Source organism: Staurois parvus, unplaced genomic scaffold, assembly GCF_062004578.1.
Source record: "Staurois parvus isolate SC_StPar_1 unplaced genomic scaffold, SC_StPar_1.0 ptg001192l, whole genome shotgun sequence".
In the NCBI taxonomy this organism is placed as follows: domain Eukaryota; kingdom Metazoa; phylum Chordata; class Amphibia; order Anura; family Ranidae; genus Staurois; species Staurois parvus.
In genome coordinates this window covers 4,395,486-4,467,574 of record NW_028318988.1, presented here as the reverse complement: position 1 = coordinate 4,467,574, position 72,089 = coordinate 4,395,486, and the positions used below count along the sequence as shown (strand labels likewise).

Here is a 72,089-nt window from a genome sequence, read left to right as displayed (position 1 = left end):
AGCTATAAATGGCGGCCATTTTAGAATTCTCCATTTGCCTCCAGTCATTCAAGAGAGGCAGACCTCTCTGTATTAGGGACAGAGTTAGGGACACAGAAACGTTACTTAGGGACACAGAAACGTTACTTAAGGACACAGAAACGTTACTTAGGGCCACAGAAACGTTACTTAGGGCAACAGAACCGTTACTTAGGGCCACAGAAACGTTACTTAGGGCCACAGAAACGTTACTTAGGGCCACAGAATCGTTACTTAGGGCCACAGAAACGTTACTTAGGGCCACAGAAACGTTACTTAGGGCCACAGAAACGTTACTTAGGGCCACAGAATCGTTACTTAGGGACACAGAACCGTTACTTAGGGACACAGAATTGTTACTCAGGGACAGACACTGAATTGTTACTCAGGGACAGACACAGAATTGTTACTCAGGGACAGACACAGAATTGTTACTGAGGGACACAGAATTGTTACTCAGGGACACAGAACTGTTACTCAGGGACACAGAACTGTTACTCAGGGACAGACACAGAATTGTTACTGAGGGACACAGAATTGTTACTCAGGGACACAAAATTGTTACTCAGGGACACAGAATTGTTACTCAGGGACAGACACAGAATTGTTACTCAGGGACAGACACAGAATTGTTACTCAGGGACAGACACAGAATTGTTACTGAGGGACAGACACAGAATTGTTACTGAGGGACACAGAATTGTTACTGAGGGACACAGAATTGTTACTCAGGGACAGACACAGAATTGTTACTCAGGGACAGACACAGAATTGTTACTGAGGGACACAGAATTGTTACTGAGGGACACAGAATTGTTACTCAGGGACACAGAACTGTTACTCAGGGACAGACACAGAATTGTTACTGAGGGACACAGAATTGTTACTGAGGGACACAGAATTGTTACTGAGGGACACAGAATTGTTACTCAGGGACAGACACAGAATTGTTACTGAGGGACACAGAACTGTTACTCAGGGACACAGAACTGTTACTCAGGGACAGACACAGAATTGTTACTGAGGGACACAGAATTGTTACTGAGGGACACAGAATTGTTACTCAGGGACACAGAATTGTTACTCAGGGACAGACACAGAATTGCTACTCAGGGACAGACACAGAACTGTTACTCAGGGACAGACACAGAATTGTTACTGAGGGACACAGAATTGTTACTGAGGGACACAGAATTGTTACTCAGGGACACAGAATTGTTACTCAGGGACACAGAATGACTGAGGGACACAGAATTGTTACTCAGGGACACAGAATTGTTACTCAGGGACACAGAATTGTTACTCAGGGACAGACACAGAATTGTTGCTGAGGGACACAGAATTGTTACTGAGGGACAAAGAATTGTTACTGAGGGACACAGAATTGTTACTCAGGGACACAGAATTGTTACTCAGGGACAGACACAGAATTGTTACTGAGGGACACAGAATTGTTACTCAGGGACACAAAATTGTTACTCAGGGACACAGAATTGTTACTCAGGGACAGACACAGAATTGTTACTCAGGGACAGACACAGAATTGTTACTCAGGGACAGACACAGAATTGTTACTGAGGGACAGACACAGAATTGTTACTGAGGGACACAGAATTGTTACTGAGGGACACAGAATTGTTACTCAGGGACAGACACAGAATTGTTACTCAGGGACAGACACAGAATTGTTACTGAGGGACACAGAATTGTTACTGAGGGACACAGAATTGTTACTCAGGGACACAGAACTGTTACTCAGGGACAGACACAGAATTGTTACTGAGGGACACAGAATTGTTACTGAGGGACACAGAATTGTTACTGAGGAACACAGAATTGTTACTCAGGGACAGACACAGAATTGTTACTGAGGGACACAGAACTGTTACTCAGGGACACAGAACTGTTACTCAGGGACAGACACAGAATTGTTACTGAGGGACACAGAATTGTTACTGAGGGACACAGAATTGTTACTCAGGGACACAGAATTGTTACTCAGGGACAGACACAGAATTGCTACTCAGGGACAGACACAGAACTGTTACTCAGGGACAGACACAGAATTGTTACTGAGGGACACAGAATTGTTACTGAGGGACACAGAATTGTTACTCAGGGACACAGAATTGTTACTCAGGGACACAGAATGACTGAGGGACACAGAATTGTTACTCAGGGACACAGAATTGTTACTCAGGGACACAGAATTGTTACTCAGGGACAGACACAGAATTGTTGCTGAGGGACACAGAATTGTTACTGAGGGACAAAGAATTGTTACTGAGGGACACAGAATTGTTACTCAGGGACACAGAATTGTTACTCAGGGACAGACACAGAATTGTTACTGAGGGACACAGAATTGTTACTCAGGGACACAGAATTGTTACTGAGGGACACAGTATTGTTACTCAAGGACACAGAATTGTTACTCAGGGACACAGAATTGTTACTCAGGGACAGACACAGAATTGTTACTGAGGGACACAGAAGTGTTACTGAGGGACACAGAATTGTTACTCAGGGACACAGAATTGTTACTCAGGGACAGACACAGAATTGTTACTCAGGGACACAGAATTGTTACTCAGGGACACATAATCGTTGAATTAAAGAGTATGTAAGACAACATGCAGAGGAGTGGCAGAGGAGGCAATGTTTTAGGAGCGAGCAGACGTGGCAGCAGAGGAAAGGGTCGAGGCAGCACTAGTCGCAGCCAGAGGCCAGTGCTCCCGGTGTCATCCAGCGGTCGTGTCTCCACCGACAACCCTGCCTTCATCGATTGATTGGCTCGGTCGTCTTCCTCTTCCCAGGTCACCTCTGACACCTACAGCCAACGGTCGGTGTGTACGTCAGACACAACCGTTAGTTGGCATGGCCCGGGAGCAAGCCCACTGAAATCACGTGTCCTCTACCTGCCCCTGTCCTTTGCTGTTCCCTCACCAAGCGAAGTATCGCATGCTGTGGGCTCAGCCCCACTGTACAGTGAGGAATAGCTAACAGAGGGCGGTCAGGAACGGGGGGAGACATCCGCCTCTTCAGCAGCCAGGCGAAGAAGTACTGGTGAGGAGAGTGGCTCGGTAGCCGGTCTAGAGACAGGTCTGTCTCCTGACCCAGACGCAGCCGAGGGGGCTAGTAGTGAGGCGGAGACCCTACTTGATGATGAAGAGGTTGATCGCACTTGGCAGCCTTGTCGTCATCAGGCAATTTCTTCCGCATCATCAGGAGAAGAGGGTGCCAGCTTGGCAGCGAGCAAAACAGTCGGAGGGTTGCCCAGGAGGCAGCAGGGTCGCAGCAGTGTCAGTGGAGGCAAACGGCCACGGAGTAGAGCACCAGCTCCACTGCAGCCTACCATCACGGCCAGTAGTGGTGCCGGTGTGCACGGAGGAAGTAGCAGTCAGCCAGTGAAGAGTAGCGGGGGCAAAGTTTCCTACTCGGCGGTGTGGCAATTTTTCGTCAAGCCGCCCGAGGAAGTAAACGTAGCCGTATGTCGACTATGTGGCCAGAAAGTCAAGCGTGGCCAGGGGGCCCATGTTGGGACTACAGCGTTGCGTGAGCATATGCAGCGTCGCCATTTGGTGGCCTGGGAAAACCGTGATAAAGATACGGCGGTTCTGCCTGCCCCAGCCCCCGCTCCATCACCCGCTCCGTTACTTGCTCCGTCACCCGACGTCAATCGCCCTCTATCAGCCAGTCAAGGCTCCAACACCTCTGCTGAGGGGAGTTGTTCCGCTCGTTCAGATGCTCCTTCTCCTGCTACTCCTCTTCACGGATTCCGTCAGCAGTCTTTTTTGGAATCCGTTTCCAAGAGACAACAGTTTGCGAGCACGCACCCGACGGTGCAAAAGCTGAACGTCCTCCTGTCCAAGTTGCTGGTGCTGCAGTCCCTCCCTTTCCAAGTGGTGGACTCAGCACCTTTCCGAGAAATGATGGCTTGTGCCGCGCCGCGGTGGAGAGTGCCAAGCCGGCATTTCTTCGCCAAAAAGGCAGTGCCAGCCCTGCATTCACATGTAGAAGAGATGGTGGGCCAGTCTTTGAGCATGTCGGTCTCTGCCAAAGTGCACGGCAGCGCCGACGTGTGGAGCTGTAACTACGGTCAGGGACAGTACATGTCATTTACGGCCCACTGGGTGACCGTGGTGCCGGCACAGCCGCACCAGCAACTTGGACAGGTCACAACGCTTTTGCCTCCACGTTTGCACGTCCTTGGTCCAGCAAAGATGTCCGCCTCTACCACCTCTTCTTCTGCCGTGTCCTCAGCCGCCACCCCCGTGCCAAGTCCCATTACCCGACCGGCATATCACATGTGCAGGGTGCAACGGTGTCACACTGTGCTGCACCTGGTATGCCTTGGCGAACGTAGTCACACAGGGGAGGAACTTCTGAGTGTAATGAACAGAGAAATCGACAGATGGCTGTCTCCGCGCAAACTGAAAATCGGAACCATGTTGACCGACAACGGAAAGAACATGGTGTCTGCTCTGCGTCAAGGAAGGTTGTGCCATGCGCCATGCATGGCTCACGTGTTCAATCTGGTTGTCAAGCGGTTCCTAAAATCCACCATCCCACTGCAAGACATCCTTAAAATGTCACGTAAACTTTGCATGCATTTCAGCCATTCCTACACCGCAAAGCACACCCTCCTTGAGCTGCAGCGGCAGAACGGAATTCCACAGCATAGCCTGATCTGCGACGTTGCAACAAGGTGGAATTCAACACTACACATGTTAGACCGCCTTTACGAACAGCGAAAGGCCATCACCGATTTCCTGATGTTACAAGCGGATAAAGGTACTCCCCTGTGTAACTTAGATGTCAGCCATTGGCAGCTCATGCGTGACACCTGCCGCTTGCTCAGGCCCTTTGAGGAGGCCACGCTATTAGTGAGTCGGCAGGATTATGGGATGAACGACGTCATTCCTCTGTTGCACGTCCTGGAACAAATGCTGTTAACAATGGCTGGTCAGGGTGCGGTAGACGTGGCGCACAGATCTCAACGCCACATGACCCCTGTGGGGGCAGGACAGGAAGAAGAGGAGGAGGTAGAGGAGGACATTTGTGCTCAGGAATTATTGAGTGAAATGGGTGGTTTTTCCACTCAGCGGACAGGAGTGGAGGAGCAGGAGCATCTGGTAGAGGAGGAGGAGGAGGAGACAGAGGACCCAGACGCACCGTGGCAGTATGCTGTGGAGATGGAGGCAGGGAGTCCCTCGCATTCCTTGGCACAAATGGCCCATAGCATGCTCGGTTGCTTGCGTAGCGACAGCCGAATTATAACCATCAGACAGAGGGATGACTTTTGGCTGTCCACCTTGTTGGACCCTCGCTATCGTTCCAAAATGGTGGCCTTTTTCACACCTGCTGAGAGGGAGGCCAAAATTACGTACTATAAAAACCACCTATGTAGTCAGTTGGTCTCTGCCTTTCTGCGCCAACGTCCATCCTCAGACACTGTGGGCCCTGTGCGCTCGCGTTCCATTGCCATGGCAGCAGGGGAGGGGAGGGGTGGGGTGGTAGGAGCAGTGGCAGCTCCACCAGCAGCGGCTGCCTCAGTCTGCAGTCGATGATAAGTAGCTTTCTTCACCAGCGCAGTGAGGAAACTACTAACCAGCCGCAGCAGCAGCAGCAGCAGCATCAGGTGGACCTGGAGCAGGAGCTCAAACAACAGGCTTGGGCCTACTTGGACAGCACCCTGCCAACCGAGGTAGACAATCCCCTTGACTACTGGGCAACGAAACTTGACCTTTGGCCCCAACTAGCTGAATTTGCCCTTGAAAGGCTGTCATGCCCGGCCAGTAGCGTGGCATCGGAGCGCGTGTTTAGTGCGGCAGGAGGTATTGTAACTCCGCGGAGGACACGACTGTCCACCCAAAGTGTGGAGAGACTCACGTTTGTGAAAATGAATCAGGCGTGGATTAGTCTGGATTTCAAACCACCAGTTCCTGACACAACTGACTAAATCTGCCATGAATCATGCCCCTGCCATGTGCCACTTTCAGGTCTCCTCACACTCCTGCTGGGTTCCATTTTGTCATAGGGTGCTGGCAGATTACGGGCCTCCCATTGCTGCTGCCAGGCCCCTAATCTGCCATGGGCCCCTGTACCGCCTCATGCTGCTGCCAGGTCCACAGTGTGTCATGCCATGTGCCACTTTCAGGTCTCCTCACACTGCTGCTGTGTTCCATTTTGTCATAGAGTGCTGGCAGATTACGGGCCTCCCATTGCTACTGCCAAGCTCCTAATCTGCCATGGGACCCTGTACCGCCTACTCACGCTGCTGCCAGGTCCACAGTGTGTCATGGGTCCCTGTACCGCCTCCCATTACTGCTGTCTCCATCGCCACACTCTGCCATGTGCCACTTTCAGGTGTCCTCACACTGCTGCTGTGTTCCATTTTGTCATAGGATGCTGGCAGATTATGGGCCTCACATTGCTGCGGCCAGGCCCCTAATCTGCCATGGGCCCCTGTACCGCCTCCTCATGCTGCTGTCAGGTCCACAGTGTGTCATGCCATGTGCCACTTTCAGGTCTCCTCACACTGCTGCTGTGTTCCATTTTGTGATAGGATGCTGGCAGATTACGGGCGTCCCATTGCTGCGGCCAGGCCCCTAATCTGCCATGGGCCCCTGTACCGCCTCCTCACGCTGCTGCCAGGTCCACAGTGTCTCATGGGTCCCTGTACCGCCTCCCATTGCTGCTGTCTCCATCGCCACACTCTGCCATGTGCCACTTTCAGGTCTCCTCACACTCCTGCTGGGTTCCATTTTGTCATAGGATGCTGGCAGATTACAGGCCTCCCATAGCTGCTGCCAGGCCCCTAATCTGCCATGGGCCCCTGTACCGCCTCCTCATGCTGCTGCCAGGTCCACAGTGTCTCATGGGTCCCTGTACCGCCTCCCATTGCTGCTGTCTCCATCGCCACACTCTGCCATGTGCCACTTTCAGGTCTCCTCACACTGCTGCTGGGTTCCATTTTGTCATAGGATGCTGGCAGATTACGGGCCTCACATTGCTGAGGCCAGGCCCCTAATCTGCCATGGGCCCCTGTACCGCCTCCTCACGCTGCTGCCAGGTCCACAGTGTCTCATGGGTCCCTGTACGGCCTCCCATTGCTGCTGTCTCCATCGCCACACTCTGCCATGTGCCACTTTCAGGTCTCCTCACACTGCTGCTGGGTTCCATTTTGTTATAGGATGCTGGCAGATTACGGGCCTCACATTGCTGCGGCCAGGCCCCTAATCTGCCATGGGCCCCTGTACCGCCTCCTCATGCTGCTGCCAGGTCCCCAGTGTCTCATGGGTCCCTGTACGGCCTCCCATTGCTGCTGTCTCCATCGCCACACTCTGCCATGTGCCACTTTCAGGTCTCCTCACACTCCTGCTGGGTTCCATTTTGTCATAGGTTGCTGGCAGATTACAGGCCTCCCATAGCTGCTGCCAGGCCCCTAATCTGCCATGGGCCCCCGTACCGCCTCCTCATGCTGCTGCCAGGTCCACAGTGTCTCATGGGTCCCTGTACGGCCTCCCATTGCTGCTGTCTCCATCGCCACACTCTGCCATGTGCCACTTTCAGGTCTCCTCACACTCCTGCTGGGTTCCATTTTGTCATAGGATGCTGGCAGATTACAGGCCTCCCATAGCTGCTGCCAGGCCCCTAATCTGCCACGGGCCCCTGTACCGCCTCCTCATGCTGCTGCCAGGTCCACAGTGTCTCATGGGTCCCTGTACGGCCTCCCATTGCTGCTGTCTCCATCGCCACACTCTGCCATGTGCCACTTTCAGGTCTCCTCACACTGCTTCTGGGTTCCATTTTGTCATAGGTTGCTGGCAGATTACGGGCGTCTCCCATAGCTGCTGCCAGGCCCCTAATCTGCCATTAGCCCCTGTACCGCCTCCTCATGCTGCTGCCAGGTCCACAGTGTCTCATGGGTCCCTGTACGGCCTCCCATTGCTGCTGTCTCCATCGCCACACTCTGCCATGTGCCACTTTCAGGTCTCCTCACACTCCTGCTGGGTTCCATTTTGTCATAGGTTGCTGGCAGATTACAGGCCTCCCATAGCTGCTGCCAGGCCCCTAATCTGCCATGGGCCCCTGTACCGCCTCCTCATGCTGCTGCCAGGTCCACAGTGTCTCATGGGTCCCTGTACGGCCTCCCATTGCTGCTGTCTCCATCGCCACACTCTGCCATGTGCCACTTTCAGGTCTCCTCACACTCCTGCTGGGTTCCATTTTGTCATAGGTTGCTGGCAGATTACAGGCCTCCCATAGCTGCTGCCAGGCCCCTAATCTTCCATGGGCCCCTGTACCGCCTCCTCATGCTGCTGCCAGGTCCACAGTGTCTGTCAGGGATCCCCGCGATCCGTCCCTCGATGGTCCCGGCGCAGGCGTACTGCTCCTCCCAGTACACGGGCACTAGGTCCGGGCCGGCCGCGGCGTTCGAGTTCGCGCATGCGCAGTAGAAGCCGCGGCCGCCTGCTGGGCACCAATGGCAGCGCAGGGCGGGATATTTAAAGGTCCCTGAGCTGTCATTTCGTTGCCTTCTGGTCTTACCTGCATTCCTGATCCTGTGAACCTGTATACTGTAAGTTATTGACCCGGATTGCTCTTGACCTTGCTGATTTCTCCTGCCCAGACCCTTGCTTGCCTGACCTCTCTCCCTGGATGCCCCTCTGTAGATCTGACCTCCTGTTGCTGACCTGGCGTGTGACCCGACGATTCTCTGCCTGCTCCCTTGTACCTTACCGTCCTCTACATTACCGACTCGGCCTGTCTGACTACGCACTTGCTCAGCCATCCATCCATCCATCCCATCAGGGTCACCCGACCTCCTCACATTTGGCTCTCCCTGGTTGGAACCCCTGGCGGACACCCCTACCACTGACAGGTGTGCTCAGTAGAGGCGACCTGGTCTCAGGGTACTACAAGTCCATCCCCACCATCAGGGGCCCTGGTGAACAAGTACCCTGGGGCTTAGATTCCGCGCTCTGGGCACGCCTGACCGGTGGAGTGCTAGTGGTGCCGCTCGGCGGTCCCTCACAGTACCAGAAGGCCATGACTGAGCCTCGAGGAGGACTCACCCCGTTGGACGAGGTGTGCAGGCACCTGTCTACCCTGACGCAAGCTGTAAACACATTACAGGACAGATGTCTGCAGATCGAGAATCGGTTTCAGGCCTGCACCATATCTGTTCCTGTTTCACAGGCCCCGGCTCCTGCACCTCCAGTCGCAGCAGCCCACGAGCCGGCTCCTGGGCCTCCCACATCACTCCCTATGGCGGAACCCCGAGTACCCTTACCCGAGCGCTTCCATGGGGATCGCACACGTTTTCGGTCATTTCGTGACTCTTGTCTTCTCTTTTTTGAACTACAGCCACGGACCTTTTTGACAGAGTCAGTGAAAGTGGGGTTTGTTGTCTCCCTGCTGCAGGGTGAACCCCAAGACTGGGCCCACCGACTAAGGGGAAACAATGACCCTCACCTGGTTTCGGTCGACAGCTTCTTTAACGCTATGGCCATCTTATATGATGACCCACAACGGGCGGCCTCGGCCGAGGCCACGTTATACACACTCCGACAAGGTCGGCGGACGGCTGAGGAATACGCCTCTGACTTTAGGCGCTGGATGGGTGACACTCGTTGGAACGAGTTCGCCCTTTTACACCAGTTTCGTATGGGCCTATCTGAGGCTCTGAAAGATGAGCTCGCCCGGGTAGAGGTGCCCGAGATATTAGAGGACTTGATTGCACTCACTATTAAAATTGACCGTAGGCTACGGGAGCGCAGATTGGAGAGGTCTGGTCAGGGTCGCGGAAATCCCTGGGGGTCATTTCAGGGATCCGGTCAACATACTAGGCCAAGTATCCAGAACCTGCCGGCTGAAGATGCCCCCGAACCCATGCAGCTAGGCCTGGCTCGGCCTAAACTATCGCCTGAGGAACGCCAGCGCAGACGCTCCCAGAATCTGTGCCTGTACTGCGGCGAAGCTGGTCACATGGTGCGTTCCTGCCTGCAGAAACTGAGTAAGTTCACTTCATCTTCTTTATCTGTTGGCGATATGACCCCGTCCCAGTACTTAGTTGTTCCCCTCTCCTTTCAGCTTTCCGAAAGGACCGTGGAGGTGTCGGCCATAGTTGATTCGGGGGCATGCAGCTGTTTTGTGGATATCAATTTTGCTCACCAGCAGGGTATTCCCCTCCGCCCAAAGGAGAAGGGGTTTCATATCTTTTTAGCTGATGGTTCCCGGATAAAGTCAGGAGTAGTCAACCAGGAGACCCCTTCCATTATGACTTCCATTGCCGGTCAGCACCGGGAACTCCTCCGCCTGGATGCTATTGCATCACCCCTTTTCCCAGTCATTCTGGGGCTCCCTTGGTTGCGGGCCCATAACCCCCAAATTGACTGGGAAACTGGGGTTGTCTCGTTCCCTTCCCCATATTGTCGGGAACTGTGTCGAACTTCGGGCCCGGGGGTCCCCCAGGTTCTTTTGTGCTCTGAGGGGGATGACAGCCTGAAACAAGTGGTTCCTGCAGCCTATCACAAGTTCCTTGACGTGTTCAGTGAACGGGGAGCAGATGCTCTACCCCCCCACCGCCCATATGACTGTCCAATTGATCTGTTGCCCGGTTCTGAAATCCCGTTCGGACGAATTTTTCCCCTTTCTGAGCTGGAATTAGGGGCCCTGAAGGACTATATTGAGGATAGCCTCCGTAAGGGATTCATCCGTCCCTCCACTTCCCCAGCAGGTGCAGGGATCTTCTTTGTAGAAAAGAAGGACAAGACTTTGAGGCCATGCATTGACTATCGGGAGCTGAATAGGGTCACCATTAAAAATCGTTACCCATTACCTCTGGTACCTGAATTGTTCCAGAGCTTAAAGGCTGCGGTAGTATTTACCAAGTTGGACTTAAGGGGAGCCTACAATTTGGTTCGCATAAGGGAGGGGGATGAGTGGAAGACGGCCTTCCGCACCCGATTCGGCCATTTTGAATACCTGGTCATGCCTTTCGGGTTATGCAATGCGCCAGCCACCTTCCAGCACTTTGTAAACGACATCTTTAGGGACTTCCTGGACATCTTTGTCATCGTCTACTTAGACGACATTTTGATTTTCTCATCCTCCCTGGGGGAGCACAGGGTACATGTAACAAAGGTGTTGGGGCGGTTGCGGCAGCACGGGTTGTACGCTAAAGCAGAGAAATGCTGCTTTGAACAGGCTAGCGTTACATTCCTGGGTCTGATTATCTCCACCACGGGGGTCGCAATGGACCCTCAGAAGGTCTCAGCGATCCTAGATTGGCCTGAACCCACGGACAGGAAAAGTGTCCAACGTTTTATTGGGTTCGCAAATTTCTACCGGAAGTTCATCAAGAACTTCTCGGGTCTGGTCTCCCCTATCACTCAATTAACTAAGCTTGGGACGCGATTCAGATGGACGCCCGAGGCACAGGAAGCCTTTGAGGCACTAAAAAGGTTATTTACCTCGGCACCCATTCTGGGTCATCCCGACGCCTTCCTGCCCTACATCTTAGAAGTAGATGCATCTGAAAACGCGGTTGGCTCCATCCTTTCCCAGCGGAAGGGCGCCAAGGAATTACTTCACCCAGTAGCATTCTTTTCACGGAAACTTACCCCGGCGGAGAGGAACTACGACATTGGGGATCGCGAGCTACTGGCTATCAAAACCGCTTTAGAGGAATGGAGGTACCTGCTGGAAGGTGCCTCCCATCCCATCCTGATATTCACGGACCACAAGAACCTGGAATATCTGAGGACGGCCAAACGTCTACGCCCACGACAAGCAAGATGGGCATTGTTTTTCTCGAGGTTCCAGTTCCACATCACATACAGGCCCGGCTCGAAAAACACGAAGCCTGACGCATTATCGCGCATGTATGAGGACACCAAGGAGATCCCAGTGCCCGACACTATTCTTCCGGCAGGGAATTTCTTGGCCCTTCAGACAAACCTTCGCTCCGAGATCCTGAGGGCGTCCACAGCAATGTCTACCTCCGATGGGGCCCCCCTCCAGAACAAGGAGGGACTCCTATGGAGGGAGGACCGGATTGTGGTGCCAGAGGATGCCCGAACCTTAGTCTTGGGACATTGCCATGACCACCCACTGGCAGGACATTTTGGACCGGTCAAGACCCTGGAACTTCTCCGGCGTTCCTTCTGGTGGCCGGACATGGCCAAGGATTGTAAGATCTACGTGGGCTCCTGTGCCATCTGCCAGCGGAACAAGCCTTCAAGGAACAAGGCATGGGGCCTGCTACGTCCATTGCCCATCCCTGAACGGCCCTGGCAGAGAATCTCCATGGACTTCATAGTCGAGCTCCCTCCTTCGCTGGATCACACAGCAATCCTCGTGGTTGTGGACCGCTTATCCAAGATGGCCCATTTCATCCCTTTACGGAAGACTCCATCTGCAGCCGAGACGGCACAAGTCTTTATTCGAGAGATCGTTAGACTGCATGGGGTTCCCGAAGACATCGTCTCGGACCGAGGGGTGCAGTTTACCTCGCGGTTTTGGAGGGCGCTGTGCAAAGCCCTGGATATCAAGCTGTCTCTTTCCTCGGCATTTCACCCTCAGACCAATGGCCAGACCGAGAGGACCAATCAGACCCTGGAGCAATACCTGCGATGCTACACATCATTCTCTCAGGACGACTGGGCGCCACTCCTCCCTTTGGCAGAATTCGCGTACAACAACGCTTGCCATTCAGCAACTGGGCAGTCCCCGTTCTTCGCCAACTATGGGTTTCATCCGGTCTTCCTCCCGGACTTGGTCCCGGAATGCCCGATTCCAGCGACGCAGGATGCACTGACCTTCTTCACCTCCAACAATAAGAAATTACAGGAAGCCATTCGTCAAGCCCAAGAAGACTATAAGAAGGCTTTCAATAGGAAGCGAAGAGGGAACCTGGTGTTGCAGCCCGGAGAGAAGGTTTGGCTGGCTACGTCAAACTTGAGGATGCTTTGCCCGTCGAAGAAGTTGGGACCTAAATTCATAGGCCCTTTTTGCATCAAACGGATGGTCAATGAGGTGGCCTATGAACTTGTTCTCCCTGACACACTCAAGATCCACCCTGTCTTCCACGTGTCCCTGTTGAAACCGGTAGTCCCTGATGCCTTCCCGGAACGGGAATCCAGGCCCCCGGAGGCCGTAACGGTTGAAGAGGAAGAGGAATTTGAGGTGGAGGCAATCTTGAAGTGCCGTCGAAGGGGGGGCCAGACCCAATTTCTCATCAAGTGGAAGGGCTACGGCCCTGAGGACAATTCGTGGGAACCAGCCCATAATGTCCATGCACCTAGGCTTGTCCGGAGGTTTCTTTGTGATCACCCGTGGTGGAGAGATCGGGTGGGCATCCGGAGGTTGCCCGTAGGGGGGGGGCAATGTCAGGGATCCCCGCGATCCGTCCCTCGATGGTCCCGGCGCAGGCGCACTGCTCCTCCCAGTACACGGGCACTAGGTCCGGGCCGGCCGCGGCGTTCGAGTTCGCGCATGCGCAGTAGAAGCCGCGGCCGCCCGCTGGGCACCAATGGCAGCGCAGGGCGGGATATTTAAAGGTCCCTGAGCTGTCATTTCGTTGCCTTCTGGTCTTACCTGCATTCCTGATCCTGTGAACCTGTATACTGTAAGTTATTGACCCGGATTGCTCTTGACCTTGCTGATTTCTCCTGCCCAGACCCTTGCTTGCCTGACCTCTCTCCCTGGATGCCCCTCTGTAGATCTGACCTCCTGTTGCTGACCTGGCGTGTGACCCGACGATTCTCTGCCTGCTCCCTTGTACCTTACCGTCCTCTACATTACCGACTCGGCCTGTCTGACTACGCACTTGCTCAGCCATCCATCCATCCATCCCATTAGGGTCACCCGACCTCCTCACATTTGGCTCTCCCTGGTTGGAACCCCTGGCGGACACCCCTACCACTGACAGGTGTGCTCAGTAGAGGCGACCTGGTCTCAGGGTACTACAAGTCCATCCCCACCATCAGGGGCCCTGGTGAACAAGTACCCTGGGGCTTAGATTCCGCGCTCTGGGCACGCCTGACCGGTGGAGTGCTAGTGGTGCCGCTCGGCGGTCCCTCACAGTGTCTCATGGGTCCCTGTACCGCCTCCCATTGCTGCTGTCTCCATCGCCACACTCTGCCATGTGCTACTTTCAGGTCTCCTCACACTCCTGCTGGGTTCCATTTTGTCATAGGATGCTGGCAGATTACAGGCCTCCCATAGCTGCTGCCAGGCCCCTAATCTGCCATGGGCCCCTGTACCGCCTCCTCATGCTGCTGCCAGGTCCACAGTGTCTCATGGGTCCCTGTACGGCCTCCCATTGCTGCTGTCTCCATCGCCACACTCTGCCATGTGCCACTGTCAGGTCTCCTCACACTCCTGCTGGGTTCCATTTTGTCATAGGTTGCTGGCAGATTACGGGCGTCTCCCATAGCTGCTGCCAGGCTCCTAATCTGCCATGGGCCCCTGTACCGCCTCCTCAAGCTGCTGCCAGGTCCACAGTGTCTCATGGGTCCCTGTACGGCCTCCCATTGCTGCTGTCTCCATCGCCACACTCTGCCATGTGCCACTTTCAGGTCTCCTCACACTCCTGCTGGGTTCCATTTTGTCATAGGATGCTGGCAGATTACAGGCCTCCCATAGCTGCTGCCAGGCCCCTAATTTGCCATGGGCCCCTGTACAGCCTCCTCATGCTGCTGCCAGGTCCACAGTGTCTCATGGGTCCCTGTACCGCCTCCCATTGCTGCTGTCTCCATCGCCACACTCTGCCATGTGCCACTTTCAGGTCTCCTCACACTCCTGCTGGGTTCCATTTTGTCATAGGATGCTGGCAGATTACGGGCGTCTCCCATAGCTGCTGCCAGGCCCCTAATCTGCCATGGGCCCCTGTACCGCCTCCTCATGCAGCTGCCAGGTCCACAGTGTCTCATGGGTCCCTGTTCGGCCTCCCATTGCTGCTGTCTCCATCGCCACACTCTGCCATGTGCCACTTTCAGGTCTCCTCACACTGCTTCTGGGTTCCATTTTGTCATAGGTTGCTGGCAGATTACGGGCGTCTCCCATAGCTGCTGCCAGGCCCCTAATCTGCCATGGGCCCCTGTACCGCCTCCTCATGCTGCTGCCAGGTCCACAGTGTCTCATGGGTCCCTGTACCGCCTCCCATTGCTGCTGTCTCCATCGCCACACTCTGCCATGTGCCACTTTCAGGTCTCCTCACACTCCTGCTGGGTTGCATTTTGTCATAGGTTGCTGGCAGATTATGGGCGTCTCCAAAAGCTGCTGCCAGGCCCCTAATCTGCCATGGGCCCCTGTACCGCCTCCTCATGCTGCTGCCAGGTCCACAGTGTCTCATGGGTCCCTGTACGGCCTCCCATTGCTGCTGTCTCCATCGCCACACTCTGCCATGTGCCACTTTCAGGTCTCCTCACACTGCTGGTGTGTTCCATTTTGTCATAGGGTGCTGGCAGATTACAGGCCTCCCATAGCTGCTGCCAGGCCCCTAATCTGCCATGGGCCCCTGTACCGCCTCCTCATGCTGCTGCCAGGTCCACAGTGTGTCATGCCATGTGCCACTTTCAGGTCTTCTCACACTGCTGCTGTGTTCCATTTTGTGATAGGATGCTGGCAGATTACGGGCCTCCCATTGCTGCGGCCAGGCCCCTAATCTGCCATGGGCCCCTTTACCGCCTCCTCACGCTGCTGCCAGGTCCACAGTGTCTCATGGGTCCCTGTACGGCCTCCCATTGCTGCTGTCTCCAACGCCACACTCTGCCATGTGCCACTTTCAGGTCTCCTCACACTGCTGCTGGGTTCCATTTTGTTATAGGATGCTGGCAGATTACGGGCCTCACATTGCTGCGGCCAGGCCCCTAATCTGCCATGGGCCCCTGTACCGCCTCCTCACGCTGCTGCCAGGTCCACAGTGTCTCATGGGTCCCTGTACGGCCTCCCATTGCTGCTGTCTCCATCGCCACACTCTGCCATGTGCCACTTTCAGGTCTCCTCACACTGCTGCTGGGTTCCATTTTGTCATAGGATGCTGGCAGATTACGGGCCTCACATTGCTGAGGCCAGGCCCCTAATCTGCCATGGGCCCCTGTACCGCCTCCTCACGCTGCTGCCAGGTCCACAGTGTGTCATGGGTCCCTGTACGGCCTCCCATTGCTGCTGTCTCCATCGCCACACTCTGCCATGTGCCACTTTCAGGTCTCCTCACACTGCTGGTGGGTTCCATTTTGTCATAGGGTGCTGTATGGCCTCCCATTGCTGCTGCCAGGCCCCTAATCTGCCATGGGCCCCCGTACCGCCTCCTCATGCTGCTGCCAGGCCCGTAATCTGTCATGGGCCCCTGTACTGCCTCCTCATGCTGCTGCCAGGTCCAGAGTGTGTCATGGGTCCCTGTACGGCCTCCCATTACAGCTGTCTCCATCGCCACACTCTGCCATGTGCCACTTTCAGGTCTCCTCACACTGCTGGTGGGTTCCATTTTGTCATAGGGTGCTGTATGGCCTCCCATTACTGCTTCCAGGCCCCTAATCTGCCATGGGCCCCCGTACCGCCTCCTCATGCTGCTGCCAGGCCCGTAATCTGTCATGGGCCCCTGTACCGCCTCCTCATGCTGCTGCCAGGTCCAGAGTGTGTCATGGGTCCCTGTACGGCCTCCCATTGCTGCTGTCTCCATCGCCACACTCTGCCATGTGCCACTTTCAGGTCTCCTCACACTGCTGGTGGGTTCCATTTTGTCATAGGGTGCTGTATGGCCTCCCATTGCTGCTGCCTCCACCGCCACACTGTGGCTCCACACTCTGGTTTTGGCCCCGTGACTGCCCAAATGAGTGAAGTGTGCGGTGATTCTAAGATCGACGGCACTCATCTTCATGTCATACTGACTGACAGTATTATTTCTTTTCCCCAGCAGACTCCAAGGGCATTTAAATTAAAGGTACAGTGTTCTGCACTAATATAAAGGCTCTCTGAAGCCTAGAAACACCCTTTTATAAGTTAAATTCACAGCGAAAATATTTGACTCGAATCAAATTTTTTTCACGAATTCGCCGAATCAGTCAAATCGAATTTTTGAATACTTCGCTCATCTCTAATCATCATGAATATAAAGGGATAAAAATTTATGGAGGCGTAGTGCCAAAACTTTAGTAAGGATCTTGAGATCACAATTAATTAAGGAGATAAGATGATAATTAGAGATTACAGTAGCATCTTTATTGGGTTTAGGAATGACACTGATGAATGCTTTATTTTCATTGGGAGGCACCACTCCCCCATCTCGTAAATAATTAAAATAGTGGGCCATATGTGGAATCTGGAGGTCAGGGAAAACTTTATAATAAACATGAGGAAGGTCGTCCAGTCCTGGGGACTTGGACCATGAGGAGCGAGGGTTTTCAAGGCATTCTGAATTTCCTTACAGGTAATAGGCTGTTCCATTAGGTTTCTATGGACCTCTTGAAGAGAAAGAAGAATAACAGAGCTCAGTAAATTGTCGGAAGATGAAGAGACGTCCCCCTGAGGTGAACAGTATAGAAAGAGTGAAACTTATGAAGAATCTTACTGGGATCTTGAGACAGAGTACCGTTATTTAGTCTGATTTTGGGGAGAGCCACTTGAGAGTGTTTAGGAGATAGCTTATGCACTAATAGAGTGCCCGGCCTGTCTCTCCAGGTGAAAAATTTATGGTTGGACCATTGTAACTGCTTATCGGCGGTGGTAGTAAGGCATAGGTTCAGTTCCAACCGGGCTTTATCAAGTTTAATAAGTCCGGATCGGGATTCTGTTTGGGTTGAGTAACAAAGTCAGTGTATACTTATGTTTTAGTTAAGATTAAGTCATTGCAAGCTTTTTTAAGTCTTGAGGAAAATTGAATAATAAACCCCCTGACTGAGTCCTTAGGGGCCGCCCAATTAATAGCCGGAGTCGTATCATCTGCCTTATTGATTTCAAAATACATTTTCAAATGTGTAGAAATATCCTGACAATAAGAAGTGTTGCCCAAGATAGATTCGTTAAGATGCCAATGAGGAGCAGTCCTCCCATGAGTCCAGAACGAGTGTTAAATGAACCGGATCATGGTCGGATCAAGGTGTGGAAAGAATTTTAACTGTATGTATGCAAGTATGGAGGAATATGAGATCAATACGGGAAAAGCAATTATGAACCCTAGAGAAATAAGAATAATCTCAAGAAGTCGGGTTAGCTTCCCTCCAGGCATCGATAAGATCGTAGGGATATAGAAGCTGGGCAAACTTACGGCTCTGTCTAGAAGGGGACTGAAGCATGGCGGCTCGGGAATGATCCAATATCTAATCTAATGCTAGGTTAGAATCACCAGCCAAAATAACATCACCCTCAAACTCTGAGGCCAAGGAGCTTATTAAGGAATGAAGAAATAACAGTCCATGGGCTGGTCATTGTCTCTGGATGTATCACGTACCTGGTGATGTAGGCCAATGGAGAGAGGGCTTCCCTTGCGGCTAAGTTCCAGACTCCCCTGGATATGGGACAGCAGGAGTTGGGCCCAAAGTAGCACAGGTTGCCTGCAGGAGTGCTGGTCAGAGGTACACCCAGAAGTACAGCTGATGCACTGGAATGGAGTCTGCAGACAGCTGGTGCCTGTGAGAGGAATGCAAGCCTTTAGGGAAACAGAGGACCATAGGATAATCGGCTCAAAGCCAAGGTCAAGTGCCAGGTGAAGATTGGAGCAGATGTAGTCAGTAGAATAGCCAGGGTCATACACAGGAGAGCGGGAGAGAATATCCGTTAGCCAAGCCAGGGTCAGGTCAGGAGTCAGGCAGAGAAGACAGGTCCAAGAGCAAGCCGGGTTGGTAACGGGAAATCACTATAGCAAAGGAACACAGACAATGGTACTGGGAAGCAAGAGATCAACCAGCAACTTGAGGGAGTGATGAGCCTCCTTTATGAAGGCCGTCTGGCAAAAAACTGAGCCAATGCATGCACAACTATCCATTTGTGTTCCAATGCGCATGGATCTTCCCCACTGTGCACTTCTGCGGCCATGCAGGGTACTGGCAGGAGTGCCAAATCTCCTAGAACAGTGGTCGGCAAGCCGCGGCTCGCGAGCCACATGCGGCTCTTTACAAACTTAAATGCGGCTCTTCTGTGTGCGGGGCGCCCGCTCCCCTCCCTCCTCTCGGGCGGCCGCCCCAAAAGTCAGGACTCTGCAGCTGTCAGGATGTAGGCGGGGCAGCCAGGATGTAGGCGGGGCAGCGTGACAAACTCCTCTCCTCTCACAGTTCGCCCTGAAGACCAGAACGGCGAGAAGAACGCGCAGAGCAAAGGTAAGTGAATTGACACAGGGGGGACTTTGGGACTTAATATGGGGGATGAATTAATATGGAGAATGAATTACTATAGGAGGGATGAATTACTATAGGGGGGATGAATTAATATGGGGAATGAATTACTATAGGGGGGATGAATTACTATAGGGGGGATGAATTACTATGGGGGATGAATTACTATGGGGGATGAATTACTATAGGGGGGATGAATTACTATATGGGGGATGAATTACTATGGGGGATGAATTACTATAGGGGGGATGAATTACTATAGGGGGGATGAATTACTATTGGGGATGAATTACTATAGGGGGGATGAATTACTATATGGAGGATGAATTACTATATGGGGGATGAATTACTATGGGGGATGAATTACTATATGGGGGATGAATTACTATGGGGGATGAATTACTATATGGGGGATGAATTACTATATGGGGGATGAATTACTATGGGGGATGAATTACTATATGGGGGATGAATTACTATATGGGGGATGAATTACTATGGGGGATGGATTACTATGGGGAATGAATTACTATATGGGGATGAATTACTATGGGGGATGAATTACTATGGGGGAAGAAATACTATATGGGGGATGTATTTTCAGTTTTAAAAATGTGGCTCTCAAAATAAATTTCAATCGTGGTTTTGGCGAGGTTTGGCTCAGTTGAAAAAAAAGGTTGCCCACCACTGTCCTAGAACTTCTGCTGTGGACAGAACCCTGACAGTGCCCCCCCTAAAGGGCAGCCTCCGGATGCCCACTTGGGCCATCTTTTCTGGATATTTGGAACAGAACTCTTGGGGAAGTCTGGGGGAATGTACATTGCCCTTTGGTTCCCAGGAACTTTCTTCAGGTGGGTACCCCTTCCATTTGATCAAGTATTGGATTTGTCTCCCCCACTTCCTGCAGTCCAGGATTGATTCTACCTCATATTCTTCCTCCTCCCCAACTGTTATTGGTGGTGGAGGTGGTTCTACTCTTCCTGGAAATGGAAAAGGAACAGCCGGCTTGAGCAGGGAGATGTGGAAGACTGGATGAATCCTGTATGATTCAGGAAGAGATAGCTCATACACTACTGGATTAATTTCACGTTTGATTTGGAAAGGGCCAATGTACCTTGGTCCCAAAAGGGAGACCATTGGCTGAGACGCATCGCTCCGCACGAGGAAGCCCAAGTGGAACAGTTCCGCCACAACTGGTTGGCAGCGGTGGGATCTTTCCTCATTGCGGAGAAAGTCCAAACCACCAACTGGGACCCCATCTTTTTCATGGAGACGTCCCTGCTTGGCCAGATGGATATATGGGACCTTCGAAAGCCAGCTCTTCAAAGCCTGCTTGTCGCTCGGGGAGGTATCGCTGGCTCCAAGACCAGAGAGGAACTGTTGGATGAGATTATGGCCCTGGACCAAGCGGATGTGCACACCGCTTCACCTGAAGCACACTCTGCTACGCTTGATGCGAAAACTTCTCCACCAGAAGTGAACTCCGCTTCACGGGAGGAGTTGGAGGAACAGAGCAGCTCAACGGCCCCTGAAACGCCAGGTCCGCCTTAACACCGTATGGAGACCCCTATACCACTCAGATTTACAACAAGAGGTGGAGTGGCATTTGGCTCTGTTGGGAAGTCCTCCCACCTCCAAACAGATTTCCAAGGTCCTGGACGATGCCACCCAACTGTGGCTTAGTCACTCCCGGTCATCAACTGAGGGCTCGGTCTGGGAGGGGATTACCTCCCGCCTTCTCCAGACTGCATCTGGACCAAAGAAAATTCCCTACAACGCTTATAAAACTTTCTCGGAGGCGGATGGGGACATTGACAGTTTTTTTTCAGGACTTTGAACAGTTGTGCACCATCCATGGTGTGGCAGCCCAAGACTGGGTCCCCATTTTGAGCAGCAAGCTAACCGGTCGAGATGCAGACGCATTCAGGACTGTACCCGACAGTTACTGCTTGGATTATGATTATGTTAAGGAACACTTGCTGGCCCGCTACACTCTCACTCCAGAGGTGAACCGCTTAAAGTTCCGAGCACTCAAGAAGAAACCCCAGGACTCCTTCACTGAATGGGGACATTAGTTACAACACACTGCCCGCAGCTGGGTCCAAGGGTGTCAGATCACCAAGCGGGAGGAACTGTTTCAACTGCTGTTACTGGAGCAGTTTTACAATGGACTTCCAGGGGATATTAGACATTGGGTCCGGGACAGACACCCCCTAACCTTAGCAGACGCTAGTCGCTGGGCTGATGAGTACCTGGAAAACAGGAGGCTAACCGAGCCTGCCATTCCCCTTGCACCTCGTCCACAACCAGTGGTGCCCACTCTGGTCACCCGAGAATGCCTCAGACCACCTACACCTTCTGACCCAAAGCAGTCTAGCCCGCGCTGTTATGGCTGTAATTAAACAGGGCACATCCGCATTTATTGCCCCCGGAATCCACCAAAGCCCCAGACCAGAAAACCCCCTCGGGGCACTTCCAACCGACCCACCACTTCCTATGGCAGAGCCTTTGCCTACTCCCTACAGGAGCACCCCAGTGACACTGCCTCTTCATGGATGAATTTTACAACTGAGGATGAGGACTTTGGGGTCTTTCACGAGACTAACCCTCTCCAGGATGCCACCCCAGACAATCGCCGACATTACCAACAGGTTGTCCATGTTAACGGCCGTTGGGCCCAAGGATTATGGGACGCTGGGTCCACACTCACCCTAGTCCAACCCCAACTAGTACTAGACTGGGCCAAGACTGGGCCAAGACTGGGCAGTCTGTGGCCATACGGGTAGCATGAGGCCATGTCTAATGGATTCCTACCGCAAGGGTTCAACTGGAGTGGGGGACCAGGGCCTGGGACGTTGAAATTGGAGTAATGCACAAATTGAGGTTCTCCTTGGAAAGGATCTGGGAGTCCTGGTCTCCACTTTTGGCACTGAGACCCCTGCTGAAGCTCATCCAGTCGCCACCAAGCTAGAGAGTTGCTGCCGCTCCACCTGCCGAGGTTTTGGTAAGATTCAAATACCCACCCCCTGCTGAGCTTGTCCCTGCCCTGACCTGGGATTCCCCCGCTGATTTCGCTAAAGAAACAGCCAGTGACCGGACTTTAGAACCCTATAGACGGAGGGCTGGGAGTGATCCTGGGTGATTGGGAGATGTAGGTATGAGTGGGACCAGGGCAAGTTGTACAGGGTCTAGGGAGAGCAAGGGTGGGCGCTGCCCAAATACCTCATCGGCAGATGGTAGTACCAAGGAAGTATCGGCGTGATCTCCTCCAGATTGCGCATGATATTCCCCTTGCTGGGCATTTGGGCAAGTGACGGACCCTGCATCGCTTAACCCAGAGTTCCTTCTGGTCAGGAGTGTCGGGGGACATTCGGGACTACTGTCGGTCTTGTGAGGTCTGCCAGAAGGTAGAGAATCAGGGAGACAGGCCCAGGGCCACTCTGAGGCCCCTACCTATAGTCGGGGTACCTTTCAGTCGCTGTGGACCTAGTGGGGCCCCTGAAATGGCCTAGTCCTACGGGCAAGAAGTATATCTTGACCATTTTCGACTACACCACCCGGTATCCAGAGGCCGTAACGCTGAGAGATGTGCAGGCAGAAACAGTTGCTCAAGCCCTGCTACAGATCTTTACCGACCAAGGCACTCAGTTCACAGCAGAGCTTACCCAACAACTTTGGAAGTTGTGGGGATCAGACCGCTGTACAGCTCTCCCTACCACTCCCAGACCAATGGGCTCTGTGAATGGTTTAATGGTACGCTGAAACAGCTCCTCCATTCATTCACCATGTCCCATAAGGACTGGGAATGGCATCTCCCCCACCTCCTGTTCGCCTACCGGGAGGTACCACAGGAGTCCACTGGGTTCTCTCCCTTTGAGCTGCTGTATGGCCGGAGGGTTCGGGGACCCCTGGATCTCCTACACAAACTCTTGGAGGGAGCAGTGGCCAAGGAGGGGACCTCGGTGGTGGCCTATGTGCTGGAGCTCAGGGAGAGGCTACAACGGTTGACGACCCTAGTACGGAACAACCTTGAGGCCGCCCAGAGCCGGCAGAAACGGTGGTACAACCGGTCTGCCCGAGACCAAACATTTCACTTAGGACAGAAAGTGTTGGCCTTGAAACTAGGCAGGCATGACAAATTACAGGCTGCCTGACAGGGCCCGTACCAAGTGGTGGAGCAACTCTGTGATACCACGTACATTGTAGCTCGCTGTTCGAATGGAAGGATCCGACAAACCTTCCATGTGAATATCGAACGACCGGAGGAGAGTGTAGCAGCTATTTGCACTCCGGCTACCAATGACTCAGAAACGCTTCTTCAACCAGGGCTGTTGGGGGACGGACAGTCCCAGCTGAGTGTAGCAGATGTAGATATCAGCACACGGCTGCCTCCCAAGGCCCAGGAGCAGGCCTGCCAACTGCTCCAAGAGCGCCAAGGGCTGTTCTCGTCTCTGTCCGGTAACACCACCACAACTGTTCACCAGGTAGACACACAGGGTCAGGCCCCCTTGAAGCAGGCGGCATACCAAGAGTCTGTCAGAGAAGGGATGAGAAGAGAGATTAAGGAAATGCTGGATTTAGGTGTGATAGAACCCTCTGACAGTCCCTGGGCCTCCCCGATGGTCCTGGTACCCAAGAAGGATGGAATCATCCGGTTCTGTGTGGACTACCGCAGGCTCAACGACCGGACCGTGACTGATGCATACCCCATGCCCCGGATAGACGAGCTGCTGGACTGGATGACCAGAGGTAATTTTCTTACCACCATCGATCTCTGCAAGGGGTACTGGCAGATTCCGCTGGATGTGGACGTGGTACCAAAGTCGGCATTCATCACCCCGTTCGGCTTGTACCAGTCCAGGGTCATGCCATTTGGGATGAAGAATGCCACAGCTACCTTTCACAGAATGGTAGATAAGCTGCTGGATGGGCTGCAGGACTTCTCCTGCGCCTATCTAGATGATATAGCTATCTACAGTGATAGTTGGGAGGATCACCTCCGACACCTCAGGAAAGTGCTTGATTGAATCGGGCAAGCAGGGCTGACCATCCGACCTTACAAATGCCATGTTGGGGTGTCCGAGGTCCAATATCTAGGACATCGGGCAGGATGTGGGAAGCAACGACCTGCACAGGTGGAAGCGGTAGCAAATTGGCCCACTCCCTGAACCAAGACCCAGGTTCTTACCTTCCTAGGCACTGTGGGGTACTACCGTAAATTCACCCCCAACTACAGCGCCATTGCTAAACCCCTAATGGATCTGACCCGGAAGAATCTGTCCCGACAGGTTATGTGGTCCCCAGAGTGTGAAACGGCTTTCCAAAAGCTCAAACATGATCTGATCCATGCTCCCGTTTTGGCTGCCCTGATCCTTCCAAATGGTTTTGTGTCCACATAGATGCCTCCACCTTTGGATTGGGCGCTGTTCTAAGCCAAATCGGGGACAACGGGAACGACCATCCAGTGGCCTACCTAAGTAGAAATTTGTTACCCCGGGAGGTGGCCTACGCCGCTGTGGAGAAAGAGAGTGTCTTGCCTTGGTATGGGCCCTCAAGAAATTGCAGCCCTACCTGTACGGGCGCTCTTTCATCGTACTCACAGATCACAACCCTCTGGTATGGCTAAACCGGGTCTGCGGGGACAATGGTCGTCTGCTGCGGTGGTGCTTGGCCCTCCAACCCTATAACTTTGCCAACAAGTACCGACCGGGGAAGCAATACTCCAATGCGGATGGGTTGTCCCAGAAAGCCCAGTTGGAGAAGTAACCCTCTGAACCGACCAGCCCCAATCAGACCCGTTTAAAGGGCTCGCCGGGTCTGGCGGGTGTAATGCAACGGGGGAGCCTTGTGACGAACTATCCCTCTGTGATAACATTTTGCCCTTTCTGTTTCAGTTTTTTCCCCTTTGTAAACCTGTATACGTATAGCAGCTGTTATGTAGACAGGCATTCTACACTGTTTGTTTAGGGTCATTTGAACTTTTAGACTTTCACTTCTATAGAGTTCATACTGTATCGTTGTGTTGTAGGGTTTTGTTATGGGTGCCAGACTGTCTGGTGGGGGTGAAGCTGTATATACTGAGTTGTGTTCAATAAAGATTGATTAATTCCCCCTATACAAAGTTTCGACTCGTGGTTTGGGATATCAGGGTAGGATTGTCTTTGAGCTCTAATACCTGCCTTGGCAGAGCTCTGGAAGACTTGCCGGAAAGGGGGACCATTGGCTGAGATGCATCGCTCCGCACGAGGAAGCCCAGGTGGAACGATTCGCCACAGAAGTCATGGTAGGTAGGGGGAACAGATTGTCTGGCATCTGGTGTAGGTTGAACTGAGAGGTACACGGGAAAATTGGTGGGTGTGGAGGCGCCACAGTGCTGAAGACAATAGCTTGATGGAAAGGTGACTTGTTTGTTAGGCCAGTTGATTTGTGGGTTGTGGACTTGCAACCAGGGTATTCCTAGGATGGCTGGAAACATGGGGGATCTGATGAGGTCTAAACGGATGAACTCCCGGTGGCCGGAGTCAGTTGTTCGTAGGATGGGAATGGTTTCCCGGGTAACAGATCCTGAGCTAGGAGTAGTGTCATCCGCTAGTAATACATCAAGTCTTTGTTTCTTTGGATGAAGAGCAACAAGTAAGTCCTTGGCAAGGTTGATCTCCAAGAAACCGCTACAGGCTCCTGAATCAACGATTGCCTGCAAATTGACTTCCCTTCCAGCCACCTGCAATGATATGGGAAGGATGACATGGGTGGTTAAAGTTCCGGATAACTGGAGATACGAAGGATGGGGCTGGCTGGACTTAATTGGTCGCACTGGGCAGTTGCGCAAAAAATAGCCCATGGCCCCACAGTAAAGACATAGGTTGCCTTGCCATCTGCGTAGCCTTTCTTCTGTAGTTAGAGCAGGTCGGAGAAAGCCAATTTGCATTGGTTCTACTTCAGAAGTGCAGATGGGCTGAGGCGAAGGGGCAGGAGCCACAGGTCCTGGAATCCTCGGCAGAACCCAAGTGGGTCGAAAGGTCTGAGTACGTTCAGAATGTCTTTCCCATAGTCGTCGATTCAACTGGGAAGAGAGCTGAATAAGGTTCTCCAAGGAGGAGGGAACTTCCACCCTAGATAACTCATCCTTGAGGGACTTGGACAGGCCTAGACAGAACTGGTATTTTAACGGTGCATCGTTCAAACCAATATCAGCTGACCATTTGCGGGATTCCACAATATAGTCCTCCACAGGCCTCCGACCCTGTTGTAGAGCATGGAGGGCGGACTCAGCAGTGGAGGTCCTCTAGGGATCATCATAAAGGGCAGTTATGGCTTCAAAAAATGTGATCACTAAGTTGAGTGCTGGGTTTTTTTGTTCCAGTAGGCTGTGTGCCCATGACTGAGGTTCGTCAGACAAAAAGATGATAATGAACCCAACCTTGACCGCCTCAAGTGAAAAAGTCCTCAGCTGCAGAGCAAAATACAGCTCACAAGCATTTTTAAAGGCTCTGAATTTACATTGGTCCCCGAGGAATCGTTCAGGAGTGGGGACCCTGGGCTTCAGAGGCGGTAACACCACAGCAGGTGTAGCAACAGGAGGTGAATTAGTAGGTGCGACTATAGGGTTAGAACTGACAGAAGTATTCTGGTCTGCAGAAGTCACAGAAGTAGTGAGGGAGTGAAGAAGTCCTTCCAGCTGAAAGTATCCTTCCTTAGATCTTTAACTGCTTGTATAAGTGCAATCATCTGTTGGCACAGGGCCTCTAATGCGGAAGCGCCTCTCTTGGCCTCAGACATAGTGGCTGGTTGATACTATCACGTACCTGGTGATGGAGGCCAACGGGGAGAGGGCTTCCATTGCGGCTAAGTTCCAGACTCCCCTGGATATGGGACAGCAGGTGTTGGGCCCAAAGTAGCGCAGGTCGCCTGTAGGAGTGCTGGTCAGAGGTACACCCAGGAGCACAGCTGATGCACTGGAATGGAGTCTGCAGACAGGTGGCGCCTGTGTGAGGTATGCAAGCCTTCATGGAAACAGAGGACCACAGGATAGTCGGTTCAAAGCCAAGGTCAAGTGCCAGTTGGAGATTGGAGCAGACGTAGTCAGTAGAATAGCCGGGGTCATACACAGAGGAACAGGACAGAATATCAGTTAGCCAAGCAGAGAAGACAGGTCCATGAGCAAACCGGGTCGGTAACACGAAATTGCTATAGCAAAGGTATACAGACAATGGTACTGGGGAGCCAGAGATCAACCAGCAACTTGAGGGAGTGATGAGCCTCCTTATGAAGGCTGTCTGGCGCCAAACTGAGCCAATGCGTGCGCAGCTATGCACCATTGCGCATACGTGTTTCGGCTCGTGTCCGTGCGCCAATGCGCATGGATCTTCACCAATGTGCATTTCTGCAGCCATGCAGGGCACTGGCAGGAGTGCCAGATCTCCTAGAACTTCAGCTGTGGACAGAACCCTGACAGGATGCAAGTTGATGTGAGAAAACACTGTTGCCTGGCTATGCAGAGAGAGGCTTAGGGATGTCCACAACATAGTGACCCTCACGAGGGTAGAGCTACATGCTAAAGAAGGAAAACTAAATATATTTGTTAAGGAATTATGATCATCAATGAATACATCCATTAAAAAAACAATGCTTTGAAGGTTTCTATAGAATATACTGTACATTAAAATGTATATTTATAAATAATATAAATAAATATAAATAGGTAAAAAAAAATATTAATAAATACATACATATATTGTATCTATGGATAGATTTTAGATTTTGTGTCTATGGATAGTTAGATAAACTCTCTGCAGGGCAAGGCATATGGGAGAGTTATTGTTTAATCTAATAATAATCAAATAATTATAACCACCAAAACAACAACAACAACAACTTCAATGGCAACATTAGTTAATCATTCCTTGGAGGATTTTAATTAACTTTAGACTCATTGTTTGTGTTATGACCAGGGGTTTATATAGAAGCTAATCACAGCGTAGTTTATTTACTAGTAAGCAAAAATGAAGGAAAAGCCATGCTACACATATGTAGCCAATTACTAAACAACATTTAAACCAATCGTGCAAAATTCAGTTTGTTTCATTCATTTTTGAAGATCAAAATATTAACATTTCAATTCTTGCCAAAAGTTTTCTTTTATTATTTGTTATGGGAGCTGACCTATGGAAGGTAAGTTTGATATATTGATTATTTTGTTAAAATGTTTGTGTTTATGAAAAATATTATTTTGAACTAAAAAAAAAATGGTTTAAAAAAAAAAATGACATCTAAAATAGATTTTGTGCTAGGTAAATATAAAATCACAGTTTTTTTTATTTTCCTTTCATTTCTTTTCTTTTCTTTTATTTTCATGCAATTGAAAAAAAATAATAAAAGTCATGCAATGCAAAAACATAAAACAAAAGATAAAACAAGAAACTAGGTGAACCCAAAATAATGTTGACAGTGTAGGGCAGAAAATGTAAAGCATGAGACAATTTTGATTAAAAAAGAACAATTCTCTTCTTGTTACATATATTGCAAACTTTTTAAGAAACTGTAATAAATGGCATATTTTGTTAAATGTATTATATTATACTATACTTAACCCCTTGGTGACTGAGGATAAAACAAGTTTGGAATTTTGACACATTTATCACATCTACTTAGTGTATCCAAGTGGATTACACCTTGGTTTTTTTACAGGACAAATGGTAAAATATAAAATCAGAAATAGTGTCGCGCTCCACTACCAATTGCAAAAAATGTGAATAAATAAATATTAAATAAATAATAGTTCAGCATCAAAAGAATATATATCAATCTCACTGCAATTATATTACTGCTGCAAACATGTCCTTATTAAGTCTGTGACTTTGACACTTCTAGTGCTGTGATAGGAGATAATAACCGTGCAGTCCACCAATCATAACAAATATTATGCACCTTCCCCGGTTGTGCTCTCACCTGGTGTATATGACCAGACCATCTAGTGAAGTCAGAAAAGCTTGTGTCCCTTTAATTGTACTTAGTGGTAAATGGATAGGATTATCCCTATTTACCTGGGATGGATGGATGGATGGATGGATGGATGGAGTGTTCTCTCTTCCCAGCAGAGGGTCTCCTTGCTTCCTTATGGATTTTTCTCCATAGGTGTAATGGCCATGAAATGTAATAAAAGAGTATAGTGCCTTATCCTCTTTAAAATGTAATGTATTAAATAAAGTAGTGCACTCACATGTATGACAAGTTAAAATCACTTTAAAATGTGGAAATTTGACTCCACAGTAAAGTTTTCCAATATTGCTGAATACTTGATGTATGTTGCTTTAAGCGTCGTGACATCACACATTCAAAATTTTAAAGAGGATAAAGCACTATATTCTTTTAATACATTTCATGGCCATTACACCCATGGAGAAAAATCTCTAAGGAAGCAAGGAGACCCCCTAGTGGGAAGAGAGAACACTCCATCCATCCATCCATTGTGGGAACTCGCTTCAACGTGGTAGAGCTTTGAAACGCAAACAGCTACTCGCTTTCTTTTTCAGGGCCTTTTTAGCCCACTTTTATTTAAATGAAAGTTCAAACATAATGCTTCCCACGCAGGGGTATCCACCAACAAAACAAAGATTCAGCCTCCTGGCTTACACACAGTTCAATGTCTGTCTCCTGCAGACTCTTCCCAAATTATATGGCACTTGCACACCGCTGGCCTCTAGCACACAGCTAGTCTCTAGCAGCCCCTTGCTGCTTTTGGCTTCCACCTCTCCTAGGTGAAGCCCACCTGACTCCTAGCTGCCGGGGTGGAGCCCTGCTGACTCCTAGCTGCCGGGGTGGAGCCCAGAACCCTGGTCCTGACTCTATGAAGAGGCCTGCACACACCTGTGCCATCAGTCTCCTGGCCATTCCCAAAACCTGGTCCCAGGATTGGAGATTTCATCCCTCCCAGATCTCTTTGAAATCTCCAGGCTCCAGATCCCAACATGGACCTTACAAACAAAGGAGGAAAGTGAAAAGCCACTTTCCTCCGTATCAAACACTTATCCTGGAGCCCCTCAACCTGCCTAGTTGAGAATCCTGGGTGACAGATCGTCACACTGTCACACCATCCATCCCAGGTAAATAGGGATAATCCTATCCATTTATCACTAAGTACAATTAAAGGGACACAAGCTTTTTAGGACCTCATTAAACGGTTTGGTCATATACACCAGGTGAGAGCACAACCGGGGAAGGTGCATAATATTTTTTATGATTGGTGGACTGCACGGTTATTATCTCGTATCACAGCTAGAGATGAGCGAATCGAACATGGCGAAGTGGAATTTGTTTCGAAGATTGGGAAATATTCGATTTGCGACGAATCCGAAGATTAGAAAACTTCGGACGCGCGAATCGAAATTTCCCAAAAATGGCGGCGACATGTGTGGCGACGGAGCGGGGATCTCTGGGAAGGCGCACAGACAAGGCGCGCTGACCCATAATGCATTCATTCATGACATGTGATCACATTAGCCAATCAGCAGCCAGCCAGCCAGCACTGTGTAATGGTGGAGCTATAAATCGCGGCCATTTTAGAATTCTCCATTAGCCTCCAGTCATTCAAGAGAGACAGACCTGTCTGTATTGAGGGACAGAGTTAGGGCCACAGAGACTTTAGGGCCACAGAATCGATACTCAGGGACACAGAACCGTTACTTAGGGACACAGAACCGTTACTTAGGGACACAGAACCGTTACTTAGGGACACAGAACCGTTACTTAGGGACACACAATCGTTACTCAGGGACACACAGTCGTTACTCAGGGACAGACACAGAATTGTTACTCAGGGACACAGAATTGTTACTCAGGGACACAGAATTGTTACTGAGGGACACAGAATCGTTACTGAGGGACACAGAATTGTTACTCAGGGACAGACACCAAATTGTTACTCAGGGACACAGAATTGTTACTCAGGGACACAGAATTGTTACTCAGGGACAGACACAGAATTGTTACTCAGGGACACAGAATTGTTACTCAGGGACACAGAATTGTTACTGAGGGACACAGAATCGTTACTGAGGGACACAGAATTGTTACTCAGGGACAGACACAGAATTGTTACTCAGGGACACAGAATTGTTACTGAGGGACACAGAATCGTTACTGAGGGACACAGAATTGTTACTCAGGGACAGACACAGAATTGTTACTCAGGGACACAGAATTGTTACTCAGGGACACAGAATTGTTACTCAGGGACACAGAATTGTTACTGAGGGACAAAGAATCGTTACTGAGGGACACAGAATTGTTACTCAGGGACACAGAATTGTTACTCAGGGACACAGAATTGTTACTCAGGGACAGACACAGAATTGTTACTCAGGGACACAGAATTGTTACTCAGGGACACAGAATTGTTACTCAGGGACAGACACAGAATTGTTACTCAGGGACACAGAATTGTTACTGAGGGACACAGAATTGTTACTCATTGTTACTCAGGGACACATAATTGTTACTCAGGGACACAGAATTGTTACTCAGGGACACAGAATTGTTACTGAGGGACACAGAATCGTTACTGAGGGACACAGAATTGTTACTCAGGGACAGACACAGAATTGTTACTCAGGGACACAGAATTGTTACTCAGGGACACAGAATTGTTAATCAGGGACAGACACAGAATTGTTACTCAGGGACACAGAATTGTTACTCAGGGACACAGAATCGTTACTGAGGGACACAGAATTGTTACTCAGCGACACAGAATTGTTACTCAGGGACAGACACAGAATTGTTACTCAGGGACACAGAATTGTTACTGAGGGACACAGAATCGTTACTGAGGGACACAGAATTGTTACTCAGGGACAGACACAGAATTGTTACTCAGGGACACAGAATTGTTAATCAGGGACACAGAATTGTTACTGAGGGACACAAAATTGTTACTCATTGTTACTCAGGGACACATAATTGTTACTCAGGGACACAGAATTGTTACTCAGGGACAGACACAGAATTGTTACTCAGGGACACAGAATTGTTACTCAGGGGCACAGAATTGTTACTCAGGGACAGACACAGAATTGTTACTCAGGGACACAGAATTGTTACTGGGGGACACAGAATCGTTACTGAGGGACACAGAATTGTTACTCAGGGACAGACACAGAATTGTTACTCAGGGACACAGAATTGTTACTCAGGGACAGACACAGAATTGTTACTCAGGGACACAGAATTGTTACTGAGGGACACAGAATCGTTACTGAGGGACACAGAATTGTTACTCAGGGACAGACACAGAATTGTTACTCAGGGACACAGAATTGTTACTCAGGGACACAGAATTGTTACTGAGGGACACAGAATTGTTACTCATTGTTACTCAGGGACACATAATTGTTACTCAGGGACACAGAATTGTTACTGAGGGACACAGAATTGTTACTGAGGGACACAGAATTGTTACTCATTGTTACTCAGGGACACATAATTGTTACTCAGGGACACAGAATTGTTACTCAGGTACACAGAATTGTTACTCAGGGACAGACACAGAATTGTTACTGAGGGACACAGAATTGTTACTCAGGGACAGACACAGAATTGTTACTGAGGGACACAGAATTGTTACTGAGGGACACAGAATCATTACTGAGGGACACAGAATTGTTACTCAGGGACACAGAATTGTTACTCAGGGACACAGAATTGTTACTCAGGGACACATAATTGTTACTCAGGGACAGACACAGAATTGTTACTCAGGGACACAGAATCGTTACTGAGGGACACAGAATCGTTACTGAGGGACACAGAATTGTTACTCAGGTACACAGAATTGTTACTCAGGGACACAGAATTGTTACTCAGGGACAGACACAGAATTGTTACTCAGGGACACAGAATTGTTACTGAGGGACACAGAATCGTTACTCAGGGACACAGAATTGTTACTCAGGGACAGACACAGAATTGTTACTCAGGGACACAGAATTGTTACTCATTGACACAGAATTGTTACTGAGGGACACATAATTGTTACTCATTGTTACTCAGGGACACAGAATTGTTACTCAGTGACACAGAATTGTTACTGAGGGACACATAATTGTTACTCATTGTTACTCAGGGACACAGAATTGTTACTCGGGGACACAGAATTGTTACTCAGGGACACAGAATTGTTACTCAGGGACAGACACAGAATTGTTACTCAGGGACACAGAATTGTTACTCAGGGACAGACACAGAATTGTTACTCAGGGACACATAATTATTACTGAGGGACACAGAATCATTACTGAGGGACACAAAATTGTTACTCAGGGACACAGAATTGTTACTCAGGGACACAGAATTGTTACTCAGGGACACAGAATTGTTACTGAGGGATACAGAATTGTTACTGAGGGACACAGAATTGTTACTCAGGGACAGACACAAAATTGTTACTCAGGGACACAGAATTGTTACTCAGGGACACAGAATTGTTACTGAGGGACACAGAATTGTTACTCATTGTTACTCAGGGACACAGAATTGTTACTCAGGGACACACAATTTTTACTGAGGGACACATAATTGTTACTCATTGTTACTCAGGGACACAGAATTGTTACTCAGAAACACAGAATTGTTACTCAGGGACACAGAATTGTTACTCAGGGACACAGAATTGTTACTCAGGGACAGACACAGAATTGTTACTCAGGGACACAGAATTGTTACTGAGGGACACATAATTGTTACTCAGGGACACAGAATTGTTACTCAGGGACACAGAATTGTTACTGAGGGACACAGAATCGTTACGTTATTTTTTGGGTGCTTATAGAATTAAAGAGTATGTCAGACAACACGCAGAGGAGTGGCAGAGGAGGCAATGTTTTAGGAGCGAGCAGACGTGGCAGCAGAGGAAGGGGTCGAGGCAGCACTAGTCGCAGCCAGAGGCCAGTGCTCCCGGTGTCATCCAGCGGTCGTGTCTCCACCGACAACCCTGCCGTCATCGATTGGTTGGAACACTCGTCTTCCTCTTCCCAGGTCACCTCTGACACCTACAGCCAACGGTCGGTGTGTACGTCAGACACAACCGTTAGTTGGCATGGCCCGGGAGCAAGCCCACTGAAATCACGTGTCCTCTACCTGCCCCTGTCCTTTGGTGTTCCCTCACCAAGCGAAGTATCACATGCTGTGGGCTCAGCCCCACTGTACAGTGAGGAAGAGCTAACAGAGGGCGGTCAGGAACGGGGGGAGACATCCGCCTCTTCAGCAGCCAGGCGAAGAAGTACTGGCGAGGAGAGTGGCTCGGTAGCCGGTCTAGAGACAGGTCTGTCTCCTGACCCACACGCAGCCGAGGGGGCTAGTAGTGAGGCGGAGACCCTAATTGATGATGATGAGGCTGATCGCACTTGGCAGCCTCGTCGTCATCAGGCTATTGCTTCCGCATCATCAGGAGAAGAGGGTGGCAGCTTGGCAGCGAGCAAAACAGTCGGTGGGTTGCCCAGGAGGCAGCAGGTTCGCAGCAGTGTCAGTGGAGGCAAACGGCCACGGAGTAGAGCACCAGCTCCACTGCAGCCTACCACCACGGCCAGTAGTGGTGCCGGTGTGCACGGAGGAAGTAGCAGTCAGCCAGTGAGGAGTAGCGGGGGCAAAGTTTCCTACTCGGCGGTGTGGCAATTTTTCGTCAAGCCGCCCGAGGAAGTAAACGTAGCCGTATGTCGACTATGTGGCCAGAAAGTCAAGCGTGGCCAGGGGGCCCATGTTGGGACTACAGCGTTGCGTCAGCATATGCAGCGTCGCCATTTGGTGGCCTGGGAAAACCGTGATAAAGATACGGCGGTTCTGCCTGCCCCAGCTCCCGCTCCATCACCCGCTCCGTTACTTGCTCCGTCACCCGACGTCAATCGCCCTCTATCAGCCAGTCAAGGCTCCAACACCTCTGCTGAGGGGAGTTGTCGCTCGTTGGCATCTTCCGCTCGTTCAGATGCTCCTTCTCCTGCTACTCCTCTTCACGGATTCCGTCAGCAGTCTTTCTTGGAATCCGTTTCCAAGAGACAACAGTTTGCGAGCACGCACCCGACGGTGCAGAAGCTGAACGTCCTCCTGTCCAAGTTGCTGGTGCTGCAGTCCCTCCCTTTCCAAGTGGTGGACTCAGCACCTTTCCGAGAAATGATGGCTTGTGCCGCGCCGCGGTGGAGAGTGCCAAGCCGGCATTTCTTCACTAAAAAGGCAGTGCCAGCCCTGCATTCACATGTAGAAGAGATGGTGGGCCAGTCTTTGAGCATGTCGGTCTCTGCCAAAGTGCACGGCAGCGCCGACGTGTGGAGCTGTAACTACGGTCAGGGACAGTACATGTTATTTACGGCCCACTGGGTGAACGTGGTGCCGGCACAGCCGCACCAGCAACTTGGACAGGTCACGCCGCTTTTGCCTCCACGTTTGCACGTCCTTGGTCCAGCAAAGATGTCCGCCTCTACCACCTCTTCTTCCGCCGTGTCCTCAGCCGCCACCCCCGTGCCAAGTCCCATTACCCGACCGGCATATCACATGTGCAGGGCGCAACGGTGTCACGCTGTGCTGCACCTGGTATGCCTTGGCGAACGTAGTCACACAGGGGAGGAACTTCTGAGTGTAATGAACAGAGAAATCGACAGGTGGCTGTCTCCGCGCAAACTGAAAATCGGAACCATGTTGACCGACAACGGAAAGAACATGGTGTCTGCTCTGCGTCAAGGAAGGTTGTGCCATGCGCCATGCATGGCTCACGTGTTCAATCTGGTTGTCAAGCGGTTCCTAAAATCCACCATCCCACTGCAAGACATCCTTAAAATGTCACGTAAACTTTGCATGCATTTCAGCCATTCCTACACCGCAAAGCACACCCTCCTTGAGCTGCAGCGGCAGAACGGAATTCCACAGCATCGCCTGATCTGCGACGTTGCAACAAGGTGGAATTCAACCCTACACATGTTAGACCGCCTTTACGAACAGCGAAAGGCCATCACCGATTTCCTGATGTTACAAGCGGATAAAGGTACTCCCCTGTGTAACTTCGATGTCAGCCATTGGAAGCTCATGCGTGACACCTGCCGCTTGCTCAGGCCCTTTGAGGAGGCCACGCTATTCGTGAGTCGGCAGGACTATGGGATAAACGACGTCATTCCTCTGTTGCACGTCCTGGAACAAATACTGTTAACAATGGCTGGTCAGGGTGCGGTAGACGTGGCGCACAGATCTCAACGCCACATGACTCCTGTGGGGGCAGGACAAGAAGAAGAGGAGGAGGTAGAGGAGGACATTGGTGCTCAGGAATTATTGAGTGAAATGGGTGGTTTTTCCACTCAGCGGACAGGAGTGGAGGAGCAGGAGCATCTGGTAGAGGAGGAGGAGGAGACAGAGGACCCAAACGCACCGTGGCAGTATGCTGTGGAGATGGAGGCAGGGAGTCCCTTGCATTCCTTGGCAAAAATGGTCCATAGCATGCTCGGTTGCTTGCTTAGCGACAGCCGAATAATAACCATCAGACAGAGGGATGACTTTTGGCTGTCCACCTTGTTGGACCCTCGCTACCGTTCAAAAATGGTGGCCTTTTTCACACCTGCTGAGAGGGAGGCCAAAATAACGTACTATAAAAACCACCTATGTAGTCAGTTGGTCTCTGCCTTTCTGTGCCAACGTCCATCCTCAGACACTGTGGGCCCTGTGCGCTCGCGTTCCGCTGCCATGGCAGCAGGGGAGGGGTGGGGTGGTAGGAGCAGTGCCAGCTCCACCAGCAGCGGCTGCCTCAGTCTGCAGTCGATGATGAGTAGCTTTCTTCACCAGCGCAGTGAGGAAACTACTAACCAGCCGCAGCAGCAGCAGCATCAGGTGGACCTGGAGCAGGACCTCAAACAACAGGCTTGGGCCTACTTGGACAGCACCCTGCCAGCCGAGGTAGACAATCCCCTTGACTACTGGGCAATGAAACTTGACCTTTGGCCCCAACTAGCTGAATTTGCCCTTGAAAGGCTGTCATGCCCGGCCAGTAGCGTGGCATCGGAGCGCGTGTTTAGTGCGGCAGGAGGTATTGTAACTCCGCGGAGGACACGACTGTCCACCCAAAGTGTGGAGAGACTCACGTTTGTGAAAATGAATCAGGCGTGGATTAGTCTGGATTTCAAACCACCAGTTCCTGACACAACTGACTAAATCCGCCATGAATCATGCCCCAAACATGTGCCACTTTCAGGTCTCCTCACACTGCTGGTGGGTTCCATTTTGTCATAGGGTGCTGGCAGATTACGGGCCTCCCATTGCTGCTGCCAGGCCCGTAATCTGCCATGGGCCCCTGTACCGCCTCCTCATGCTGCTGCCAGGTCCACAGTGTGTCATGGGTCCCTGTACGGCCTCCCATTGCTGCTGTCTCCATCGCCACACTCTGCCATGTGCCACTTTCAGGTCTCCTCACACTGCTGGTGGGTTCCATTTTGTCATAGGGTGCTGGCAGATTACGGGCCTCCCATTGCTGCTGCCAGGCCCGTAATCTGCCATGGGCCCCTGTACCGCCTCCTCATGCTGCTGCCAGGTCCACAGTGTGTCATGGGTCCCTGTACGGCCTCCCATTGCTGCTGTCTCCATCGCCACACTCTGCCATGTGCCACTTTCAGGTCTCCTCACACTGCTGGTGGGTTCCATTTTGTCATAGGGTGCTGTATGGCCTCCCATTGCTGCTACCAGGCCCGTAATCTGCCATGGGCCCCCGTACCGACTCCTCATGCTGCTGCCAGGCCCGTAATCTGTCATGGGCCCCTGTACCGCCTCCTCATGCTGCTGCCAGGTCCACAGTGTGTCATGGGTCCCTGTACGGCCTCCCATTGCTGCTGTCTCCATCGCCACACTCTGCCATGTGCCACTTTCAGGTCTCCTCACACTGCTGCTGGGTTCCATTTTGTCATAGGATGCTGGCAGATTACGGGCCTCACATTGCTGAGGCCAGGCCCCTAATCTGCCATGGGCCCCTGTACCGCCTCCTCATGCTGCTGCCAGGTCCACAGTGTGTCATGGGTCCCTGTACCGCCTCCCATTGCTGCTGTCTCCATCGCCACACTCTGCCATGTGCCACTTTCAGGTCTCCTCACACTGCTGGTGGGTTCCATTTTGTCATAGGGTGCTGTATGGCCTCCCATTGCTGCTGCCAGGCCCGTAATCTGCCATGGGCCCCCGTACCGACTCCTCATGCTGCTGCCAGGCCCATAATCTGTCATGGGCCCCTGTACCGCCTCCTCATGCTGCTGCCAGGTCCACAGTGTGTCATGGGTCCCTGTACGGCCTCCCATTGCTGCTGTCTCCATCGCCACACTCTGCCATGTGCCACTTTCAGGTCTCCTCACACTGCTGGTGGGTTCCATTTTGTCATAGGGTGCTGGCAGATTACGGGCCTCCCATTGCTGCTGCCAGGCCCATAATCTGCCATGGGCCCCTGTACCGCCTCCTCATGCTGCTGCCAGGTCCACAGTGTGTCATGGGTCCCTGTACGGCCTCCCATTGCTGCTGTCTCCATCGCCACACTCTGCCATGTGCCACTTTCAGCTCTCCTCACACTGCTGGTGGGTTCCATTTTGTCATAGGGTGCTGTATGGCCTCCCATTGCTGCTGCCTCCACCGCCACACTGTGGCTCCACACTCTGGTTTTGGCCCCGTGACTGCCCAAATGAGTGAAGTGTGCGGTGATTCTAAGATCGACGGCACTCATCTGCATGTCATACTGACTGACAGTATTATTTCTCTTCCCCAGCAGACTCCAAGGGCATTTAAATTAAAGGTACAGTGTTCTGCACTAATATAAAGGCTCTCTGAAGCCTAGAAACACCCTTTTATAAGTTAAATTCGCAGTGAATATATTCGACTCGAATCGATTTTTTTCCACGAATTCGCCGAATCAGCCGAATCGAATTTTTGAATAATTCGCTCATCTCTAATCACAGCTCTAGAAGTGTCAAAGTCACAGACCTAATAAGGACATGTTTGCAGTAGTAATATAATTGCAGTTATATTGATATATATTCTTTTGAAGCTGGACTATTATTTATTTAATATTTATTTATTCACATTTTTTGCAATTGGTAGTGGAGCGCGACACTATTTCTGATTTTATTCCTTATGACACAATGGTATGAGTATGTGTAGAGTGTAAGCGAACCACATTTTTTCACAGTTTTTACACACATTTTAAATTTTATTTTCACTATTGTATTGGTTTTCCACAATTTTAGTATCATTTATAGTATTTAATCATTTAAATATTTATCAGCACTTTGTATACACCATAGTAGCTCACAAGACCCCACACTTTAGTATTACATGGTAAAATATATCCCCTGATTTTTTTTAAATTGTAACAGCAGCCCACCAAGTGGTAGGCCACAAAACAGACAGAGAGGGGTCAGCGCATGCTGAAGCGCACAGTGCACAAAAGTCACCAACTGTCTGCAGAGTCAATAGATAAAGACTTGGCTTTGGGTTTAATATGGCTTTAACAAAAGCCTGGTGTCCAAATAAACACAGCACTACAACATTGTAAAACAATATTTTCCTATAACCCCAAAAATTCTTCAAATATAGTAACCACTTGCCCTCCTGAAGATTTACCCCCCTTAGTGACCAGGCCTCTTTTTGCTACTCAGCTACTACTTCAACTGATAATTGCGCAGTCATGCAATGCTGCCCCCAAACGAAATTTACGTCCTTTTTTTTCACTAAAATAAAGCTTTCTTTCGGTGGTATTTGATCACCTGTGCGCTTTTTATTTTTCACACTGTAAACAAAAAAAGACTGAAAATTTTGAAGAAAAACTATATTTTTTACTTTCGGATATAAAAAATATATAGTAAACTCAAAGTTAGTTACAAATATAGGCCAAAATGTATTCTGCTCCATGTTTTTGGTAAAAAAATCCCAATAAGTGTATATTGATTGCTTTGTGTGAAAGTTATAGCGTCTACAAACTATGGTATAGATACACCCTTTTTTTGCTGTACTGTACAGCGCAGCACTAGTTTAACTGACAACTGCGTGGTCATGCAATACGGTATATAAATGAAATTTATGTCCTTTTTTTCTCACAAATAGAGCTCTCTTTTGGTGGTATTTGATCACTTGTGTGCTTTTTATTTTTGGCGCTATAAACAAAAATGTTTGAAAAAATTTTTTTTTTAAAAAAAAACTATTATTTCTCATATCTCTCATAAAAAATATCCAAAAAAAATAAAATTTCATCATAAATGCAGGCCAAAATGTATCTTGCTACATGTTTTTGGTAAAAAAAAATCCCAAAAGGTGTATATTTATTGCTTTGTGTGAAAGTTTTATAGCGTCTGCAGACTATAGTATAGATAATGGAATTTACACAGCTTTTACTTTCTTACTGCCTATCACATTTGTTGAGGTGCTAAAATACCAGGACAGTACAAACACCCCTAAATGACCCCTTTTCAGAAAGTAGACACCCTAAGCTATCTGCTGAGAGGCATATTGAGTCCATGGAAGATTTGTTTTTTTTTCACGAGATTCCTAGAAAATGACAAAAACTTTTTTTTTTTTTACACAAAGTTGTCATTTAAATGATATATTTCTCGCACAAGCCATGGGTATATTTGGAATTACACCCCAAAATACATTCTGCTACCTCTACTGAGTATGAGGACACCACATGTGTGAGACTTTTTGGAAGCCTAGCCACATACAGGAGCCTGAAATCCAATGACCACTTTGAAAGCCTGAAGGTGTGTAACTTCCTCATTTCACTTCCTCACTACATAACACAGTTTTGAAGACCCTGAAATGCCAGGATAGCACCAACCCCCCCCCCCCCCCCCATGACCCCTTTTTGGAAAGTAGATACCTCAAGGAATTTAAAAAGAGGCATGATGAGTATTTTGCAGATCTAATGTTTTCTCACAAGGTTTTGAAATATAAAAAAAGAAAAAATATGTTTTTGTTTTTTTCCTTCATTTTTAACAACTTGTGGCAACAAACGAGATCTGCAAAATACTAACCATGGTTCTTATCAAATTCCGTGGGGTGTCTACTTTTCAAAAAAGTGGTCATTTGGGGGGGTTTGTTGCTATCCTGGCATTTCAGGGCCTCCAAATCTGTGATAGGTAGTCAGGAAGTGTAATGAGGAAATAAAACCCTTTTAAAAGCCTGAAGGTGCTTATTGGATTTTGGGGTCCTGTACTTGGTGTCAGAGCCTGGGTCTGAACATGGGCTTTCTGCGGTGAGTGGCAATGTTTCTTCTTGCTGAGCCACCTGGAATGCTGGACAGCTCCCTTGACCATTATTTGGATGATCCTACCTTGACCTTGTTTATCATGAACCTTGAACCCCTTGCCCCTCCCATGAACTTCCTGATATAACCATGTCTCTGCACTTCCTGTTTGCCAGATTATTGTGCTCTCCAGCCAGTATTTGTGCTCCTTATCGTCTGTTATTATCCATGTTTTTTTATCACTCGTTATTCACCCTTGGCTTGTTCTTGACTACGCTTCTGCATGATCCCAACCTGCCACTGTTCATTACCGACCTTGGCTTGTTTACTGACCACGCTTCCGTTTGATCCTTACCTGTTTATACGCTACTGGACCTCCGCTTGCTCACCTCCCTTTGGGGTGATCCTGAGAACTGCGACCTGGTGCTAACACGCAGCCAAATCCATCTCCACCATTAGGAGCTCTGGTGATCACCAGTTGGTACTTAGACTCCGCACCTCGGGTGATCCCACCATTCCACCACGGTGACCTGCCTGTGTACCTATGCTGCTGGTTTCAGGTAAGCCTTTCCACTGCTATAGTAACTGGTCTTTGAGCCTGACCCCTGATCGCGACACTTGGCTAGACTGCCAAAACGTCTCTCACATGTGGTACCCTCATACTCGGGAGAAGTAGCAGAATGTATTTTGGGGAGTAATTCCACATATACCCATGGCATGTGTGAGCAATAAATCATTTAAGCGGCAATTTTGTGCAAAAAAAAATTTTTTTTTGTTTGTCATTTTCCAAAAACTTGTGGTAAAAAAATGCATTCTTCTATTGATTCAACATGCCTCTCAGCAAATAGTTTGGGGTGTCTACTTTCCAAAAAAGGGTTGTTTTGGGGGGTGGGGGCATTTTATGCCCAGCATTAGAAGTTTATGCCACACATCACTCACTCTTCAAACCACCTGAAGACCAAGCCTTTTCTGACACTTTTTGTTCGCATGGAAAAAATCTGTATTTTTTGCTAGGAAATTAATTTAAATCCCAAACATTATATATTTTTTAAACCAAACACCCTAGTGAATAAAATGGTGGGTGCTGCAATTTTGTATCTCACATAATACTTGTGCAGCGATTTTTCAAACGCAATTTAAAAATTAAAAATTTTTTTTTTTACTTTTAATGCACAAAAAACACAAAATATTGGCCAAATATTTGGTAACATATAAAAGATGATGGTATGCCGAGTAAATGGATACCAAACATGACATGTTTTAAAACTGCGCATGCCCCGTGCAATGGCGACAAACTGCATATGTTTTTAATATCCATAGGCAACATTTTAAAATCCTTTACAAGCTACAATTTTAGATTTACAGAGGAGGTCTAGTGTTAGAATTACTGCCCTTGATCTGATGTTCGTGGCGATACCTCACATGCATGGTGCAACTGCTCTTTCCATACTGGCACAGGGTCAATGCTCACTAACGCAGGTGCACGCGTGCAAGGGGGGGGCGAGGGTACTTTCTTAAGTTATTTTGATTGTTTTAAATTATTTTTACACTGTCCCTTTCAATTTTTTTTGATCACTTTTAATGCTATCACAGGGAAAGTAAATATCCCCTATACCTTCAATGGGCTTTGTCATACATTCTTTTTTGAGAAATCTGGGGTCTATCAGACTCTGGATATCTCCTCTTCCCTTACATTATCTAATCAAACCAAGATCGGTGTGATCAGATGCATTCCAATTTACAAATGGTGCTGTTTATATCCAGCGAAACTGAAGTGATGAAATGCTCGTAGCTTCCGATTTCTTAGGCTATAGAGATGATTGGCACTATTCTGGTCTCCAATCAGCTCTATGGTCAGCTGGCAGAAACACCGGCTGCATTCTCAAGTTCTTACGATGGCACGGGACTGCCCGCGAAGGCTGTGGAAAGCAGCGAGGGGAGGGGGGGCATTGTCTCCCGCTGCTTGTAATTAGCCACTAGGATTGCTTTTGCATGAAAGCCAATCGCCAGCTGAAAAAAATGATACCAGGATAAAGCCTGCAGCTGTAGGCATCATCCTGGTATAACCAAAGTCCAGTGATGTACCAGTACTTCGCTGGTCCTTGTTGGGTATATATGATATGTTCTTCTTTTTTTTTTATTTATTTTTTTTTTTAGTATGCAGCCTGTGGGCTGAATGAAAAAAGAGAAGAAATTTCTGCCAGAAAAAGTGTGTGGAATCCACCATTAGAATATACCGCCCTTCATCCACCCATTTCTAATGTTGGGCAAACATGAAATGTTCTTTTTAAAAAAAGAAATGTGGGCACACATTAGGCAACACGGTGCCACATGCGCCAGTTCCAAGATGTCTAAATATTGGCATGCTTGAATAAAAATTGTCCACGTATAAGTGGTACCCCATATGGAAAAATGATGACACCAAGTCCCAAGCTATCTTGCCACTGCTCCCCATGTAGTCTGGGCATCCGGGGGGCTCCACGTGACTATCTTTTCCCTTGTAAATCCGAAACTTATAAGTATAGCCTGTTGCCCTCTCACAGGTCTTCTACATCTTGACCCCATATCTGGCACGCTTGCAGGGGAGAAATTGTTTCAATGCAAGGCGGCCAGAAAAATTAATGAGGGACTCATCAATGCAGATGTTTTGGTGGGGAGTATAAACATCTGCAAATTTTTGGTTAAGGTGATTTGCGAGGGGCTGAATTTTGTGGAGCCGGTCAAATTTAGGGTCACCCCGAGGACGACAGAGTGTAATGAATAAAATACATTATACTCTCATATCTATGCCTGGCCATGGCAGTAGAGAACATGAGCATATGATGAATTGGGTCTGTGGACCAATACAACCGCAATTCATTTTTTTTAGTAATGCCCATGTTGAGGGTTAGGTCCAAAAAAATTTCAATTCGGAAACCGTAATGAGTTTCCATGCGAATGGTCTGGCAAGGTTTGAATTTGGGTCGGCGGTGATAAATTGTTGTGCATATAAATTGCTTTGATCCACAATCAATGTATATAGATCTCCGTGAAAAAAGGCTCTAACAAATCAAAGGGAGTAATTTGCTATTTCCACCTGAATTCCAGGTTGGGCAGTGAATGGGGGAAGTATGAGTGCTGCAGAATTTGTGGGCTGCCAATCGGGATTTGCATATCCGGAAGGATACTAGGGGCTGTACGGACCTGTATTCAAATTCTTGGTGATTGCAGGACAATAATTGTGCTCGACACCACACCAGCTTGTATTGGACTTATGGGACTCGTGACATCACCAAGTGATACTGCAGTGCTGGTATTATTATTATACAGGATTTATATAGCGCCATCAGTTTGCTCAGCACTTTACAATATAAAACGGGAGACAATACAGCAGCAATACAGTTCAATACAAGAGGGTAAGGAGGGCCCTGATCCTTGGAGCTTACAATCTAGGAGGTATGTGAAAGACCAAGATGTACTAGGCTGCTGGTACTCGCCAGTTCACCAAAAGGTAGCGCGGCAATAATACTGGCACTCTGCTGCATATGAGAGTCATCAAAATTTACCGGAAAGTGCTAACAGAGATCAGGCCTGATTCTGCGAACACTGCGGTTTTGTGTGCAATGTATAAAGTGACAGGGACCTACTGACACTGCACTTGCTGGGGGAGAAGGGGGGGGGGTAAGCGTAGGGGCTAAATACAGGTGTTGGCAGGTGCCAGGGCTGATCCCGCTAACTCTGCGTTTTTGGGGGCATTATACTAATGTGAATGCCGGTATAGTGCTGATCTGATCAAAGATATTGATCTGTTCAGACACTGTACTAGCAATGGAGGTTTATTGTGTATGAGCATCTTTCTGGCAATCAAGGGGTTAAATGTGATGACTGGTGTACTGATGAGCAATCTGACGCTATCTGGGAGGGGCGTGAAAACCACGGGAGAGCAAATCACGTATATATATATATATATATATATATATATATATATGTGTGATTTTGTGCACCTGTGCCACCTTGTAGCGGTATTTATGCTATAGGGCGGTCAGGAAGCAGTTATATAAGCGGTTTGTGTTATGGCGCTGCATCACTTTAACTGACAATTGTGCGGTCATGTAACGCTACACCCAAATGAAATTTACAACCTTTTTTCCCCACGATTTGAGCTTTCCTTAGGTGATATTTGATCGCCTGTGCATTTTTTATTTTTTGCGCTATAAAAAAAACAATTTTGAGAAAAAAAAAATATTTTGAACTTTTTGCTATAAAACATGTCCAGTAAAAAAATGTAAAAATCAAATTTTGGCATAAATTTTGGCCAAAATGTATTCTGCAACATGTCTTTGCTAAAAAAAATCCCAATACATGTAAATTTATTGGTATTCGTGAAAGTGTTATAGTGTTTACAAATGGTAGTATTGATACTGGATTTTTTTTTGTATACTAATGATAGTGGTGATCAGCAACTTTTGGCTGGACTGCGGCGGACATTCTGACATTGGGGGGACTGACTTGGGGTCACTGACATCCCTAGTGACACCAATACAGTGATAATGGCAAAAAAACCCCACTAACACTGTACTAATGGCACTGGGGAGGAAGGGATTTCCATTGGGAGGCAATGAAAGGGTTAACTGTGTGAGGGGAGTGTTTTACTAGGGGGCGGGGGGTGTGTGCTTCTCTGTTACACACTGTTCCGGAAGGCTGTGCTCAGCGATCCTGGAACAGTGTGCTGAAAACTGACAGGGAGGAGAGCTCCATTGAAAACAATGCAGCCTTCCTCCCTGTCAGTGTTTGCCAGCAATCGCCAGGCTCCGGCGGGTAATCACCGGCCGGGACCCAGTGATTGACACCCACGATAGGTGCTGCAGGTAGTGCAGGGTGTGCGTACCCTACCCTGAAATGCAGGATCACGTTTATATACATGATCCTGCGCACAGGGGCCCCTTGTAGCAGTATATGTACTGCAGGCGGTCCACCAGTGATTAAAAGTAGAAAGATTCTAGAAGCAGTGGGCAGGGAGTGAGGATGAGCTGGTCTGCACTCTCAGAGGTACCTGACCAATCCTCAAGCAGGTGGCTTGGCATGATGTCAGGAAAGCCCTTAAAAGTGGCTGAGATGTAGGACGCTGGGAGGGGGCCCAGTGGGAAAGAGCCTACCCACAGGCAGGGTGCTGGAAATGAGGATCTCTCAGTATCATCATCCCCCAGAGCAAGGACCACCTGTAGAGCCAGAAATGGAGCTAGCCCAGTAGAAGGCCTGAAGGCAGCCACCTACCTAAATCTGCATGCAGGACTGAGACTGAGTGAGTAGTCCTACACCCCCTAGGCCAAACGGGAAAAAGAGCACTCTGGTGGGAAACCCAATTAGCTCCTTACCTGGGACTGTTTCATTTAAAGTGGCAGGCACTGGATTCCCTTGCCCAGGGATTTCCTCAGGCAACTGTATAAGAAGAGGATTATCTGGGGTCTGCGGAGGTACACCTGGAGAGGCTAGAGTGCTCACCAAGCAGAACTTCTACTGTGTAAAGACTTGCACATAATTGCTAAGGAGTTTGTCCTCAGTTGCAGTTCCACTGGGCATCCCGTACACCCCTTACCCCATCCATGTTCAGCACCCCTTAATAAAACATACAAAGCCAAGCTCAAGGACTGTTTACTGTCTCTGAATGCAAGTCTGTGGAAAACTGCGTGTTGCCTGGCTGTGCAAGACTACAGGGGGACCCAAATCTCTAGCGACTCCTAAGGGGGTAGTGCTACATATACTAATTCTGGAAAGGCTATTGTTTGAGCAATCAGATCAAGGGTCTTGAATTAAAATTCACGTAGGCCCAGTAAGTAACATTTTCTTCTGGCAGAGGTCTCATGTCTGCGCTATAACACATCACAGTCCCCCTTTACATCACAGCTCCCCCTGTACATCACAGCTTCCCCTGTACATCACAGCTCCCCCTGTACATCACAGCTCCCCCTGTACATCACAGCTCAGTGTCATTACCACCTCCTGGCTTCCATATAGTACAATGACGGGCGCAAGGTAGTTCTCTCGTTCTGGGAGGACGTCATATGATGTTCTCCCATTCTAATCGCACATGTGCGGCTCCGGGAGCGCATAGCGCAGCGATTGGCGGTGCGCTGTGTCCCTCGGGCACAGCGGATCACTAATCAATGGACAGAGTTGAAGATGTCAGCTCGGTCATGTGATCAGCTGTGTCCAATCACAGCTGATCACATGTAAACAGGGAAATGACAGTTATCGGCATTTCTCTTCTCACGCTGACAGCTCGAGAGGAGAGCCGGTAATCGGCATTCCTCAGAGGGGACATGTACACTGATCATCAGTGTGCCCTGATAATCTGTGTAGCCCCAGCAGTGCCACCTGTCAGTGTCCATCAGTGCCAGCTGTCAGTGCTCATCCATGCCACCTGCCAGTGCCCATCAGTGCCACATTTCTGTGCCTACCAGTGCACATCAATGCCACATATCAGTGCCCATCTGAGCTGCCTTCAGTGTCACCCATCAGTGCCGCCTATCAGTGTGCATCATTGCCACCTATCAATGCAGGTCAGTGCCACTTATCAGTGCTGCCAGTCAGTCCCACCTATCAGTGCCAGACAGTCCCACCTATCAGTGCCAGTCAGTGGCACCTATCAGTGCCAGTCAGTGGTGCCTATCAGTGCCATATATGAGTGCTGCCTTTCAGTGCCCATCAGTGCCACCTATCAGTGTCCATCAGTGTAGCCTATCAGTGCCCAGCACTGCAGCCTCATTAGCGCACATCAGTGAAGGAAAAAATCACTTATTTACAAAACTTTATAACAAAAACTAAGAAAAAATTTTTTTTTCAAAATTTTCAGTGGTTTTTGGTTTAAGAAAAAAATAAAAAACCACGAGGTGATTAAATACCACCAAAATAAAGCTCTATCTGTCACAAAAAAATGATACAAATTTCATATGGGTACAGTGTTGCATGACCGCGCAATTGTCATTCAAAATGTGACAGCGCTGAAAGCTGGAAATTGGCCTGGGCAGGAAGGGGGTATAAGTGCCCTGTAGGTTAGTGGTTAACCTATCCTTCCCCTCATAGCCTCCTTTACATTACAACCCTCGTTAACATCACAGTCCATTCTTTACATCAGTGACCACAATCTCCCATTACTTTTACATCACAGACCCCCTTCATATCACAGCCTCACCCCCTTTACAGTAGTACTACACAGTCCTCAGCTCCCCTCCACATCACAGATCCCCTTTACATTGGAGTCCGATACATATCACAAGGCCCCTTCATATCACAGTTTACCTTTTACATTGTATTCTCCTTCACATCACAGTGCCCCATTACTTTGCCGTACCCTTTATAACACAACACCCCTTTATAACACAGCACCCCTTTATAACACAGCACCCCTTTATAACACAACACCCCTTTATAACACAGCACCCCTTTATAACACAGCACCCCTTTATAACCCAACACCCCTTTATAACAGTGCCTCTCACATCAGAGTGCCCATTTATATTACAGTGCCCCTTTCAATGCAAGCCTCTCCAGCCTCACAGTTCTACCTTCAGCAGGGCAGAGGCAGTTATGTGCTTGGGATGTCCTCTCCTGGGTCTCCCACCGATCATCCTCACAGCAGGGCTGGGGGCGAGAGGTGCTGCAGATCTGGACGGAGGACAGGAGCTACACAACTCATTATATTAGCAATCAGGTGATTACCGCTTGTTAGTTTGAAAAGACTCTCCCTCTCCGTGCAGATCTGCAGCACCTCCCACCCCCTGCCTTACTGTTAGGATTAAATCAGTGGCCATTCGGGAGACCCGGAAGAGGACACCCAGCTATTAAGTGGCCCAGAAAGGACTGTCACTTGGTCTGGATCCAGACCACGGTCCGCCATTTATTGATCCTTGAATTAGATATTTTGTACCATTTGCTAGTTTTCACTAAGAGGCGCCTGCTGCATCTGCTGGTACCCAGCCCCTGAGCCCACACATCTATATTTTAGATTAAGATATCCATCCAGGAGGATTTAGCACTGTCCATACTGTAACTCTGGCAACCAATGTTGAAGCCCTAATGAAGGAGGATGCTTTGGCTCAAAACGTGTTTGTTATTGGTTTGTTACTGGTTATAGCGCTGATGCTATTTGAGCAATAAAATAATATAATGAATTAATTGTATTTATTTATATGATCTAGGTCAATGAAGATTCCTTGCAATCTGTTTCTTCCAATACAACTTGTATCCATGTGACAGAATTCATCTTTTACGGATTCCCGGGCCTCCAGAATTACAGTTTACTTTCTTGTGTATTTCTTTGTATCTACCTCTTCACCCTCTCTGGCAATGGCTTTATCTTCTTCTTGGTTATCTTTGACTGGCATCTCCATACCCCAATGTATTTTTTTGTCGGCAATTTGTCCTTTATAGACATGACTTTTGCTTCAGTAACCATCCCGAAGATGTTGGCCAAGTTCCTGATGAACCTGGATACCATTTCCTTCACCGCCTGCTTTGTACAGATGTATATTTTTCTGTCTTTGGGAGCAACAGAGTGTATTCTCCTGGCCGTAATGGCCTACGATCGCTACATAGCTATATGCTCACCCTTACACTACCAAACCATCATGACAAGACAACTTTACATAATACTGTCAATGGCAGCCTGGTGTGGAGGCTTTGCTGCTCCAATTGTAGTCACCTTTCTTGCCTTAAATGTACCTTATTGTGGTTCCAACATACTCCACAATTACTACTGTGATTATTCTCCGCTGCTCGGTTTGGCTGGTGTCGACAACTTCTTCTATAGAGAAGTTGGGTCCTTCAGTGGTGCCGTTGTCATTTTGTCAAGCTTTTCTGTAATTCTTATATCTTACACTAATATTATTTTAACAATTCTCAGGATCAGTTCCAAAGGAGGCCGGAAGAAAACCTTTTCTACCTGTGCCTCTCACTTTACAGTTGTCAGTATATATTTCTTGCCACTTATGTTTGTGTACATTCGTCCAACAGGCAAATCCTCATCTGAAGTGGATTCTTTGGTGTCCCTGGTATATTCAGTATTAACTCCTCTAATGAATCCCATAATATACAGCATGAGAAACAAAGACGTTAAAATTGCTTTCCAGAGGAAAATAGGCTTCATCTGTACCAGAAGTAGTTTGGCCACAGAATAGAACGCATGTGATTAATGAATAAAGCCATTTATTAACTTGGATGAATTAAATGGACATTCTATAACAGTTTTGGCTCAATTTGTTCTTAATTTTATACAGTTTTAGACTGATGAATTTTTACTATATATGTATTATTTATAACGTTTTAAGAGCTCCTGCTTCTGCTCAAGGCCATGAATTATATTCACCCTGCTGGCAGAAAAGAAAGAAGGGAGCAGAGTCCAAAGTTACTCCAGAGACTTGGTCATGTGTGAGGGGATGAACGCCGCTCAAACCAATCCCCAGAAGTCAGGCAACAACACTGTGTGATGGATGGCCTCAGCTGCCGCTCCAGCCATGCCCACTGACGCGTTCCGACCCACCCATGGGTGGCTTGGTCACAGAGCTTCTGTGACCAAGCCTCCTATGGGCGGTGTGAAACGCAACAAAGGGCATGGCTGGAGCTGTGGCTGAGCCCATCCATCACACGGTGTCATTGCCTAACTCCTGGGGATTGGTATATATACATTATTATTGTGAAATGGGGGATGTTTAGCTTTCATGGTAGATGCGTTTTTGAAGTTCACATCAGTCTGAACTATGTTTAACTACTTGCCCTCCTGAGGATTTACCCCCCTTCCTGACCAGGCCTTTTTTTTGCTATTCTGCGCTGCACTATTTCAGCTAATTGAGCGGTCATGCAATGCTGTACCTTTTTTTCACACAAGTAGAGCTTTCTTTCAGTGGTATTTGATCATCTGTGTGCTTTTTATTTTTTGCGCTATTAATAAAAAAAAAGACCAAAATTTTGAAAAAGAAAACCTCAATATTTTCTCATGTCTGTCATAAAAAAAAATCCAAAAAACTGCCAAACTGTATTCTGCATCATGTCTTTGGTAAAAAAAAATAAGTGTATATTGATTACTTTGTGTGAAAGTTATAGCGTCTACAAACTATGGTATAGATAATGGAATTTACACAGCTTTTACTTTCTTACTACCTATCACATTTCTTGAGGTGCTAAAATACCAGGACAGTACAAACACCCCCAAATGACCCCTTTTTGGAAAGCAGACACCCTAAGATGTCTGCTGAGAGGCATATTGAGTCCATGGAAGATTAATGTTTTTTCCACAAGTTTCTGGAAAATGATAAAAACATTTTTTTTTTTTTTTACACAAAGTTGTCATTTAAATGATATATTTCTTGCACAAGCCATGGGTATATGTGGAATTACACCCCAAAATACATTCTGCTACTTCTACCTAGTATGGGGATACCACACGTGTGAGACTTTTTGGGAGCCTATCCACATACAGGAGCCTGAAATCCAATGACCACTTTGAAATCCAGAAGGTGCGTAACTTCCTCACTTCACTTCCTTACTACCTATCACAGTTTCGGGGAGGCCCTGCAATGCCAGGAGAGCAACCCCCCCCCCCCTCCCAAATGAGCCCTTTTTGGAAAGTAGACACTCCAAGGAATTTGATAAGAAGCATGGTGAGGATTTTGCAGATCCCGTTTGTTGCCACAAGTTTTTGGAAAATGAAGGCATTATTTGGGTGGGGGGGTTGGTGCTATCCTGGCATTTAAGGCCTCTAAAACTGTGATAGGTAGTCAGGAAGTGCAATGAGGAAATAAAGCCCTTTAAAAGCCTGAAGGTGCTTATTGGATTTTGGGGTCCTGTACTTGGCTAGACTGCCAAAACGTTTCTCACATGTGGTACCCCCATAATCGGGAAAAGTAGCAGAATGTATTTTGGTGAGTAATTCCACATATACCCATAGCATGTGAGCAATATATCATTTAAGTGATAATTTTGTCTACTTAAAACATATTTTTTTCATTTTCCAAAAACTTGTGGTAAAAAAATAATTTCTTCTATTGACTCAACATGCCTCTCAGCAACTAGTTTGGGTGCCTACTTTTCAAAAAGGGGTCATTTTGGGGGGTGGGGGCATTTTATGCCCAGCATTAGAAGTTTATGCCACACATCACTCAGTCTTCTAACCACCTGAGTCTAAGCCTTTTCTGACACTTTTTGTTCACATGAAAAAAAAAATCTGTATTTTTTGCTAGGAAATTACTTTGAACCCCCAAACATTATGTATTTTTTAAAGCAGACACCCTAGTGAATAAAATGGTGGGTGCTGCAATTTTTTATGTCACATAGTACTCATGCTGCAATTTTTCAAATGCAATTTTTTTGAAAAAAAATTACACTTTTTTTTACTTTTAATGCACAAAAACACAATATATCGACCACTTACTTAGCAACGTATAAAAGATGCTAAGTAAATAGATACCAAACATGACATGCTTTAAAACTGCTCATGCCCCCTGCAATGGCGACAAACTGCATTTTGAATATCCATAGGCAACACTTTAAAAGCCTTTACAAGCTACCATTTTATATTTACAGAGGAGGTCTAGTGCTAGAATTACTGCCCTTGATCTGATGTTTGCAGCGATACCTCACATGCATTGTGCAATCGCTGTTTACATGCTGGCACGGGGTCAACACTAGTGCACGCAGGTGTGCATGTGGGGGGGGGGGGGGGGGCAAGGGTGCTTTTTTTTAAAGTTAATTTGAATTTTTACATTATTTTTACACTGCCCTTCATTTTTTTTTAGTTTTATCACTCTTAATGCTATCACAGGGAATGAAAATATCCCCTATAACTTCAATGGGGATTGTCATATACAGTCAGGTCCATAAATATTGGGACATCAACACAATTCTAACATTTTTGGCTCTATACACCACCACAATGGATTTGAACTGAAACAAACAAGATGTGCTTTAACTGCAGACTGTCAGCTTTAATTTGAGGGTATTTACATCCAAATCAGGTGAACGGTGTAGGAATTACAACAGTTTGCATATGTGCCTCCCACTTGTTAAGGGACCAAAAGTAATGGGACAATTGGCTTCTCAGCTGTTCCATGGCCAGCTGTGTGTTATTCCCTCATTATCCCAATTACAATGAGCAGATAAAAGTTCCAGAGTTCATTTCAAGTGTGCTATTTGCATTTGGAATCTGTTGCTGTCAACTCTCAAGATGAGATCCAAAGAGCTGTCACTATCAGTGAAGCAAGCCATCATTAGGCTGAAAAAAACAAAACAAACCCAACAGAGAGATAGCAAAAACATTAGGCGTGGCCAAAACTACTGTTCGGAACATTCTTAAAAAGAAGGAACGCACCGGTGAGCTCAGCAACACCAAAAGACCTGGAAGACCACAGAAAAAAACTGTGGTGGATGACCGAAGAATTCTTTCCCCGGTGAAGAAAACACCCTTCACAGCAGTTGGCCAGATCAAGAACACTCTCCAGGAGGTAGGTGTATGTGTGTCAAAGTCAACAATCAAGAGAAGACTTCACCAGAGTGAATACAGAGGGTTCACCACAAGATGGAAACCATTGGTGAGCCTCAAAAACAGGAAGGCCAGATTAGAGTTTGCCAAACGACATCTAAAAAAGCCTTCACAGTTCTGGAACAACATCCTATGGACAGATGAGACCAAGATCAACTTGTACCAGAGTGATGGGAAGAGAAGAATATGGAGAAGGAAAGGAACTGCTCATGATCCTAAGCATACCACCTCATCAGTGATCATGGTGGTGGTAGTGTCATGGCGTGGGCATGTATGGCTGCCAATGGAACTGGTTGTCTTGTATTTATTGATGATGTGACTGCTGACAAAAGCAGCAGGATGAATTCTGAAGTGTTTCGGGCAATATTATCTGCTCATATTCAGCCAAATGCTTCACAACTCATTGGATGCTTTACAGTGCAGATGGACAATGACCCAAAGCATACTGCAAAAGCAACCAAAGAGTTTTTTAAGGGAAAGAAGTGGAATGTTATGCAATGGCCAAGTCAATCACCTGACCTGTATCCGATTGAGCATGCATTTCACTTGCTGAAGACAAAACTGAAGGGAAAATGCCCCAAGAACAAGCAGGAACTGAAGACAGTTGCAGTAAAGACCTGGCAGAGCATCATCAGGGATGAAACCCAGCGTCTGGTGATGTCTATGCGTTCCAGACTTCGGGCTGTAATTGACTGCAAAAGATTTGCAACCAAGTATTAAAACGTGAAAGTTTGATTTATGATTATTCTGTCCCATTACTTTTGGTCCCTTAACAAGTGGGAGGCACATATGCAAACTGTTGTAATTCCTACACCGTTCACCTGATTTGGATGTAAATACCCTCAAATTAAAGCTGACAGTCTGCAGTTAAAGCACATCTTCATTTCATTTCAAATCCATTGTGGTGGTGTATAGAGCAAAAAATGTTAGAATTGTGTCGATGTCCCACTGTTTATGGACCTGACTGTATTCTTTTTTGAGAAATCTGGGATCTATCAGACTCTAGATATCTCCTCTGCGCTTACATTATTTAATCTTATCAAGATCGGTGTGATCAGATGCTTTCCAATTTACAAATGGTGCTGTATATATACACTGCGAAATTGAAGTGATGAAATGCTCACAGCTTCCGATTTCTTAGACTATAGAGTTGATTGGCACCATTCTGGTCTCCAGCATCATCCTGGTATAACCATTCAGAGTCCAGTGATGTACCAGTATGTCGCTGGTCCTTGTTGGGTGTATATGCTATGTTCTTTTTTTTTATGCAGCCTGTGGGCTGAATGAAAAAAAGAGAAGAAATCTCTGCCAGAAATAGTGCGTGGTATGTCCACCATTAGAATATTCCGCCCTGCATCCATCCACTTCTAATGGTGGGCACACATGAAATGTACCAAAAAATATTTTAAAATATGTATGCCGAAGCATAGGGGCCATCCACCCACTGGCCACCCCAGACTCCCATGTTTCAGCATATATGCTATTTTTTTAACTGTGGATGAAAAATATCATCCAACAGCACTGCACTCACCTATTTATGTATATTCTGAAAGCAAGACCATGTTGCTGTCAGCATAAATAAGTCGGTTCTGCAGCTGAATGACATTCCTGCAAAGAAAACAGCAATGGTTAACAATAAAACAGTAACTCAATAAAACAGTAAAATCGTAACAGTAGAATAGTAACAGTGACAAGAAAAAAAAAATCTATAACTATTTTTGTTTTTTAACATTTTTTAGTTGTTGTTGGACTTGAACTTTTTATTTATTTTTAAACTTTAACTTTTTAAAACAGATTGTAGGGTCTCTCAAAATGCGATAGCCAATTTCCTGACTACCTAACATCTTTTGAGACCCTGTGTATATATGTGCCCTAGACTGTGCCGTGCTGTACCCTATACTAATACTCCACTAGTGTATGGTTAGCAACAGAAGCAGTCCTTGAGGCAGAGACCAGGTTGACCAGGACATGAGAGAAAAAAAAATAAAAGCAGGTGTCGCACCTAATTCCATGTCTGCTACAGACGACATCTTTTTTCGGGTGTCCTTTGGGTTGGAGTACCAGGAATGGCATCGGGAAAGGGCCGTGATGATCTCTTCCTGGAATTTTAGGAAGGATCCACTTCGTCCAGTTGCTTTGTAAAGCACAAAAGCGTTATATAGAGCCAACTGAAATAAACAGACACTTTTTTGTACCAGCATCTGGCTTTTCAGGAAACTAAGTACGGCTCCATCATCTGGTCATGAAGTCCACCCCTCCCATGTTAAGGTTATAGTTGTGGACACAGAGGGACTTCTCAACAACACCAGCTGCCGTAGCAATTTGGATGGTCGTGTCTGCGTGAATGGAAGACAGGACTAAAACATCCCGTTTGTCCTTCCACTTCACTGCAAGCAATTCATCATTCCTCAAGCAGGCTTTCTCCCCCTAAGTCGGGCATTTACAAGCCATTGAGGGAACCCCGGCGATTAGGTCACACGGTGCCACATGCTCCAAATACAAGATTGTACAAATATCTAAATAGTGGCATGCTTGCGTAAAAATTGTCCATGTATAAGTGGTACCCCATATGGAAAAAGGAGGACACTAAGTCCCAAACTATCTTGCCACTGCTCCCCATGTAGTCTGGGCATCTGGGGGGGGGGGGCTCCACATGACTATCTTTTTCTTTGTAAATCCAAAACTTGTATGTATAGCCTGTTGCCCTCTCACAGGTCTTATACATCTTGACCCCATATCTGGCACGCTTGCTGGAGAGAAATTGTTTGAATGCAAGACGGCCAGAAAAATTAATGAGGGACTGATCAACGCAGTTGTTTTACTGGGGAGTATAGACATCTGCAAATTTTTCGGTGAAGGTGATTTACGAGGGGCAAATTTTGTGGAGCCGTGTCAAATTTAGGGTCACCTCAAGGACGATAGAGTGTGTTGTCATTGAAATGCTTTAAACGCATTATACTCTCGTATCTATGCCTGGCCATGGCAGCAGAGAACACGGGCATATGGTGAATCGGGTCTGTGGACCAATACAAGCGCAATTCATTTTTTTTAGTAATGCCCATGTTGAGGGTTAGGCCCACAAAAATATTTAAATTCAGAAACTGTAATGGGTTTCCATGCGAATGGTCTGGCAAAGTTTGAATTTGGGTGGGTGGCAATAAACTGTTGTACATATAAATTGCTTTGATCCACAATCAATGCATACAGATCGTCCGTGAAAAACAGTTTAAAAAAAATGAAGGGGAGTATTTAAATTTGCTGTTTCCACCTAACTTCCAGGTTGGTCAGTGAATGGGGGAAGTATGGTTGCTGCAGAATTTGTGGGCTGCCAATCGAGGTTTGCAAGCACATTCGGAAGGATAGTAGGGGCTCTACGGACCTGTGTGCGAATTCTTGGTGGCTGTGGGACACTACTTGTGCTCGCCACCACACCAGCTTTTACTGCACTTATTGGACTCTCCACATCGCCAAGTCTTACTTTAGTGCTGGTATGTGAAAAACCAGATGCACTAGGCCGATGGTGCTCGCCAGTTCACCAAAAAGTAGAGCAGCACTGTATGGGAGACAGTGTGGCTTGCTACAACCAATCTCAAGCTTGCTTGCCCTTCAAGAAAACTAGGTCGCAGGTTCATTGGACCCTTTAAAATTAAAACCAGCTGTAATGTGCCCTATCCCTGGAAGAGAGGAACCACCCCCACCACCAGTCACGGTAGGGGAAGACATTGAGTTTGAAGTTGAAACCATCTTGGATGGACGGAAAAGGGGGAAACAGGTTCAATATCTAGTTAAATGCAAAGGATATCCACCGGAGGATAGTTCCTGGGAACCAGCAAGAAATGTGCATGCTCCTAAGCTGCTTCAATAATTTTTAAACAGATTCCCTTAAAACAAGCCCACTTGGGCATCTGGAGGCTGCCGCTTGGGGGAGGTCACTGTCAGGAAAAAAGACGAGGAAGCACGGGCAAATGCACCAATGCTCAATATGGCCACTCCAATTCACGCAAAAATGTGTGCATGCGCATAGGCAAGCAGAACATACTGTATTTTTTGCTCCATAAGACGCACCTGACCATAAGACGCACCTAAGTGTTAGAGGCGGAAAACAAGAAAAAAAATGTTCTGAACCAATGGACTGCAGACATAGTACAGGAGATGACCAGAGACTGCAGACACAGTACAGGAGATGACCAGAGACTGCGGACATAGTACAGGAGATAACCAGAGACTGCGGACAGAGTACAGGAGATGACCAGAGACTGCGTACAGTATAAGGGATGGCCAAGAGACTACGGACAGTATAGGGGATGACCAAGAGACTGTGGACAGTGCAGGGGATGACCAGAGACTGCTGACATAGTACAGGGGAAGACCAAGAGACTGCGGACAAGGTGCAGGGGATGACCAGAGACTGCAGACAGGGTGCAGGAAATGACCAAGAGACTGCGAACAGTGCAGGGGATGAGCAGAGACTGCAGACAGGGTGCAGGAAATGACCAGAGACTGCGGACAGTGCAGGGGATGACCAGAGATTGCAGACAGTACAGGAGATGACTAAGACTGCTGACCTTTGGGGAGGGAGGGGGAGTGGGTACCTGAATTTGACAGGTACCCGCTCCCACTTCCGTGGAGGTTTCCTCCCGTTAGTGTGGGCATCCGGCAGTCAGCCGGGTGCCCAGTGCGCATGTGCGAGAAGCGCTGCACTTTGTGATTGGTTCGACATCTTCTGGGACCTGTCATGTGTCCCAGAAGATGCCGTATCATTCAGAAAGCGCAGCGCTTCTCGGCATGTGCACTGGACACCCGGCTGTCACAGCCGAGAGACAACACTAATGAAGTTGGCGCGGGAAGACTGTACAGCGCTGGACCGAGGAACAGGTAAGGTCCTGCTGCATAGAAGAGCTGAGCGGCTGGCCCGGTATTCTGACACGGCAGAGGTGGAAATACCAGACTGGTCGCTCCATACTCGCTTCTGTCAGGAATGAAAATTTTGTTTATTGATGGTCTATCAACCAGCCAACACAAAAATGATCTTATAAAAATACAAAAGTAGAAAAACAATAAATATATGCATAGTTACATTACTTGCATGTAACCACAGAAATCAAAACTGAAAGTCCAACAGAAAGTCCATAAGGTAAATGTATACTTGGACCTATACGGCTAATAAAGGACATGCATACCTTAACTAATAGCCAAGAAAAGGGCCTTTATGGCCATATCAGAAAAAACAGTAATACGTAGCATATACACAAACACATTACATAACCAAGACTAAGGAACGTAGACCTTCAGGTCCACATGAACTCTCTTCAAAAACGCAGCTTCCAACAAAACCTAGGGAGTGTCAGAGGAGAAACAAAGGATAGCCCCGGCACCCAGAGGTCAACAAGCAGCGACAACAGGCCTGATACCCCTCCACGCCTCTATCCAGGCCTCCTGCCGCCACCAGTCTCTCTCAAGACCCCGAATTTTGCCCACCTCACCAAGGATGTCATGCACTACCATCAGGACAGGAAGGACTTTCTGCCGCAGGGACACCTGGCACCATGCATTCCATGTGAAGTAAGGGACAATTAGGCTAACTAAGAACAAAGTGCTCAAATCAAAACCCTTGTGGTCTTGCAATGCTCCATATACCCACTCTGCATAACACATGCAGTGCAGGAAAGGAACGCCAAGGGCCCTCCCCACCTCTTTATAGACTGCCACATTGAAGGGGCACTGAAGCAGGAAGTGGTCCATGGATTCCACCTCACCCGGCACTCCGCTCTCGGACAACCGTGGTCATCCAGAGAGCGGTACTTCAAGTTCCCCCTCACGTACAGTCTTCCATAGAAGCCGAGCCAGGCCTGGTCCCTAAACTTGAAGGGAATCTGCTCAGAATTTATTAAACGCAAACCCTCCCGCAAGATATGGCCTGGGCAATCCCTCAAGGCCAGCGGTGCATGAAAGACAGTAGACACAATCCTCTCACCCAAGAGCCTCCTGCGAAGGGACTTGATGTCCTCCGCCGAAACACACCACCGCCTGAGTGTTTTCAAGCTTGGGGCAACGTAAGTTGGGAGCTTACCATGCTTAACCATCAAGCTTTTCATTGGCCCACCATCTTCCCAAAAGCACAGAAAATCCCTTAACCAGTTCCGGAAGAGACTTACCCATGCAGGCGGACTCTCTGCCAGCTTGTTACCAAAGTTGTGCTTCAAGAACACCAGAGAGAAGAAGACCACTGGGTTGACCATACCTAGGCCACCCTTCCACCTGGATAGATATGTCACATCCCGCTTCACAAGGTTCAGCCTGTTTTCCCATAATAGCTGGAAAAACAGCTGTAAATCCTCGTATAGAGAGATTCCGGCAAGATACAGACAGTACTGACATACAGAAATATGGGGATCAGGTAAGTTCTGATCAGATCTACCCTTTCCCTCAAGGAGAGCCGCCACCCCTTCCAGCACTTCACCTTGATCTCGGCATCAGACAGCCTGGCCTCCCAATTTGATTTGCCATAATCGGCACAGCCAAAATCGATGCCTAACACTTTAACTGTCTGCTGGGGCTCTGGGAAGGTATCCAGAAGTGAGAAGCGATCACTCTCCTCACCCATCCAGAGAACTTCAGACTTGTCCTGATTAATCTTGGACCCCGACGCCTCGGAATACTGCTCTATCTCCGAGACTACAACCTGCGCCTCTTCAGCCCCGGAGACAAAGACAGAAACGTCATCGGCGTAGGCAATGACCCTCAAAGGCGGCTCCCCAGGAATGCCCACCGGCACCCCACCCACCTCCGCCGTCTAACCTCCTTATGAAAGGGTCAACCGTGAAAACAGAGTAAAGGGCTCAGAGGACACCCCTGGTGCACCCCGAACCAGCCTCAAAGGGCTGCCCAATCCAACCATTCACCAGCATGAAGCTCTCCGCCCCGTTATACAAGGTCTTAAGCCAGCCAATGAACCTCCCCTCCAGGCCATATCTATCAAGGAGAAGCCAGAGATACTCATGGTCCAACCGATCAAAAGCCTTAGCCTGATCCGATGTCAGCAAGTACTTTCCCAAGCCTTCAGCCCTGCACCGCTCCAAGACCTCCCGGACAGCTGACACCGCTGAGAATGTGCCTCTGCCCTGAACCGAGCAGTGCTACTGATGGGAAAGCAAGGTGTCTGCGACTGACGCCAGGCACCAAAAAAGGATCTTAGCCAGGATCTTCCTATCGACATTGAAAAGGCTGATGGGGCGCCAGTTCCCAATCATTGAAGGATCCTTACCTTTGACAGCAAGATTATAGCAGATTTTCTCATGGAGGGGGGAAGCAAACCTTCCTCCAGACAGCAATTAAAGACCTCCACCAGATAAGACGCCAAGCTGGACTTGAAACATTTATAAAATTCTGCTGTCAACCCATCTGGCCCAGGAGTCTTTTTAGGGGCCAGACTTTCTATGGCTTTAAACACCTCTGCCACCGTAATCTCGGCTGTCAAACTTGGAAGCGGGACGTCACTCCCAAGACCTGGTGTAGAACCCAAGAAGCCCAACATCCTCGCTCGGTCGAGATGCTTCTTCCCAAGAAGATCCTTGTAAAAGGACCTTGAGACCTCCAGGATCCCTGATCTGGATTTCATCAGAGACCCCGTACTATCTCTCAGGCCTAGGACCGTCTTAATCGCTACACCATGCTTGCAGTTCTGGTAAGGGTAGGGTGAGTGGTACTTCCCGTAGTCCCTCTCGAGAACTAAAGAGGCATGGCGGTCATATTGATACTTCCTGAGAAGGAGTTTCACCTCAGAGGTTGCCCCAGGATCTCCACCACACGAGACAAGGCGATCGAGCCTCCTCCGCAAACGCTGGTAGGCGACATATCTATCAAGTTGTTTCTTTCTCCCTAGGGCCTTGAAAAACTCCCTGGTTTGCCGCTTAGTAGGCTCCCACCACTCTGACTTACTGTTGGAGAAATCCAGAAGAGTCACCTAAGCCTGGAAAAAGTCCTCGAAGGATTGTCTCACATCTTCCTCTTCCAGCAAGGTCGAATTAATCTTCCAGACGCCCCTCCCCTTCAGCCGTGCATCTGAAACATTCAAGACCACAGATAGCATAAGGTGATCAGAAAACTCCGCCGCCCGACACTCAGGTGCCGAAAAGGCAGAGCCCCCCTTCAAAAAAAATCTATCTATTCTGCTCTTACTGTTGCCACGCCTATATGTGTACCCTGTGCTGTCCAGGCTGCACTTAATCAGTGCATCCACCAGACCTGCATCCCTGACCGCTGCATTAAGAAAAACGCTATCATAGCCCAGCCTGTCAGAGGAGCCTTTCCTGTCTTTAGGCCTAGTGATGGTGGTAAAGTCACCCCCAAAGACAACCTGCAGTGTCGTAAAAAGGAAAGGCTTAATCTTTGCAAAGAGGCATTTCTTTTCCCACTTGGACTGCGGGCCATAGATATTAATCAAATGCAGGTCCTGCCCCTTCACAGAGACATCCAGGACCATGCACCTTCCAATCTCCACCTCAATAACCCGCCGGCACATTACCATACCGGTAAAAAGGACCGCAACCCCACTGTAAGGCTCAGCCGCAAGAGACCAGAAGGAGGGCCCACGCCTCCACTCCCTCTTTGCCAGGTGTATGTCAGCAAGGCTGTTCAGACGGGTCTCCTGCAAAAATAAAATTTCAGCATCAATTTCACTGAGCAAAAATAAGGCTAAATTACGAGTGCTCACAGACTTCAAGCTGGCAACATTAATGGTTGCCACTTTTACTGGGGCGGGAACTGCCATCAAGATGATTGAGGTGAGCATTCCTTAGCCTCAACTTCCCCTGCTGGGGACCCCTGCAATTCCTGAGGACCCTCAGAACCAATAACAACAACCTCCGCCTGATCCATGGAATCAGTACTATCCTCCCCATGGTCAGACAGAGTCCCAGACTTATTTTCTACCGCAATATCCGACAGGTCTGAAGAGCTGGAAGACCTTGCCACTCTATTCTTCCTGACTCTCTTCCTCCCCCCAGCCGGGATCCACTCCTCTGCATCCCCAGTAGAAGGGGCCACCTTACTCTCCTCCTGAACCTGAGGGGATACCACCACCATTTCAGCAGCCCTCCTCCCACTCATACTAGCCCCCCTCCACCCCACCGCCCTGGAGCCTCTACCCACAGCTGAGGGGAGCCCAGACTCCGACGCCTTAAAGGCACAGCTACCTCCACCCACTCCACGGGCAGCCTTCGCCAACAAGGAACCCTTGATGGGCACAATGCACACACAAGGGTTGAGGTTAGACATGGACAGGGAAGCAGGCAACACAAGTGACGAGACAGATGACACAGACAAGGGGGGCCCAGAAGGACCCACAGACACAGGGGAAGACTCACTAGAAGAAGCTGGTACAACAGGAACAGACACAATGGGGGACTCAGCCACAAAAGCAGACCTTGTATCCTGACAGGGGGAGCTTACTAGGGGTAAAGCCGGGGCAGCCACCTGGACCGCAGAAGAAGCCTCCTGAAGGGGGATAGAGTCCTCCGCGTCCATCCTCAGAAGCTCCTCTGCCAGGTCACCCTGGTTGTGAAGGGCTTCCGGGCACAGGCTATAGGGATGCCCTAACACATTGCATAGGTTGCAGCGGATGATGCTGCAGCTCTTGGCTTGGTGGCCAAGCCCCTGGCACAGAGAACACCTCTGGGTAGGGCACGAGGATGAAAAATGGCCCTTGTCACCGCATCAATGGCACAACTTGGGTTGACCCTGGTAGAAAACAATTATACGATCTCTGCCAATAAAAAGCAGAGGATGGGATGTGCTGTACCACATTCTCGTACACCGTAAGTCTAACATGAGTCGTCCACCCACCTGTCCAGATGCCTTTCTCGTCAAGGACCTTACTCAAGGGGCCTAACACCTCCCCATACCTCTTCAGGAGGAATGGACTCATTTCTGACTAGAATTGTCACCTTCTTAGTCAGAGGCTGCCTGGATATTACTTTAGGTGACAAAACCTCCCATTCCTTATCCCACTTATAAATGTGGTCGTACCTGTCCCAAAACAAATCGAGGTTCTCTGGTCTGACAAAGGATAAATCGAATTCGCCAGACCCTACGGGATTAATCAGGGCAAATATCTCCTCCACTTCAAAGCCCATCCCCAAGATTTTATCCGCCACAGAACTCCTAGAGGGGGGACTACCACTCCCAGTCCACCTCATCTCGACCACATTCCTCCTAGCACAGGAACTCCCAAAACGTAACCGCGCACCAAAGGGGGGGACCTGCAGGGGAACCCCCACCCCTCCACCACCCAGAGTGGCCGCATAACTGACCTTAGGCTGTGCACCCCCCGACACCGCACCAGCATAAGAAACTCCAGCAACCAGGGAAGTCCCGTGTCACGATCCCCCTGGCGGCGTCTCAATCGGTCCACAGCACAGATTTCCTCAGGGATCGGGGTCTAAGTCCCAATCTGCTTGTTCACCAGGGCCCCTGATGGTGGGGATGGACTTGGAGCAGACATAAAGACCAGGTCGCGACCCCTGAGTACGTCCGACAATGGTAGAGAGCACCGTCAGAGGAGTGCGGGGTAAGCAGTCTGATGTGAAGAGGCTGGCGGACCTGGTGACCAGGAATGATCCCTGTGGGATGGATGGATGGATCGTCTGGGTGGCTGGAAGCGTAGTCAGGCAGGCCAGGTCAGCAACGTGCGGGCAGCGAGGCACTGGAGGAGTAGGCGGAGAATGGTCGGGGTCACAAGCCGGGTTCAGTAACTAGCAGACAGCGCGGTACAGAGGGTCAGGCAGAAGGATGGTCAGGCAAACAGAGGGTTAAGCAGGATACAATCAGCAGGGTCAGGTACAAGCAGAGGTCGGCAACAGGGTAACACAGGATCAGGTATCAGGAACAGAGCACAAAAGACCAAACGGCAACTTGACATACCTCTAGTCCTGTTTAAATAGCCCGCCCTGCGCTGTCATTGGTGCCAGGTGCGCGTCCCCAAACACGAGTGCACATGCACGGCCATCGCGATCGCCCAGGTCCTGCTGCTCACTGGTTAGGGCGCATCGGTGCCCGGCGCATCGCGGCAGGGACACCGATCCCTAACACCCCGGGAGCCACATTCACCCCACCACCACCAACCACTAATGCAGCTATTCCTGGCTTAGCAGGGGCTTTAGCATGCACAGGCTGAACACCGCCCAAAGAGTCAGCTTGGCCGACAGCCAACACACCAGCGGCCGCTGACCCTCCTACATCCCCTCCTGCAGGCTTAGGGGGAACGGACACTGAAGTAGGGACTCCCTCCACCTCACCAGAAACATCAGCCTTTGTTAAGCAAACAATAGATGCAGATACAGTAGATACAATACCGTCCCCGGCAGTCTTTGAAACCTGGCTCTCTGCCCTTGCTGTAGATAGACAGGGAGCAGATTCACCCTGCCCCTCACATACCTGTGGGGAGACACCGCCCTCTGCAGCCGGCCTGAGCTCAAAGACAGTTTTCTCCTTAACCCTTTCCTAGGGCTTCCGCAGGGCCACATCCATCCCTTCATCATCTGAAGAATCTTCACTGAACTTGAATTTCCTTCCACCCAACGGGGACTCCAGCTCACGAATAACTTGCAAGGTACCCACATACTCTTCAGAATCTTTAGCACCCGATTCCTGGGCCACTTGACCAGGCGTGAGCAGACCACTCACCTCCAAAGCAGATGAAGCAGGCATTTCCTCCTGCAGCAAAGATTTCCCAGCAAGCTGGCCATCCTCCTCCACAGCCACATCCATAGACTCCCTCGAGCTTACTTCAGCATCCGGAGCCTTCACACCTTTCCTCATGGACATAAACCTGGCTTCGTTCGCAAACTTTTCTTTAAAGCTGTCTCCTTTAACGCAGCAACCAGCAGCACTTGGTTCTTAACTTTGTCTTCCAAAGCACGGACCTCGGGCTTCTGCACAGATCTTTTGTTCCTCCAAGCCTTATCACAAACGGCCTTCTTCTTCCTGAGGTCCATACGCAGCTTGGCCATCTTCTTCTCCTCCTTTGCGATACGCAGCAGCCTTGCCGCGATCTTGCTACGGTAAACCGCTGACGGCTCACCTTTCTTGGGGCCACCACCACACTCACAGTGCAGCCACACCCTCCGCTGGTGGTGCTGGGGCTCACCTGCCTTGTGGGCTGCAGTACTGCTTTCAGCAGCCAGAATCTCACTCCTGCAGTCAAGCCATCACCTGAAGCTGATTGCAGGAGTTGTATTTAAGCAGGACCACGCCTGCAATCAGTGCCTTGGTGTTGGTTTCCCATGAGCCTCTGTACCTGCATCCTGTCTACTACCTACCTGATATTCCTGCCTGATCCTGACTCTGCTCGAACTCCAACTGCACCGACCCCGGCTATTCCTGGCCTTTCTCATGCCTGCTCCTTTGTACCTTGTCTGCCTGATAGTTACCGACCCGACCTGCCCGACTACGCTTGTGTTACCGCACATATTGAGACTAGTTTAAGGTTTGGTTTTGCACTGTATGTTTGTTTTTGTATATTGTGTAGCCTTAAATAAATTATATTATTTTTACACCATACTTGGAGCCTGCTATTCCCTGTGTCAGTCCACACATCTCTGGTCATACATGGATCCTTGACAGCTCCATAAGACGCACTGACATTTTCCCCCTTTTTTGGGGGGAAAACAGTGCCTTATGAAGTGAAAAATACAGCAATCACATGTTCATGTGCGCGAAAGCGCACTGGCACACCCAGGGCATGATAATTGCTGACACTCAGTGGCCTTTATAAGGACTGCAGCTCTGCTCAATAATTGCTGGATTATCGTCATTCCCCTGTTCCTGTGTATACTGCCGATTACCCCCTACCAACCCGCTTGTGACCTTGCTTAGACTCCCTTCCTGGCTCTCTACCCCAGCTTGATCTTGACCTTTCTCCTGTCTGCTGCTCTGTGTATGACCCCGGCTTGTTCCTGACCTTGCTCCTGTCTGCTCTGTGTATGACTCTGGCTTGATCCTGACCTTGCTCCTGTCTGCTGCTCTGTGAATGATCCCAGCTTGATTCTAACCTTGCTCCTATCTGATGCTCTGTGAATGATCCCAGCTTGATCCTGACCTTGCTCCTGTCTGCTGTTCCGTATTGACCCTGGCTCTGGCTACTGACTACTCTACTCATCCTCCGGGATCCACGTGTCCTCTGGAGAAACTCCCCCTGCATCTTGAGCACCCACAGGTTCTGTCTCATCAGGCATCACCAAGAAGCAACACCACTGGCAACCCATGCTTCTTTGGGCACTGCACCTCCTGTTACCACCTCCAGGGGCACACTGCACTTAACTGTAAGGGGAGGCCTCTCTCTATTCCAGCCTCCGGTCAAGTACATGACACTTGTTCTAGGAAGAAGAGAAATAGTAATTCGATTGTGTGGATTGCGGCTGCTTTTGGAGGATAGGGGGTGCCAGGTGTGTTGACCAAAGGAAAAAGATGGTGGCTCAGGATTTGGGGATATGTCTCCAGATGTTAGAAGAAACAGAAGGGTGAGGGAGGTAATATGGGCGTACGATAGGGACAGGTTCCAGTGTCCTGGAGGTATTATTAGTATGTGGGTTCAAAATTAGCAGGAGTTGATGAGTACAGTGGTAAGGTGAAGACAGGAGTGAGGGTCATATATACAAGCTGCGGAGTGGAGAAGAAGGGTGAAGGAGATAGAGTTTGAAGAGAGAAAACAGAACTGTGAGAAGGAGCAGTAGGGAGAGTATGTTACAGAGTGATGAGATGAAGAAGCAGACTGAATAAGAGCTGGATGGGGAAATAGGTCACCTGTAGTCTGATTAGTATTTGAAGATGTCAGCTGTGGTTTCTGGCTTTGTGCATTCGATAAAGTGAAGAGCTGAAGTACAATGCTCAATACTTAATCCAAGATTGTGCCTCCCCAAAGGAAGGCCTAAATTTATACTGAGTTGAGTGGGATATTGCCAATTAGTCAATTAGGAATGCTTAGCAGAGACACATGTCTGGCAGGGCAAACTTCTCACACCAAAGGAGGACTACAAGAGACAACAAGAGAGCAGGAGGGTAGAGATGTAAAGATTAGAATCAGTTCATAAATGTGGGTTAGACAATAAGAGCAAAATAAACACCACAGTCATATGGACCAGAGTTAAAGACTTTTGAAGCAGTAAGAATGACCAATAGGAACATTGATAGTTATGAATCAGAGGTGGATTTAAAAAGCAGTATAAATTACTATATACATAGCAGTGCAGGGTGAATTAATATTCATACATGGCATTGGCAATATTACAGATGGATATTGCTAGCAGACATTTACCTGTGATGGGATAGAGATGAGTTGTTCAGATGATTCAGAGCCAAAGTGCAATGCTCAATACTTAATCCAAGATCAATACTTTATCCATGATGATCATTGCCAAAGCTCCCCCTGGCTGTGCTGCCCCTGGCTGTATTACGTGGCTCATCCTGACTACATCTTCGACCCTGGCAGTTACCTGCTGCCAAGCTGCGGGCACAAATGCTTCTTTGAGCCTTGTACCTCTGTCACCACCTTCAGGGGTTCTCAGACCAGAGCCACAAGGTAAGACCTCTTGTCCCCCAACCAAGGTACATCACAATAGCACAGTAAAGCACCATAGAGACATCAACTTTCCCTACACAGTGGCCCTGATTTACTATTGTGCCTGGCCGCATTTCCGTTGGTGAATGTCTACTTTTTATGAGCGACCGTCTACTTTTACCCCGCAATGAGATTTACTATTGAGCAGCGTCCATAAGTAGATGCCCAATCGAATTTACTAACGAGACACGCCCGGAATCAGACTCACAAAGCAGACTTGCTAAGAGGCATGTCTAACACCATGAAAAATCACTGCAGAGACATGTTCACTTTAAAATTTGCTTTGCCAAATATCAGGACTTCACTTTAAACAATATCTGCCATTTCAAAAAAAATTAAGAATGTGTTAAAAATATTTTTTTTAAAGCAAATCAACACAGTAAAAAACTAGACGCCTGTGCAGTCTTTGGTCGATATAAATGCGCATGTGCAGAACACATTTTAGACGTCCTCTGCAGGCGCTTGCTTTTTAGCCACTGCTCAATAGTAAATCTCAGTGTGGATTCCTCTGACAGCCGCCACTCGGTCGCGCCTACCGTGTTTAACAAACAGCACTCTGCATATCTTTATGTATTCTAATTTGATTTCCTTAGTTCTAGTGATTCTATTTTTGTTTCTTATCCTTTATAATTATTTCTGTAATGATTTTACTTATTTCGAAGGTCTAGATAATATTTATTTTGACAGCTGAATGTAAAAATAAAGGTCCGCAATAAAAAAAAAAAAAAAAAACAGCGTAGGTCCCCCCTCTCATCCATACCAAGCCCTTCAGGCCTGGTATGGATATTAAGGGGGAACTCCACGCTGAAATTTAAAAAAAAAAACAGTGTGGAGTACCCCCCAATATCCTTACCAGACCCTTATCCGAGCATGCAGCCTGGCAGGTCAGGAAAGGGGGGGGACGAGCGAGCGCCCCCCCCTCCTGAACCATACCAGGCCACATGCCCTCAACATGGGGGGTGCTTTGGGGCAGGGGGGCTCCTGCCCCCCCAAAGCACCTTGTCCCCATGTCGGTGGGGACAAGGGCCTTTTCCCCACAACCCTGGCCGTTGGTTGTGGGGGTCTGCGGGCGGGGGGCTTATCAGAATCTTGAAGCCCCCTTTAACAAGGGGGTGCCCATATCCCGACCCCCCCCCCCCACGTGAATGAGTCTGCGATACATGGTCCCGCGACTCATTCACAAAAAAACAAAGTGTGGTGTAGAAAAAACACAGTACAGGGTCTTTGACAAGTCCTTTATTAAAACAATTTCCCCTGAAGTAGATCCAACGTCAATCACGGCGGTGGTGACCCAAAAAAAGAAAAAAAAAATGTTCCGCTCCCGTCAGAGCCAGCCGGGGACATCATCCGAGTGACCCCGCCCCATGTCACATGCTTGCTGTTCCCGGCTGGCCCCGCCCCTTACCTATATAAGAACTGTCAGACTGTCTCCTGCATTCAGCTAGTTAGCCTCAGTGGAGAGACAGGGTGAGAGTTCTGAAATAGGTAAGGGGCGGGGATGATGTCCCCGGCTGGCCCTGCCCCTAACCTATTTAAGAACTGTCAGCTAGCCTTTTTTTCACAAGGCTGGAAGCCTCCGACGGGAGCGGAACTTTTTTTTTTTTTTGGGTCGCCGCCGCCGTGATTGACGTTGGATCTACTTCGGGGTACATTGTTTTAATAAAGGACTTGTCAAAGACCCTGTACTGTGTTTGTTTAACACCACACTTTGTTTTTTTGTGAATGAGTCGCGGGACCATGTACCGCAGACTCATTCACGTGGGGGGGTCAGGATTTGGGGGCCCCCTTGTTAAAGGGGGCTTCCAGATTATGATAAGCCCCCCGCCCGCAGACCCCCACAACCACCGGCCAGGGTTGTGGGGAAGAGGCCCTTGTCCCCACTGACATGGGGACAAGGTGCTTTGGGGGGGAGCCCCCCTGCCCCAAAGCACCCCCCAATGTTGAGGGCATGTGGCCTGGTATGGTTCAGGAGGGGGGGGGGGCGCTCGCTCGTCCCCCCCCTTTCCTGACCTGCCAGGCTGCATGCTCGGATAAGGGTCTGGTATGGATATTGGGGGGTACTCCACGCTGTTTTTTTTTAAATTTTCGGGGTGGAGTTACCCCTTAACATCCATACCAGACCCGAGGGCTTGGTGTGGATGGGAGGGGGGACCCCATGCCGTTTTTTGTTTATTATGGTGCTGGTTTTTAAATGTAATTTTCCCTTTTTTTTTCTTCACTATAGCTCAGAAATTCACCTGTCACTTCCCCCAGCTAAAAGAGAAAGTTTTCTTGGAATTTATATCCCTAAAGGAAACAATGTTTACTTTGAGTTTATTAAAAGATACAAAGTTTTCTGTAACTTCGGGGAAAGTGACTTCGAACATGGCGAAGTGGAATTCGTTTCGAATATTAGGAAAAATTTGATTCGCGCCGAATCCGAAAATTAGCAAACTTCGGATGCACGAATCGAATTTTCCCCGATCGGCCCATTTTCATCCCTTCTACAGCCGGCAAAAAGTGTCCCTGCAGAGAGCTCCGCTATTTCTGACAGTTCTCTGACAGTTCCTTCACATTTACAGCGGTTGAAACATTGTATCTATTTGTTTCCATTTAGGATACAGATGTTTTTATTCGGAAACAAATAGATACAATGTTTCAACCGCTGTAAATGTGAAGGAACTGTCAGAGAACTGTCAGAAATAGCGGAGCTCTCTGCAGATACACTTTTTGCTGGACTGGAATTCTTCTTATTTTCATCCTACTTCTTCTTCTTCTTCTTCTTCTTCTTCTTCTTCTTCTTCTTCTTCTTCTTCTTCTTCTTCATCCTCATCCTCATCCTCATCCTCTTCTTCTTCTTCTTCTTCTTCTTCATCCTCATCCTCTTCTTCTTCTTCATCCTCATCCTCTTCCTCTTCTTCTTCTTCTTCTTCTTCATCCTCATCCTCTTCTTCATCCTCATTCTCTTCTTCTTCATCCTCATCCTCTTCTTCTTCATCCTCATCCTCTTCTTCTTCATCATCCTCATCCTCTTCTTCTTCTTCTTCTTCTTCTTCTTCTTCATCCTCATCCTCCTCTTCTTCTTCTTCTTCTTCTTCTTCTTCTTCTTCTTCTTAATCATCCTCATCCTCTTCTTCTTCTTCTTCTTCTTCTTCTTCTTCCTCACCATCATCCTCTTCTTCTTCTTCTTCATCCTCATCCTCTTCTTCATCCTCATCCTCTTCTTCTTCTTCTTCTTTTTCTTCTTCTTCTTCCTCATCCTCATCCTCTTCTTCTTTTTCATCCTCATCTTCTTCTTCTTCTTCATCCTCATCTTCTTCTTCTTCTTCTTCTTCTTCATCCTCATCCTCTTCTTCTTCTTCCTAATCCTCATCCTCTTCTTCTTCTTCTTCT

The 72,089-nt window shown here is 48.6% G+C and overlaps 1 protein-coding gene across 1 annotated transcript; it reads left to right on the top strand.

Annotated features, from left to right (window-relative positions):
• Window positions 1-28,371: 28,371 nt before the first annotated feature.
• On the top strand, window positions 28,372-50,813 carry LOC149438457 (olfactory receptor 6N1-like). Its single transcript, XM_089659897.1, has 2 exons — window positions 28,372-28,529; window positions 49,770-50,813. The coding sequence occupies exons 1-2, from the start codon at window positions 28,509-28,511 to the stop codon at window positions 50,745-50,747; spliced, it is 999 nt and encodes a 332-aa protein (XP_089516023.1). The 5' UTR covers window positions 28,372-28,508; the 3' UTR covers window positions 50,748-50,813.
• Window positions 50,814-72,089: the final 21,276 nt, after the last annotated feature.

Bases quoted from the DNA above. Each gene is read 5' to 3' on its own strand.
- LOC149438457 (XM_089659897.1), top strand. From the start codon at position 28,509: ATGGGAGCTGACCTATGGAAG. The intron at 28,530-49,769 runs GTAAGTTTGATA...TATATGATCTAG, and splicing joins TGGGAGCTGACCTATGGAAG to GTCAATGAAGATTCCTTGCA.